This window comes from Nicotiana tabacum, chromosome 6, assembly GCF_000715075.1.
Source record: "Nicotiana tabacum cultivar K326 chromosome 6, ASM71507v2, whole genome shotgun sequence".
NCBI classification, from domain to species: Eukaryota; Viridiplantae; Streptophyta; class Magnoliopsida; order Solanales; family Solanaceae; genus Nicotiana; species Nicotiana tabacum.
The window spans coordinates 39,578,301-39,650,389 of record NC_134085.1 but is presented as its reverse complement, the minus strand read 5'-3'; the positions used below and the strand labels follow the sequence as shown (position 1 = coordinate 39,650,389).

The following is a 72,089-nucleotide window of genomic DNA, read 5'->3' as shown; positions in this document are numbered from 1 at the left end:
AATCCTGGAATACCATATCATTTTCTTTTCACAAAGGTCTTTAAGTTCTTCAAAGTACTTCTGGGATAGGCCAAAGTGGGCAGTAAAAGATACTCTTTTTCAAAAACTACCCTTGAGGAGTGTGAGTGAATTGACAAGGTCAGAGGAGTTGGAAGCACTTCCACTATCTCTCAACTGATAAATGCTCAGAACAGTGCCACAGAGGAGATCAGGAAGTTGAAGGCTAGGAACGCAATTCTTGAGAGTCAGCTCAATCAGTTACAAGAGGCATTTGGTTCTAGTAGTTCTCATAGCTCAGAAGTTGGACGCCTAACAAAGGAGAATGATGAACTCAGGAAATAGGTGGAGGACCTGAAATAAAGGCTTCTCAATGAGCAAATGTCCGCGAATGCTCGTACGAATCTTGTTCTCCAAACCCTTGCTGCCTCTTCCAAGCCCCCTTCCTCCAGTGTCCCCTAAAGAATGTCCTCTCAGTGTTCAGTTTCCAATGTCTATCTTCTTAAGTTGTTTTTGGTGATGTTTTTCTTTGTTTCTAGCAATTGTTTTTTTGTTTGTTTTAAACTATGGATGATAACAATGATTCTGCTCCCTCTTGTAAAAGTCCAAATCTGGTTAATGAAAGTGATTTCCTTTTTGCTGTTTATGCTACTATTTTTTGTTTCTATTTTCTATCATGTTGTGTGTACACATGTGGCATGAGTTAACTACGCTAGACTTCTTTATGCTACTTACTTGTTCTGTGCTTTTTATGATGCCAAAAGAGGGAAGATTTAATTGAATAATAAAGAGCATAAATGAATAATAATCTGAATGGGGATAAATACAAACTCAATGATTCGGGGGGAACTCATAGAGGTTTAGGTACTGATTAAGGGGGAAGGGTTTTAGGTGGAAACATAAGATCCTTCTAGTTTACAATCTGATTCTATGTGGTTCTTTCTAGGATTTTCAATTATGAGTTTGTCATCATCAAAAAGGGAGAAATTGATAGGTTACAAGTAATTTGGTCATAAGTACGTTGCTTTATGTTTTGATAATCTAACAAACTTACTATCTAGAACCAGATAAGGAACATATTATACATTTACAAGACCTTAGGATCACAAGGTTCCAGGTTGGGATTCAGCGTGGGTTATGATTCAACTCTTCAGAGTGGAAGGAACAGCTGAGGGAATAGGTCCCAACTAGTTCCCGAGGAGACTATGCGAAGTCAACTGTCCAGTTGGAAAGCTATTTCCTGCACACGCTACAGTTCAAAAATAGTGCTGCAGTCAACTTTTCAGGGAAGAATTTTTACCTACCTTGCTTGCATTATTGTAAGTGATTTCACACATGTATATATACAATCAAGGAAGGCAAAACATATTCACTTGAACTTTTCAGAAGCACATTCACGTGACAATCCAACAAGAAAGTTACAAGTGCTTCAAGAACAAAGAACAAATCAACTACGGACCAGTTCCCACATCAAGTCATTATATGTCCGTAGTTGAGTTGTAACTTTGTAATAGTTCTTCAATTGTAATTCCTATCTATCTTATTTAGAAGCATTCTATAGGAACCCTTTTGTAAACCTTAAACCTGAGTGTTTGAATCTTGGCTAGAGTTAGTCATGTTGTAAAGTCTTTGTAATAGAGTTATTACAAAGTGGCTTGTAATAGAGTATTACAAGTTAGTGAGGGATTAAGAGGTTAATTCCTAGGTTGCATAGTTTGTAATCTAAAAGTTGCTCAGTAGTGAAGTTGAAATCCTACAAAGGTAGGTCGTGGTTTTTAAACTCGTTGAGCTGGGAATTTTCCACATAAAATTCCTCTTGTCATTTATTTACTACCGTGTGTGTGTGTGTACTGTTGAATTTGGTAGAGAACCTGGTTCTCTGTAGAGTTTGGTGGACCCTTACATTCTATCAGTTTTGTTGTTATATCTTGTTACATCCATGTTTTCCCTACTTGTTGATTATATTAGTTGTGAATCATGTCAGAAATAATGTTTAGGCTATATGCTTATTCTGTTGGGGACTCATTGAGGTCATCTCTGCTATTGAGTTATTTGCTTAAATTGCAATTATATACTCAGTCATATTCATTCATTTGCATATCATATCTCAGTCTCTGTTATCATTTGTTGTTACATCATGTTATCATTATTGGGCTGATTGGGGGAGCCCGATAGACTAGAGAGATTGATGATTGAGTTGGGGCTTGAGGGCTAAATTGTGAGTGATATTTATGGGATCGGGCTACACACCACAGCAGTTGCTTATAGGATCGGGCTGCACGCTGCAACAGCTGTTTATGGGATCGGGTTGCACGCTGCAGCAGGCTTTGTTGACTCATTATAGGATCGGGATGCACGTCGTAGCATGTCATGTTGGCTTACATTAGCGCTTGGATAAGATCTTCCCCTCCGGAGTTTGACATACTAGTAGTGATTGCAGGTACTATACAATGTCGAGTGATTGAGTGGGTCGAGTGATTGAGTGTGCTGAGTGATTGAATATGACGAGTAGGAGTGTAAGACAGTGAGATTGAGTAATTTGATTGTGTGAGTACATGAGTTTATCGTTGTGATGCATTACATTTGACATGCATACTTGGCATGTAGGCATAGAGATACATTTCCTAATGTTATTGTTATGCCCCACAATATTACATCGATACTACGTCCCGCAGTATTATACTATGATAATGTTATGCTTCGCAGTATTAAACTACGACGATGTTGCACCCTGTAGTATTTTATGTTGAATTTGGCGTAAGGTAATTGACATCAGTCCAGGATCAGAGACATAATAGCCTGTGACGTACTGAGAGATTTTATTAACGTATTTTATATGCATTTCAGAGGCTTGATGATGTTATGAACATATGTACCTATGCACGACATGACATTCATATGCATATGCATGACACTATAGGTATTTCATGATTTACAGAGCTATCCAGACTTACAGGTTGAGTCATTTACTCTATATTTCTTCCATGTCGTAATTATTTATGTGCCTTACATACTTAGTACATTATTCGTATTGACATCCCTTTTGCCTGGGGACACTGCGTTTCATGCCTGCATGTCCCGATAGATAGGTCGAGAGCCCTCCAAGTAGGCTATCAGCTCAGGGGAAGATGTTGGTGCGCTCCATTTGCTTCGGAGTTGCTTATTTGGTTAGTTAATTAGGACATGTAGATTGGTATGGCAGGGCTCAGTCCCAACCTTTATGATACTTATGTACTCTTAGAGGCTTGTAGACAAATATGTATACGAATAATTGTATGGCCTTGTCAGCCTATGTTTAGAATTTATAAATGATCATGTTGGCCTATTAGGCCCGTATGTCACGTGTATATGATGATGTAATAAGAAAGATACGTTACGTTAGTATTCAATTGGGTAAGGTACCGGGTGCCCGTCGCGTCCCATCGATTTGGGTCGTGACAATTATAAGGTATTGTGACGTTCATGGCTTGACATGCATATTGACATTTAGGCACAGAGATGTACTTTTCTCATGTTATATGATAATAAAATATCTTATCGGTTTTTGAAAGGTTTAGGGAAATCATAGTTTCCTTATATACTCATATTTTGTGATTTCGGTGAAAGCTTTGGATTTTACTATTATACCTTAAAAGCATGTTTATTTTTCCCTAACTGTGAACGAGCTGAACATAATATCTTTGAGTTATTAATTGCACTGTTTTTATTATATTATTACGAGTTATTCTTGGCCTTTGGTGTTGGACTCTGACCTTCTCCTGAGCTCATCATTGCTTTCAACCTAAGGTTAGGTTTGTTACTTATTGAGTACATGGGGCTGGTTGTACTCATAACACTTTTGTCCTTGCGTGCAGATTTTGGAGCTGATATTGCTGTGTATGGTGGAGCTGGCCTTGAAGATATACCTATGTTCCGACTATAGTTGCTTCTTATTCTTATTAGCTTTAGATTTATAAATCTGTTTACGTATATTTTGAACAGATGATGTATTTATTAAATATTATCTTTGCAAACTCTAAATCGTAGAAGCTCATGATTTGTATTACCAATCCTTAGGGAGTTGAATAAAAGTTCAGTTACTTCGTCATTATTTTTCAGAAATTCGCATTTGAGTTGTTTTATTGTTAATTTTCTTACCTATTGGGTTGTATTAGGCGCCATCACGACTAGTTGGATTTTGGGTCGTGACAAGAAATGACAGTAAAAATTTAAGAAATTCCATAATCAGTTCGTACAACATGCTTTCGAGTTCAACAATTAAAGTTTAATCACTTATAAAATACACCAAGTACAACTAGCATGAGTAATGTTACATCTATATGAGTACATATCAAATATACATGTCAAATGCAATGCATCACAGTGATAGTCTCAGGTAATCACACTCTAAAGAGTACTCAATCCGTCTGCCTCAACTCCTACTCATCATACTAAATCACTCAGCATTGTACAGTACCTGCGCTCACTGTAGGTATGTCAGACTCCGAAAAGGCGGATCATGCCCAAGCGCTAATATAAAGCCAATATGGCCTGATGTTGCGTGCAGCCCAATACCATAATAATAGATAAAGTCTGGCCTGTTGCATGCTGCCTGACCATAATAATAACATATATAAAGCAAATATGACCTACTGCGTCATGCATCCCGATCCATAACAACCTCACAGCATGACTCTCGACCCCAACTCAATCATCAATCTCTCCAGTCTCACAGGCTCACATATCTCATGTCATTCAGCCCAAACAATGATAACATGATGTAATAGTGAATTACAACAGAGATTGAGATATGATATTCAAGTGAATGAATATGACCGAGTACAAATGACAACTTAAGCAATTAACTCAAGAGCAGTAATGACCTCGGTGGGTCCCAATAGAATAAACACATAGCCTAAATAGTATTTCTAACATGAATCACACCTCAATTACTCTATCACATAGAATTTATATGGATAGAAACAAGATTAGGTAACTGCACAGTACTATAGGATCAACCGAGTCATAAACTCCACGGTGCACGCCCACACGCTCGTTACCTAGCATAGGTGTCACCTCAACACCAATCATATAACACGCAATCTAGGGATTCATACCCTCAGTATCAAGTTTAGAAGTGTTACTTATCTCAAAGTGCGCAACTCAAAACTCCAACAAACCCTTGTCTCGCGAATTGGCATTCGAATGACTCGAATCTAGCCACAAAAAACTTAATATAATCAATACAAGTTATAAGAATCGATCTCATACGATAAAGCTAAGTTCTTTAACCATATTTAAAAAGTCAACCATGGGCTTACGCCTCGGAACTCGACAAAATTCATAAAATCCGAATACTCATTTGATAATGAGTCCAACCATACCAAAATGAACCTATTTCGACCACAATCAACCCTCAAATCATACTCTCTAATACATGGGTCAAAAATCCCCCAATTCTAACTTAGATTCATGATAGGTGAAATAATCAATGGGCATTCAAAATACATGGAAAACAATGACCAAAAATCACTTACCACTTCAATCTAGGTGAAAACCCCTTTAAAAATCGCCTCAATCTGAGCTCCCAAGGTCCAAAAATGAAGAAAATACTCTAAGCCTCATTTTATAACTTTGTATAGCAGTTCTGCTTTTGTAGACTTACCAGCCGCACTTGTGGCACCGCTTCTGTAGGTTTTAATTAAACTCTCAAAAATCCGCTTTTGTGGCTCAAATCCCGCATCTGCAGGTCCGATTTTGCGGTCCAAGATCCGCACATGCGGCAGCGCACCTACGGATACCTTCTGCGTCTGCGACTAATAAGCCTCTAACCAAAAATCTGTATCTGTGGAGGCTTCGTCGAATCTGCGGGCTCATATATGTGGAATTACCCTTGCACCTGCGACCACTGCCCAACACACGTAGGGCCGCACCTACGACCCCATGGTCCCTTCTTTGGCTTCGCACATGCGGCCAATTTCACGCAGGTGCGGTGACCCCAAAATTGAACACACCAGTAATTTCACAAGTCCAGAATTCAATCTGAATCACACCCGAGGATCATATAATTGGTCAATTATTGGGTAACGGGATATTACCTAATTAACTAAGAATTATGGGATAAAGATTAAATCCCACCCCCAAAAACGTGGCAGCACCCCATCTTATTTAAGGTGACTCATAAGTCTTGCATAAATGGCACATTTTGGAGGATTAAGGTGGCTTAGTCATCCACTAAATGGGCCACACACACTAGTGGTTTCCTACAACTAGTAAGATGTTTACTCTTTAGTAACAAAAGATTAAAGATGAAGAATTGAATTGAATCTCTTATAAAGAGTGGGCTGATCGTGAGTTCTTCAAAGAACAAAATAATTCCATACCAAAACAATGTGAATTCATGTGTATCTCTTATATAAAGTGAGTGGGTTTAGGAAGTAAAACAATTCCATACCAAATATATATAATGTTGGTTGTTGATTCTGTAAGACGTGAATTGCAAATTCTAAGAGAATCGGTTCAGGTATGTTAAGGCTATCCCTTCTTTCTTTTGGCATGATCTACACGACACGAACGAAACGTGCAAATGCACAACTTTCATAAATGATTCTATTCATAGAAATACTAGACATGCTTATGTTCTTGATTTCCCATATGTCATATTATTCTATCATCTATTCATGGGTCTCAAAAATATGTAAGTTGGTAAAGTTTATTTCATGGTATTAATCAGAGGCAGAATGGTGTTATGACGTACCGAGAGATTTTATTAACGTATTTCATATGCATTTCATGTATTTATACATGTACATTGACCCATGACCAGATGATGTTATATACGCGTATATATATATATATATACACATATATATGGGATATGGGAAAGGTTATGGCGTTATATACGCACCATCACCTGATCAGCTGGTATGCATTGATGATTTTGCCCACAGTGGCAGAGATTATATGATGGGATGCCCTCAGAGGACTGATGATGTTATGAAACATGTACATATTCACGACATGACATTCATATTCATATGCATGACACTATAATTATTTCATGATTTACAGAGTTATCCAAACTTACAGGTTGAGTCATTTACTCTATATTTCTTCCATGTCTATTATGTACTTATATATGTACATACTCGGTACATTATTCGTACTAACGTCCCTTTTACCTGGGGATGTTGCGTTTCATGCCCGCAGGTCCCGATAGATAGGTCTAGAGTCCTTCAAATAATCTATCAGCTCAGCGGAAGATGTTGGTGAACTCCATTGCTCCGGAGTTGCTTGTTTGGTCAGTATGATTTAGACCCTTATGTTAAGTGTATACTCTTAGAGGCTTGTAGACAGATGTCATATATACGAATGCTTGCATGGCCTTTCTGGCCTATATTTTGAGTATACAAATGATTATGTTGGCCTTATAGGCCCGTATATCACATGTATAAGTTTGTATATATGGTTGGATCGTCCTATATTGAGTATTCCTCTATGTTTATTCTGGTTAGACCGTGACGGCACATTTGGCCCATTTGCCAATGAAAGTACGCATGAAAAGATATGTTATGTTGGTACTCGATTGAGTAAGGTACCGGGTGCTCGTTGCGGCCCATAGGTTTGGGTCGTGACAAATTCAACCTGTGTGCTGAAGGCAAAACTAGTACTAGAGTTATGGTCAAGGCAGTCTTGAGATTCTGAAAGTTCTCCTCACACTCATCAGACCACCTAAATGGGGAATCCTTCCGGGTCAATCTAGTCAAAAGGGCAGCAATGGACGAGAGACCCTCCATGAAGCGACAATAATATTCGGCCAAGCCAAGAAAACTCTGAATCTCAGTGGATGAAGACGGTGTAGGCCAACTCTGAACTGCCTTAATCTTTTTCAGATCTATCTTGATCCCTTCACTGGACACCACATGCCCCAAGAACGCCATTGAATCAAGCCAGAACTCACACTTGGAGAATTTAGCATAAAACTTCTCCTCTGTCAACGTCTGTAGTATAATCCTCACATGATGTGCATGATCCTCAAGGCTACGTGAGTACACCAGGATATCATCAATGAATACTATGACAAACGAATCAAAATATGACTAGAATACACTATTCATCAGATGCATGAATGTTGATGGGCATTGGTCAGCCCAAAACACATCACAAGGAACTCATAGTGACCATAGCGGTTCCTGAATGCCGTCTTTAGAACATGAGTGTCTCGAATCTTCAATTGGTGATACCCAGACCTCAAGTCAATCTTAGAGAACACTCTAGCTCCCAGAAACTAGTCAAATAAGTCATCAATGCACGGCAAAGGATACTTGTTCTTAATTGTAACTTTGTTCAATCGCCTTTAGTCAATGCACATCCGCATACTGCCATCCTTCTTCTTCACAAACAGGACCGGTGCACCCCAAAGTGACACGCTAGGCCTAATAAACCCCTTATCATGAAGCTCCTGAAACTGCTTTTTCAATTTCTTCAACTTTACTGGTGTCATACGATACAAAGAAATAGAGATGGATTGAGTGTCTGGCACCAAGTCAATACCAAAAACAATGTCCCTATCGGGTGGCATGCCTGATAGGTCTGCAGAAACACATCCGGAAAGTCTCACACTTTCGGAACAGAATCAATGGTAGGAGTTTCAGCCCCAGCATCCCTCAAGAAGGCCAAGTATGGCAAACACCCCTTCCCAAACATCCATTGGGCCTTCAAGTATGAGATCACCCTACTAGTGACATAGTCTAGAGAACCTCTCCACTCAATCCTAGGCAATCCCAACATCGCCAACATCATGGTCTTAGCGTGATAATCCAGAATAGCATGACATGGGAACAACCAATCCATGCCTAGAATCACGTCAAATTCAACCATACTAAGTAGTAAAAGATCAACTCTCATCTCCAAACCCCCCAATAGTCATCACACACGACTGATACACATGGTCCACGATAATAGAATCGCCCACTGCGTAGATACATGAACAAGAATAACTACGGACTCACAAGGCATATCCAAATAACGAGAAAAATATGATAATACATATGAATACGTAAAACCGGGGTTAAATAATATGGAAGCATCCCTGTGGCATACCGAGAAAATACTTGTGATCACTGCATCTGAAGCGACAGCCTCTGGCTCGGTGGGAAAAGCATAGCATCGAGCCTGACTTCCACCTGATCGGCCTCCCCTTCTAGGGCAACCATTAGCTGTCTGAGCCCTACCCCGAGTTAGCTGAGTGGGTGGTAAAGTAACTGGTATAGAAGTCATAACCTAACCCCTCTGCTGAACTGGACCTCCCAAGATATGGGGACAATAACTCCTCACATGTCCAAAATCTCCACACTTGAAGCAACTCCGCTACGTCATTGATGGTGGAGACTGAATTAGACCCCAAGAACTAGAATAAGTACTAGAAAGACCTGGTGCCGATGAACCCTAAACTGATGGAGCACGGGATGACCTTTGATCTGGGAGGGCACTAAGAGATTACTGACTCGGACGAGCACTGTATAAACCATGGCTAGATAATGCACCACGATGAACCAGACGAGCCATCTGAGTGGGCCTATAAGGACGAGCCCTATTGTGGTGGGACTATCCTCCAGGTGAGGCACTGCTGAGACCACCTGAATCACGGGGCCTCTTAGCCTCCCTCTCCTTGTGCTCCTGAATACGAACCTTCTCTAGGCGCCTAGCAATATCATCCACCTCGTCGAACCTAGAACCTGATACAATCTCCTGAGTTATAATGAAGTGCAGTCCGTAGTTGAGGCCATTAATGAACCTCCTAATCCGCTCTCTCTCGGTGGGGACTAACCATGCCACATGACGAGCCAACTCTGAAAATCTCATCTTATACTAGTAATTGACATCCCCTCGTGGTGTAGCTACTTAAACTACCTACGCAACTCCTCTATGTGGGTCTATGGAACAAAATTTTATAAGAAGAGAATTGAGAACTCATGCCACGTAAGTGGTGCAACACCGGTTGGCCTACTCAACTCATAGTCCTCTTACCATCTGAAGGTTGTACCCGACAGCTGAAAAGTAGTAAATAAGACTCCACTAGTCTCTAGAATACCCGTCGTGCGAAGGATCCGTTGGCACCTGCCTAAGAAATTCGGAGCATCCTCTAACTCAGCCCCACTGAACTTTGGAGGCCTGAGTCTCCCAAACCTCTCTAGTATCTTCTGTTCCTTGTCACTCATATGTGGACCAACCTGGGTCTGAGCAGCTACAATTAGCTAGGCGGGTAGTAGCCCCATTGTCTAAAGCCCATGAACTACCTACTTTGGAGTACGGGCGGCGGGAGTCTAAGCACCTCCCCCGTCCTAAGAAGTGACTAGTGCGGCCGGGATAAAAACCGCCTGAGCAAGGCTAGTGCATACCATCAATATTTGGGCTAGAGCCTCCTGAAGGCCTGGAATCACAATGGGCATAGTTGGTGCCTGAGCTGGTCCTACCGGCTCAACCACATATGGTATCATCTCCTAAGCTGGAGCAACTGGGGCTCCACAGGTGCTGCTCTAGCTGTTGTACGAACTACACCTCAGCCTCTACCACGACCCTCACTGGTGGTACTGGTGGACGTCCGCACAATCTAGTCGCACGTGTCCTCACCATCTGTGAGATAATAGAATAATAGAAGTTTAGTTTTCGGAATCGACAAATCCACATGACAAGAATACAAGAAAGTAAAGTTTCCTAATGGTTTGGTAGCCTCTCAAAGATAAGTACAGACGTCTCCGTACCAATCCACAAGACTCTACTAAACCTGTTTATGACTCGTGAGACCTATGTAACCTAGGGCTCTGAAATCAACTTGTCACGACCCAAATCTCAATATATCGTGATGGCGTCTATCATATTACTAGGCTAGCCGACAATCACAAAATAACTATGCCATTTTAAATTAAAAGCATGATGTAATAAGTTTAACAATGAAAATATCATAAATGACCAATAAGAACAATTGTGACTCAACTACAAAATCTCAAAATCCTGGTGTCACCGAGTTCATGAGCTACTAAGTGTCAACACAATCTAAATCTCTAATACAACTGTTTGGAAAATAGAGCAGTACTGAACAAACTGAAAAGATGGAGAGTCGAGGTCTACAGACGTCATAACAGCTATCTCAAAAGTCTCCAAGCAGATATTGCACCAAGTCTAGCAACCGCCGTGTCCAGATGTACCTGGATCTGCACACGAAGTGCAGAGTGTAGTATGAGTACAATCGACCCAATGTACTCAATAAGTAACAGGACTAACCTTGAGCTGAAAGTAGTGACAAACTCAAAGAGATACAGTCTGAATCTAGATAATGACAGTCTAGACATAACGGAGAAATGACAGTAAAAATTCAAGAAACTCCATAATCAGTTCGTACATAGTGCAGAAATGTAGACATGCTTTCGAGTTCAATAATTAAAGTTCAATCACTGATAAAATGTGCCAAGTACAACTAGCATGAGGAATGTTGCATCTTTATGATTATATGTCAAATATGCATGTCAAATGCAATGCATCGCAGTGATAGTCTCTGGTACTCACACTCTCAAAGTACTCAATCTGTCTTCCTTAACTCTCACTCATCACACTCAATCACTCAGCATTGTAAGGTACCTATGCTCATTGCTGGTATATCAGACTCTGGAGGGGCAGATCCTGCCCAAGCACTAATATAAAGCCAATATGGTTTGATGCGATGTGCATCCCGATCCCATAATAATAGATAAAGCCTATAAGGCCTGATGTGGCGTGCAACCCGATCTATAATAATAATATATATAAAGCCAATATGTCATGCTGCAGCATGCAGACCGATCAACAACATCACTCATAACACAGGTCTCGGTCCCAACTTAGTCACCAATCTCTCCAGACTCAAGGGCTCACATATCTCATATCACTTAGCCCAAACAATGATAACATGATGTAACAGTGAATGATAACAGATACTTAGATATAATATGTAAATGAATGAATATGACTGAGTACAAAATCACAACTTAAGCAATTAACTCAATAGTAATGACCATAGTGTGTCTCAACAGAATAAACACATAAGCTAAACAGGATTTCTAACATAAATCACAGCTCAATTACTCTAACACGTAGAAGTTACATGGATAGAAACAAGATTAGGTAACTACACAGTACCACACAATCAACCGAGTCATAAACTCCACGATGCATGCCCACACGCCAGCCACCTAGTATGTGCGTCACCTCAACACCAACCATATAACACGTAATCTAGAGATGCATACCCTCAGTACCAAGTTTAGAAGTGTTACTTTCATCAAAGCATGCAACTCAATGCATCAACAAACCCTTGTCTCGCGAATCGGCCTCTGAATTACTCGAATCTAGCCATAAACAACTTAATATAATCAATACAAGCTATAGGAATTGATCTCATACGATAAAGCTAAGTTCTTTAACCAAATTCAAAAATTCAATTATGGGCCTATGCCTCGGAACTCGACAAAATTCATAAAATATGAATACTCATTCGATAACGAGTCCAACCTACTAAAATGATCCAATTCCGACCACAATCGACCCTCAAATCCTCAAATCGTACTCTCCAATACATGGGTCAAAAATCCCCCATTTCTAACTTAGATTCATGATAAATAGGTGAAATAATCAATGGGTATTCAAAATACGTGGACAAAAGTGATCAAAAATCACTTACCTCTTCAATCTAGGTGAAAACCCCTCCAAAAATCGCCTCAATCCGAGCTCTTAAGGTCCAAAAATGAAGAAAATACTCTAACCCTCGTTCTTATAACTCTGTCCAGCAGTTCTGCTACTGCGGACTCACCAGCCGCACCTGCGGCCCCGCTTTTGCGGAAGAAAGCCCGATTTTGCCAATTTTCATTAAACTCCCGACCAGCCACTTTTTGCGGCTCAAATCCCGCTTCTGCGGGTCAGCTTCTACGGTCCAAGCTCCGCACATGTGGGAGAGCACCTACGGATACCTTCCGCTTCTGTGACCCCTGAGCCTCTGATCAAAATCCGCATCTACGAAGCTTCATCGTATCTGCGGGCTCGCAGATGCGGAATTACCCTCGCACCTGCGACCACTGCCCAACACACGCATGACCGTACCTAAGACCCCATGACCGCTTCAGCGGCTTCGCACCTACGACTAATTTCACGCAAGTGCGGTGTCACAAGAATTGAACACACCAGCATCACAAGTCCAAAATTCAATCTGAATTACACCCGAGGCCCCTATCCAAACATACCAATCCATCTTTGTCACGCCCCAACTTCGGGGAGCGCGACCGGCGCACGACCGAGTGAACCTGGTCGAGCAAACCTATCCAGCCTTTCCTATCCAATTTATTCATAATCCGAAAAAAGGAAACGCATCACCAATTGTTAAACACGGGAGAGGACAGTTATATAAATACATCAACGTTACTAGTTCATTTTCACTTAAACACCATATGCCATAGTTAAGTTTCCAAAAGTACATACAGTTGACAATCTAGTGGAGAAGAGTTTCAAAATACAACATGATCAAGTGGCCACCCCGAAACCCATACATGACCCACATAAACGTCTACGGAGCCTCTAAGGATACAAAGGACCAATATGACAATCCCAGCAACAAGGCCCGGCTGTACCTCAAAATATAGAAATTTATACAAAAGAAGAACTGCATAACCCTTGGGAGAAATGAGGGCTTACCAAGACTGCCGTAAGGAGAGAAAGAGAGCACCACTATCTGCGATCGGCGCTATTTGCGATGAAACCACGTACATCCATTCAAACATGTAGCGCCCCTGGCAAAAGGGACGTTAGTACTGTTGAATAGTACTAGTATGTAAGGCAAACACAAATCTTAATAGGATGAATATTAAACAAATAGAAGACAGTTATAAAATCAACAAGTACTTCATAGGATTTCAAGGAAACACTAAATAAGGTTCACATAGTTCCGGTTAAATCTTTCCATCTCTTTAGGTTAATAATCTTTTGTGCCAAGTGCCACAACCCATAATGCCACCGTGTTTTTACACAGAGTCTGGTCTCGGCCCGACCGGCTAAGCCATCCCAAGTGAGACATATCCAAACTCACAATGATAATCAGAAATCCAACATAAATGCCACCATGTGTACAACATGGCGTCCTATCTCAGCCCGATCGGCTAAGCCATCTCACTTGGGACATAACCTCTTTCAATTATTCCTTAATTCTCATTTCTTTTTGTTTTCCATTACATGACACAATCAGCCCCGTTTATTAAATAGTTCTTGGCACTTGGACACATTTTTATAATTCAAGTCTTCCCCTTTATTATTCGTTCAAATAACTTCATCATCCATGTCGATAAGTGCTATCATATAAGGCATGCGTACATAAGGAAAGAAAAAGAACACTTGGAGAACATAATCACATTTTCAACTAGCATGATTTCAGGGTAAACACTTAGAATAATTTTGGAACAAAATCTTTCAACCCAACACATTAAGGCAATCCATCTAGTATGATCGACTCGGAACTCACGCCAATTATTCGGACACCAAGAGTTCAACACTAAGAAGAAGAGGGTTAGCCATACATACCTTAATTGAGTCTTTCCCTAATTCCTACGTCAAGTTCCGGAACCTTTAGCACCTTCAATCTATTTAACCATGTAGCACAATTGAACTCACTATTAGGAAATTGACCATAGCCCTAGCTTATTTGAGCATTATATCAAACATTATGAGTTAGGGTCTCATGGCCCCTTTTTAGTGGAAGATTCCCCCAACCCACTCCCTATTCTTTTCTATCTTTGTTTTAGCACTCTCCCACATACCTTAGGATCACATGCATGCCAGGTAACCACCCTAATCCCCATGAATTATCTCACTAATGGCCCCATTCAGCTACAATATGGAATTGAGAGCTTCGGTGATAGAAGCTTACCTCTTGGGAAGGAGACCTAGGTGCCTTGATTGTTAATATTAAAGATGTTTAGGCCAAGATTTGACGAACCATTGATGGAGACCCCTTCCCCTCTCTTTGACCCTTCCCTCTTACTCTAATTATCAGAGAAATATGTTGAAAATGGCCTAAGGGGATGTTTTAACGGAATGGGGGTCGGGTTTTAAATTAAGACAATGGGTGCCCCAACACAGGATGGTTATGCGGCCCGCAAAGTGACCGCAGAAGGGGCCTTCAGGAAGTTGAGTTTTTTGACTGTGTATACGATCGGTATGCGGTCTGCATACCTGTTCTACGGTCGCATAATGCACCGCAGAACTTCCCTTCGCAAAAGTTCAAGGAAAATATGCGATCAATATACGACCCGCATAGCGATTATGCAATCGCATAACTGGTCTCAAAATTGGCCAACTTTCTGTTGCACTTTACGACCATTATGCGGTCCGCAGAGTGATTATGCGGCCACATAATGGGCCACAAAAATACATTCTTTTGAGCAACATTTTCCTCTAAGTTTGAAGGGTACGGTTCAATCCACCAAACCGCGAGCAACTATAATAACACAGGAATTCAACTCGGCACCATAAAATCTCGAGTTTTGGTTAAGGATTTTACGGGTCTTTACAATCCTAAAACATCATAACGAACTTAGTCGAGGCGTCAAATCACATCAAAAACATGATTTCCAACTTCTACAATCGATGCCAAAACCTATCAAACCAATTCCGATTAATCTCAAATTTTACACACAAGTCATAAATGACACAACAGGCCATTTCTAACTTTCATAACCAAAATTCGAGTCTGGTATAAACAAAGTAAACTCTCGGTCAAACTTCTCAACTCTCCAAACCTTCAATTTTTCCAACTTTCGTCAATACAAGCCAAAACCACCTATGGACCTCCAAATCGATATCCGGACATGCTCTTAAGTCCAAAATCACCATATGGAGCTATCGGAACCATCAAAACTCCATTCCAGAGTCGTTTACACATAAGTCAACATCCGATCAACTCTTTCAACTTAGACTTCCAACCTTAGGACTAAGTATCCCAACTTATTCTGAAATATCCCCGGAACCAAACCAACCACCCCAGCAAGTCACATAACAAAAATGAACATAAAATAAGTAATAAATGGGGGAACAGGGCTATAATACTCAAAACGGACAGCTGAGACATTACAAAAGTAGCCTTCAAGAAATCCTTAAAAAAATTGGGCTTGAAGACCATTGAAGGGAAAATTACGCGATACATCAAATACTTACACTGTATTTACCATTCGTAGCTATACTTTCAGCAAATTTACCATTCGTAGCTATATTTGAATTTTATGACAAATCCATGAAATAAGAGATTAATTGTTTTGAACTGAAACAAGGGAGCAACAAGCTCTCATAGCTCAGTTGGTTAAAGCGCCTGCTTAGTTAGTGAAGGTCTTGATTTCGAAGCTTAACAAGAACATTTTATTTTTTTGTATTTTGCCTTAGTTGTATTCGTTGCACGAACAAATAAGTCGATACAACATGTATCGTTTGTATACACTCATGTATACAGTTGATACAAGTTGTATCATTTGTATACACCCTTGTATTCTCCTTGGTCACAGTTGATACATATTGTATTCGTTGCACGAATGGATACAATTGCGCGAATGATTACAGTTGACACATCAAATACAGTTGATACATGTAGTATTCATTGCGCGACCTTGGTCAGAGTTGCTACATATATTGTATTCGTTGCACAAATGGATACAATTGCGCGAACAAATACAGTTGCTACATGTAGTATTCATTGCGCGAACGAATACAGTATTCATTGCACGAACGAATACAATTAATATAAGTTAGTAACAACTGAACAGTAGCTACGAATGATAATTAAGCAAATTACAGTTATTAGGCTCTAAACTATAGTGGTTTGTGAAAATTCCTCTAGATTGAACTTATTAGGTAGGGATCCAACCTAATAGACTTGATCCATAATAAGCCCATTAACATTTTTTTTGGTTGATGTGAGACAATTGGCACACAACATAATAAGAGATGATAAATGGTCAAGATCCGAAGGTACATGGAAATAGGGATGGCACTGATTGTGAGAACTTCATACTTGATAGTCCTCCCTCGTCAATCAAATTCTAATTTCTATGTCTGAAATACTCAGACGCGCTTCCTGCGTTCCAAAATCTTGTCGCAGTAAGTAAAGTATACAACCTTAGTTATACACTCAGTAGATAGAGACAGGACACAAATTTTATTACTATGGAGAAAACCCTTGCCTATAAGCAAACCCGCCCCTCCTCATAGTCATAAATCTTGAAAAAAGTTATTAATGTCTCCAATGGACCCTTTTACGATCACCCAATGACAATTAGGTTAGTACTTTCCACTCCAGCCTTTTTCCCTTTTTTTCAACTTTAATCGCTATTGGTGTTTGTTTCTTTTTCCCTTTCGGGTCATTCTGAATGCTTTTTCAGTGGACCCATTTCATTGATTTTAATAAGGAATTGGGTGGTGGTGCTGAATTGTTGATTGTAAAGATTTGGTTTTCTGAGCTATTGGAACTTCTGGATGCTATTCCCATGGTATCGTTTCCTGTTGTTTTTGTCCCCTCTTATTTTGACGGATGCTACTTACTTATTTCCGCTCCTGATTCTGAGCATGTATTGGTTCTAGTGTGTTATTTGTCTGTAATTTGGTTGCCAATTAGTGCCTAGGCCATAAACCCAAATGTGAAGTCACTGAAGCTTTCTTCATCTTTTCCTTTTGCTCAAAGATGATGTGTGAATTGTATCCAGAGGTATATTAACTTTTTTTTAATGCCATACTCAAGGTTCTTTATTTCCTGGGCTGGTAATTCTTCTAGAATACTGTTCTTAAATATCTAAGGAAGGTTAACAATACCCACCAAGTTTGTCGGATAGAATGGATTTTAAGCCTTCTTAGACATTGCAGTTACTCATAAAAGGGGAAAGAGGTCCCGAAGTTATTTTGGTAAAAAATTTTATGCGGAGTGATCTATAGCCTATTGCCTTGTCGGAGCAATCTGAAAGATTTGGATGTTAAAAGCTGTTATAAAATATTTAATTAAGGAGTTAAAAACTTGTTTAACTATCAATGATCAAATAAGAAGAAATTATGGTTTTTTATTCTAAAGCAACTGATCCAACTTCAGTTGTTTGGTAAAATAAGGGCAAGCCTCAGAGCAGACAAACTTATTTGATACCAGTGAAGAAGCAGATGCTAATGGATTACTTTGTCCTACTTTCTTGTGCATATTTATGGACGCCGAAATAAATTGTCCAGGTACTTGGATATGAGTTAAAAGTATCATTTCGTAGATTCTAGGAGTTTGTTTGTACCAGCATAAACTTCAGTTCTCCTATCCAGGTTTCTGCTTTTAGAACTTCATTACTTATTGCTATTACATTTAAATTTGTTTTGTTTTTTGCACTTATCTTGTAGAGATGTATCAAAACGTGAATGCTTCTCTTAGTTGTGGTAGTGTTTCTCTCATCGGATAAGATCTTGAGTAAGACATACAAAATTGGATCAATGGATAAGCCAATATACATACTAAAAAGGACATCTATGCTTATTATGGTTTTTAGATAAACTGAGTGAACAGTTGTTGATTGAACTCAGGTATCATAATTTATGGAACATGATCATGTAATGTTAACCCATAAGCTCCTCTTAGGGTGAATATTTGAGAATCTATAAACTATTTTGTATATAAAACCATGTGTGGTGTATTTAGTTCTTTTGGTTAATTACATTATCTCTGCATCCGATTTCACTTCTGTACATATTAAGCGTGGGAGAGAAGGTGGACCACGTCAATGAATTCGAATCAAGGTCCAACTTCTTGATTTATTTTCTTTAGTGGATGGGTGGGTTAGCTGGTCTGGTGAGATGATATTGAATTGTTTTGGACTTTGGACAAAAGATGACGTTTGGAGTATGAAGTTGTGACTTGGATGAAGGGGTGCAGGTTCAGTGATTCATGCCATGTCTGAGCAAGATATGCGGAAGATGAGGAGCTTGCCTCCTCGTTCCCTTTTACGTATGCATGAGCTCACGAGCATCTTATGTCTAATTGGATTTTCTTTTCTCTAACTGGATGTTATTCCAAAGATGTGATGTTCGAGCTTGCTTACACTAAGTATACCATCAGTAGATTATGATTTTGGCGTTTGAGTTACTTGTTTCTCTCGTGGATATGTTTCTTAATGTCCTCTTTGGCAATCCAATAGATAGATATTAGCATTTATTCACTTTTAGAACTCAATAATTTGGGGATGCCAGTCAGTTTTTTTGGTCATTTTATCCTTTGGTTGTTGATGCAATATACACGTGGTGGCTGCTCGCAAGTGTTTCTTGTAGGTGTCAATTCTTTTTTGCTCTCGTACATTTTGGATCTAAGGGACAGAACAGTTAACTTGTCAGTGAGTCAACTATGATTTTCTCCCCCTTGCTGCGATTCAAGAATTTGATTATCTGGCTTGTCTTTATGTTTAAGCAGCTATAATTTTGTTTCATGGCACATAAAGATAATTCATTCCTAGTATGAAATGAGTCTGAATTCCTCACCTGTCACGATACTCGCCAAAATTCAATTTAATCATCTTTTCTTGAGTAGTTGCACTAATTGTTATAAACCTTGTTCTTATCCCTTCTTTCTGCAGGTAGTCAATTCTTTTCATGAATAGCTTGATATATTATCTTTAATAAGCTAGAATCAAAGGGTATCTGGTACTCAAAATGAATGGCTACAGCTTGTTGGAGCATACTCTTCGGAATATACTTCGCTCTATCAATCCGTTGGATGAGGATTGGTCTATGAGATTTCAACTCATTGATGAACTTCGAGCCATGGTTGAAAACATAGAAAGCCTGAGAGGTAATTTAAAGTGGTGATACTTTGTTATATATCCTGATTAGTGGAGCTTCGGTGGTTAGGTTACTTGTTTGTCACTTGTAGAGACGATTTTTCTTGATTCTCAAATCAGGTAAAACATGATGTACTATTTTGCGGGTTGGCATGTAGGGGGTGTTTCTATGTACTGGCAACTCAATGGACGGTGCTTTCCTTGTAATCTAACAGCTCATCCCTACACCCTTTTTGATTTTGGAGTTGGAAATGATTCTTCTCAGCTTTGGTCCCTTGGAAGACCATAATTGCAAGTTAAGATTAATTTTAATAGGATGAACAACTTTATTTAGTCTTCTGAATTTTTCATGTAAATTAGATGCTAATTTGGTGAAGTTCTAAGTTCCTCTTCTGGAATTACCCTTCTTTGGGTCATCTTGGTATGTTAAAGGTGAAGACATAGATACTGTTTCAGTTAACAAGCACCAAGTTTACTATTGTCAGCTTCTACTCTGTGACCAGGGGCAACTGTAGAGCCATTTGGATCTTTCGTGTCAAATCTTTTTACAAGATGGGGAGATCTTGATATTTCCATTGAGTTGCCCAATGGATCATATATCTCATCTGCTGGGAAGAAGTACAAACTAAGTCTACTAGAGGATGTGCGAAAAGCTCTGAAAGCTAAAGGTATGCTCTCATGATTAATGCCCTTTGATTTGCGTAAATAAATTATTTCTTTATTATGAAAATTCTCCACTAGTAGCAAGGATCAATGGTCAAGCTGTTTGAGATTTTCTCGATGAAAATCAAATATGCTCATAGCATTTGATGGGCCTGGGATATTTATATGGGGTGCTAAAATTGAAGATAAATAATAGGAAGTTTTTCCTTTGGCAACTAGGAAAGGGCTTAGAACTGTTAAATAAAGGAAGCTGCTGCAGTTTTATTGCAAATGAGCCAAAAGAATGGTTACCGGTGTCAGATATCAATTTTAGTTCTTTAGCAACTCCTTTAGGAATACCAACTGCTGCTTGGAGCTGGATTTGTGGCCCTCTTTTCTCAAAATGAGTACTTACTGAAAATCAAATAGCTTTGTCAGACTTTTTAAATATCTTATCCAGTTGCCAGCTGTTAATGAGGAAATAGAATTATTCTCCTGCGGGGTGAGGGGGATATGGATGTTCTTATTCTATCATAGTAAGAGTCAGACCCAACCTTGTTAGGAACAAGAGAAGTACTATGTTAGTGTGTAGGATTGAAGATCAATAGCTGTCATCCATTTTTTTTCATACGATTGTTACAGATGCATTGATGTACATGCGTTCACTTCTTTGCTTTGTTTTCCTTGTTATCTCATGTTAACTGATGTTCTGAGAATTTAGTTCTGGATCATGTCTGAAGTACCTCACTGATGTGACAATTTAACATGAGATATCATTATGTCATGGAATGCCTTTGAACATTCCATCAATTCGACATTTTCACATCTATTGACTTCAAATCCAAATCAAATGAGTCTAGTACATTACTTAGCAAACTTAAACATATTAAAGCAGCAACAACAACAACAACCCAATAGAGTCCCACAAGTGGGGTCTGGGGAGGGTAGTGTGTACGCAAACCTTACCCCTACCTCGAAGGGGTAGAGAGACTTATTTCCGATAGACCCTCGGCTCAAGAAGACAGCGGCAGCAACAACAAAAAAAATAAAGGATCGTAGAAAGGAAGTTTGCTCAGACTAGAAACCCTGAAGTCTGAACATGATATGTGTAATATCCAAGTGTGTAACTTTCCGAGCCAAACTCAGTTGTTTTTGTCCTTGTCTTAATTGTGATTTAATTTTATAATGCTGCTGTTAGCATTGCTGGAGAAAAGCCGGAGAAATCTTCACTCTCATTTGTTTCTTGCTTTCAAGAGTGTGTTGGTCTAATTCATTGCTAGCACTACTTCACAGGTGGATGCCGAAAGCTGCAATTTATTACCAATGCAAGAGTCCCAATCTTGAAGTTTCAGGGCAATTACAATATTTCTTGTGATATATCAATCAATAATTTGAGTGGCCAAATGAAGTCCAAAATATTATACTGGATCAACATGATTGATGGACGATTTCGTGATATGGTTTTACTGGTATGTGCCCACATAGGAGACAATGAGGCTACTTTTGAATAATGTGACTCGATTCGATGATTTCTCCTTTGTGTGCAGGTGAAAGAATGGGCTAAGGCACATAATATTAATGATTCGAAGGCTGGAACTTTGAACTCATATTCTCTCAGCTTGTTAGTTGTGTTCCACTTTCAGGTAATTTTCTGTTGCATTAGTTTTACAAAGGCAGTTTCTAGTCTCACGTCCCAAAGTATTGAAGAGTATGAAGCCTATTGCTTATAGGGTAATATAACTCTTGATTTTGCAGTACAGACTTGCATTTCATCTAAAGCAAATACATGATCTCTAGATCCTTTTTTTACCAAGAGAATTGGAGAAGGAAAAAGGGTGTAAAAAGTAAAAAGACAAGCTTTTTATGTAGTTTTATCATTATTAGCTCTTACATTTTTATAATCTAAAAAAGTGAGGAAGCATTAGGAAGAAGAGTTATAAAAAGAAGTGAGTATTGGGAAGAAGAGAATAGAAAAGAAGTGGACTTCCAATCAGTAAGTAGGGACTGAGAAAATACCTGTCAGAGATGAGTGATTTTCAGGGAAAATTGTTCAGCAAAGTCACCCCCATCAAATAATTGGCTCATAAGTAAGTGAATATTGAAATAAAAAAGATAAGCTGGACCTGATTGTTTACAATGTTGTTACTTAGTCATGTTCCTTTTTTAAGACTGTTGCAGTTCTATTAAATTTCTCATCTCTTTTGTAAATAACAGAACTTTTTTTTCCCTGGTCTTAGCTAGCCTACTTATTTTTGCAGACATGTGTGCCTGCAATTTTACCACCTCTTAAAGAAATATATCCAGGAAATATGGTTGATGATCTTACAGGTACTTAAATGATTGTTTGTTATTGATGTTTGAATAAGCTGATGCATCTTTCTATGTCAAATTTACTGTTATGTTGTTGGGGCGTGAGCTCTTCACTTCGAGTTATATAGTGGTTATCTCGCAAAGAAATTAGGTGGCATTTGTTTGAGGAATTTTTTTTCTAAAAAGTTGCAACATTTGTTGCCAAATGACTTTGTTGTTTAAAGGGTCGTCTCCAGACCCATTTCTCGGTCATAAAAAGGTATCTTTGTTGAAGTTTGATCAAGAAGTTTTGGCAAAACTTTTTCCAAGAAACTGGGTTTGAAGAAGTTGTTATAGGACATTTCTCTATGAAAAATTCTTCCACCCATAAAGCACTCACAAACTCTCAAAAAGTTTGTAACTAGTCACATGTTTCCTTTTTATTTCCAAAAACAATTCAATAAATTTCTACCAAATTTTGTTCCACTGAGTCCTTAATAGTTTAAAGATACTATGAAGATTTTTATCAATTGAAGTATACACTCTTCAGCCGAGATAGATTAAGAATGGCAATAATCAGTAGCGAGAAAAAGATTTGTTGGGGGGGGGGGGGGGGTTAAAAAATGTGAGGAATTTAAAGAGTTTGAAGTACTCTATCAATTATGAATCACAAGGGAAGCACAGGGAAGGAGGAGAGAGGAGGTGGAGGGGAGAAAGTGTTTACCTTTTGGTGGTTAAGATAATTTTTTTTCTTTTCCAAAATTTGGCCATATGACAAGCTTTTGTCATGGAGAAGACATCAAAAGCAAGTCGCCAAAAAAATACTATTAAGCATGAGGCTTTGTGAGGGAGATGAATGACCCGTATACAAGAGCATCGAGGTTGGTTGAGGGAGTGAAGATCAACATTTGTTGCCACCACACTAAAAATGGAAGAAATTCCAAAGTTAATGATTAGAAGCTTGGGGAAGGAAGTCGGGTGAGAATGATATGGTTCCGACTAGAAGGACAGTTGGAAAGATTGTGGTGTTATGTGAGAGAAAGTTGAAACTCCGACATATGAGAAAGAGGGGAAGTTCTCCATTGCCCCAGAATTTTTAAAATCATGAAAATACAAATGAAATGGGATTTTATGGAAATTTATGAGCCAGTAGAAGGGGTCAAAAAATATTTTAGGAAGAGATCTCTAGGCTGATGTTGGTATGGAAGGTCATTGATTTTAAGAGGGGATTTCAATGCCATAAGATTTTCGGAGGAAGATGTGGGAGGAATTCCCTGATTTTATTAACTTGTTAGTTATTTGGCAGGCATGTGAAAGAGGAAAAGAAGGAAAAAGTCCTAATTCAAGAAGGAAGTGAATTAGGTCGTCTAGAAAATCCTGAATGTTGTTAGGTCTGTTGGTGGTTTTAATTTGAGGTCTCTGCAATTGAGGTAATCAAGCTAAAGCTAGAAGCAAGTGCCGAATAATTGAGCAAAAATCAAAAGAATATGAAAACAAAAGTTCGTCTTGCACGTGTATGGGGTTTAATAGAGCTGCTATAATTGTTAATTTAGGTTAATGGTACTGATTATGCTAGACTGGTAAAGGCTCATGTGCATACATATGAATATATTATTCAGTATAGCTTTTCCTTTCCTTCCTGATGTATAGACAGCTCTAGTTGTAGTTGAGCAGCCCCATCAGGATGACAAGATTGAAAGCATCCGTACGAACTGTTAATTGAAGGGGTTGGAACAAAAAATAGATTAAATAAGTGGAAAAGTAATTTCGGACATAGTATAAAGACTCTCTACTCTTTGTTTTTTAGCAATTTAACAGTGATGCATATGATGAGTGATGACTTTGTTTAGAACAACAGGTGTTTCTCCTTTTTCTAATTAGAAGTAGTTAATTTTTTAGGCAAAATATATAGACAGACACTCAAACTTGGTCGCAACTGTCAGTTTGACACTTAAACTTATCCAATGATCTAGTAAACACTTCAACTTGACACAGGTGTGTCTCGTGGACACTCGAATCTGACCAGGCACCGTGTGTGCTGTCTTCACATTTGAGAGCGTGAGATGTTATTCCAACCCATTTCCAGCTGAAAAGGTATAGCAAAATTCCATTTTACCCTTATAATCTACCTCTATTTCATTTGTAATGCCCCTCTCCCATCCTTCTCCATATTTTATTCTTTTCTCTCGACACCCACATCCCTTCCTTGCCTTCATTGTCTATTACTGATACTCTTGCAATTCGTTTGGTGAAAGTCCAACAACCCTATGCTAACCGGCAATCCCTGACCTTTCGTTTCATTTTTTACCTTTTGTTTCATTCGTTTTTTCTTTTCTCAAAACCTTTCTTCTCAAATCTATATGCCACTTGATATACTTTTTTGGTCAGAAATCACCTCTAATGAGAAACGATCTTAACCTCTTGGATTTCTCCCATTTTTAAAGACTTTAAAGAACACAAGAAATAGAGACATTGATTCTATGAAATTGAACTAATAATTCAATTCCTTTCTCTATGTAATTCGCAATCCAATCACAAAAGAGATATTGAAGGAATGGTTGGACAAAAAAGAGGGTGGTACTTGAGATGGAGAGGGGAGAACCAATTAATTAGTGGTCAATAATGGTGGTTTGTGGTGAAAATGGCTGAGGAAGGAGGTGGACGGGAGGCTTTTTCTATTTTAAATAAAAAAATTACTTACAAATTTATTATGTTTTTAAAAAATATACGTGCCATTTGCTAATTTGTCCATTTGACATGTCACCCGTGATTGCAGTTCACGCGTGAAGTCTGTTAGACCCGGGTGTCCATGAGACATACACGTGTCAAGTTGAAGTGTCTACTTGATCATTGGATAAGTTTAAGTATCAACATGATAGTTGGGAGTTGGACCAAGTTTGAGTGTCTATCTATATATTTTGCCGTCTTTTTTTGTAACCAAGAAATCCCCAACGGCCAGTGGTGCACAGTTAAAAATTTGATGGATAATTGGCACGTTGTTCTACCCTTCTTCACTTAAACACCAGGCTTTTGTTTGCGGGAGCTTATTTCCGCAATGTTTTGCGTTATACTTTATCGCTGTTCTACCCTTCTTCACTTAAACACCAGGCTTTTGTTTGCGGGAGCTTATTTCCGCAATGTTTTGCGTTATACTTTATCTGTTCATATATTAATATGACACTTTTCATTTTGAACATTCTGAATTTTTGACACCATTACATTTCTATAAAACATTCACAACATTCAAGAATTTGAATTCGTTAATATATATGTCAAGCTTAAACTGTATTTTTGTCTCTGAAAAAAAACCCTTAGACTCTATTTCCAATCAAATACCTTGTTATAAAATGAAAGGGGAGAGAGTAGTTCTTTGAGGTACTTTTTTTTTTTTTGACACATGGATTGGAGTAGTTCTTTGAGGTACTTGAGATGCTTGTTACTTGCTTTGATGACTTTGTGCTCCATAGATTTACATTAAGCAGATTTTTTCTGGATTTTAAGGGCTGGGGGCAGCACTCACCTCAGAAGTATACCTAAACTATAATTACACAAGGTCCCGGGTTTTCTAAAGCATAATGATGGTAATGCAATGCTCACGAAGTATGAGAGGAATAGTTTACTACTGCAATGGGTTTTCAAATGCATGGGTGGCAACTGTTAAATTCATTTGTGAATACCAGGTACCAGATTAAAATGGACAAATAGGAAGTCCAAACAAATATAACTTGGTTTATACATAAAGGACTGCTATAGCTGACTCATCTGTCTTACTACAACTACCTTCTCCCTATTCTCTGTTTTAGACCTATATAACTAAACGCCTAATGTTCGACCAATCTATTGGAAAATGCTTTTGCAGGTGTTAGGGCTAGTGCAGAGAAGTTCATTGAAGAAACATGTGCTACAAATATAAATCGACTTATATTAAATAAGTCACGAGCGATTAATAAGAGTTCTCTGTCTGAGCTTTTCATCTCATTCATTGCAAAGGTAGTAAGTTGTCCAAGGCTCTATTGTCTGTCATGTTTATCATATGATGTTGAACCTGCGGACTATTTTGATATTTTCTTTTTAATGGATATTGATTACAACCTTGAAACTATAACAATGTTGCAAGAAAAATTAACTGCGATCCTCTATGTAGTTCTGCGACATCAGCTCAAAAGCCTCTGCTCAAGGAATTAGCCCATTCACTGGCCAGTGGGAAGATATTGAGGGCAACATGAGATGGCTGCCTAAGACATACACAATATTTGTAAAATATCTCTCTCTCTCTCTCTCTCTCTCTCTCTCTCTCTCTCTCTCACACACACAAAAACCCCATGCGCCCACACCCTTTTTTCCCATCATGCACCCACCTTAAGAAGCAAAAGAAAAGGATAAACCAAAAAAACTGCCAGGTCTAGGCCTTTTTTATTTTGATCTTTTTTTGTATTTTGACATTCAGGTTGAGGATCCCTTTGAGCAGCCAGCTAATGCAGCAAGGGGTGTAAGCAGTAAACAACTAACAAGAATAGCAGAAGCATTCAGGAGGACCCACTTTATGCTTATTTCATCGAATCAAAATCAGAATGAAGTTATTTCTACTCTTGTTAAGCCACATGTATCGAAGTTTGTGGCAAGAACTCCTGCTGGAAATCAAAATAACTACAGTAGAAATGGCCTTAGGCCGCAAGTTCAGGCGCAGAGAGCTATAAAGCCACCATTACAAGTACAACATCAGCTTCAGGCCCAGAGAGCTATACCGCCACCAATGCGAGCACAACATCAGCTTCATGCACAGAGAGCTGTACTGCCACCAATCCAAGCACAAATTCAGCTTCAGGCACAGAGACCCGTATATCCACCATTTCAAGCACATCGGCTTCAGGACAAAAGGGTGGACAGGAATCAGAATTCGTCGGCGCAGAGACCCACTCAGGCTAATCGTGTTCAAACACAGCCAATATGGAGGCCAAAATCGGACAGATAGGGGGCATGAATTTGACTTGTGCTGCTGAAACTAGGCATCCTTTCAAGTGCTTACTATTTTTTGTTTTGTTAGGGTAAAATGATGGCTTTTGTCCAGAGAGATTAACGAGTCTTTGCCAGTTTTAGAGAAAAAGACAATTGTCCCTTCGAGGGGACATCCGATAATTGGAACGATACAGAAAAAAAAAACACTTGATAATACAAATTGCTATGTGCTATAATTCCAGCACTAGTGATGGAGGATTCTGGTCTACAATGCTTGAGATATATTTTCTTAGAGGCGTTCCAACACCCTTCCCACCTTCCCCCTGGCCTGCTTGAAATTATTATGGTGGTAGTCTATTATACAATGATCAAATAGTAAATGTATCATTTAAGTAAGATCAAAATCATACATAGTATAGCAGGGGATTTCGTGAAGTACTGAACCGTAGATCAACGGAGTTTAATACAGTACCTTGTTCGCTTTGCAGCTAGATTAATTTATTTTAGCTTGAATTATCGACATTGAAGGGGGGCTGACTTTAAGATTTGCGGGTTGCACAATATGTTAAATACACTACCCTCAACAATGTCTTCTCTTGGGTATTAGATGTACCTATAAAATTAAAAGAGTGACACTATCGATTTCTTATCAATACTTCTCATACGGAATCTAATCTGAGTACCACAGAATCCCTGAATTTATCAATTTGTAGAACACACGCTGTTGTCTCATGACCAAATAATTTGTGGCCTTTTTCATGAATTGATAACAAACTAGCAAGAGTGGTTTACTAGAAAAATATTAAAACATGCTACAGTCGGGAAATCTTGCTGCACGAGGGAAAACACAAAATAGAAACGTGTACTCTTCAGCAGAGGTCATAATATTTGTCAACACAAACATGCTAAAATAATTTGCTCCTTGAGATTAATCTAACTTCAGTACATCTGCTACAGGTGAATTTAGAGCTGGATACATATTCATCATCACAATTACGAGCTGCAAAAGCAATGACTGGAAAGAGATGGTGGCATTATCAATACAATGATGCAAGTAACTTCTGTGCCTATCATAATAAAAATTAAAGTAAATGAAAAAAATTGATAACTGGAGAGTAAATTTCTTTGAATGCAAACCAAAAAATGTTTTCACTACAGTGGGCTAGCTGCACATGAACTGCCTCATTATAGGATACGTGGTTCTAAAAACAGCATGCGTTACGTAGGGCAGCCATCCCCTTCAGCTCCATTTATTGCAGAACGATGAAGCTCTGAATAATCACAGTCTATCCACATCAATATATATTAATGGAGTTGAGCAATTAGTCCCTACACTTTCCATACTGTCTCCTGCTCTTCCAATGAAAGCGCATGACCAGACATTGTTTGATTTCCCCTTTCAACTCAAGTACTCATCAACTCAGGCTCGTAAAAGACGTTTGTCACATGTCAAAATCCTGTAACTTGCATGAGGACCCTCAGATGTGTCCCTCAGAGATACGTGCCAACCCATGGCTTTTCCAACTTCCTGAAGTTCATCCATAACAGCAAGAGAATCACGGATGTATATCCGTCCACCAGGTCTTAATAACCGATCCATTTCAAGCATGATTGTGGATATGTTGCATCTGAAACGCCAAAATCAAACAACGTCATGACAACATGTTCTTCATATGCTACTCTAAAGAAAGCCCAACTTCACTACAGTGAGACCCCATGAACTTGGAGTCGGACCACAATATTATATTGGAGCAAATTTTAAAAAAGTTAATAGTGTACCTTTTCCTTTCAATGGAGAAGAGACCATGCGCATGCAACAAGTCATATGTTCTTGGGTAAGTATCAAATGGTTCACACCTGAAAAATGGCACAGCTATTTATATGTAATCCAGCCAGATCTTTCTGCCTCAAGATATCACATATCAAAAACAGAACATCCAAATATGCATTTCCTCCTACCAACTTTTTCCAAAGAAATGCCTAAAGATTTGCATGAACTATAAGCCAGAATACTGTATCTCATAGGATGGAGGATGCTACCACAAAATCACTCAGCAAGCATCCTTTCCTTTTTCATCTTTTTATTTTCCCCATTTCCCCCTTCCTCTCAAATCATATTGGTGTTGGGAATGTGTAGAGACTAGAGACAGAATTGCATGGCTCAATGAAATTATTACAATATAAGGATACGCTGTACCTATAAGCACGAAAAATATAGACTAAGTACAAGATGAGCAGTTCTTACCAGTCATGCATGACTCCAAGTAGTCCACGGTCATATATGATGGGTAAGGTATTTCGGCCACTAACAGGGACAACATTTAGAACCCAGCAATCCAGTTGATTTTCAACCAATGCTGCAGCAAATCTGACAAGAAGGCAATTGATAGGCATTCTAACCTAAAACTTTAGAACAGTTTTATGCAAATGCATTAAAGTGAATAACCAAAAAGGGGAAAGCAATGGAGATGGAACAAATACCCTCCAAAACCAGCTCGCATATCCAACACATTTCTAAGTTTGAAGTTCTTCCAGTGCAAGGCACGGACATAACTTTCAATTATTTCTTTCCAGAATCTTGACTCTGCCCTGAAAAGCTCTTTTCTAGATATATATGCATCAAGTTGTATGCTCTGGAGCCTCTCTGGTGGATCGTGAAGGCGTGAAGGCCATGTGGTAATATTTGCACCATATCCTTCTTCTGGTAGTCTCGTAATACAAGCTTTCAGATCAACATACCTAAAAGTGATTTTGGAAAAAAGTCATAAAGGGCTAGAATGAAAGAAAAGCATGAACAGAAAATGAATCATGCAACTATAAGGTATTCACAAGCTTTTGGATCAGTTCACTAATATTAGGTACTGCAATCTTTTGAATCAGTTACTGTCGGAGACGCTCAAACTTAGTAAAAACCCTAAGAATTTTCAACAACCATTTATTAGAAAATAAGCTGATATTTTATAGATGGCAGTACCTTTTTATGCTGACTAATTGGCTACAAGCTGCTAACAGTGCAAGTTAACTCCATTTTTATAACGTGGAAAAGAAACGGCAAACAAAAGACAGTTAGATTAAAGAGTAATTATCATTTTTTTATTTCACAGACATGCCCTGAATTAACTCTCATTTTGAGAATAAGTTGAATCTAATGGGTACTCCACAATGGAAAGCACCACCTACACTAGGACATCAATTCTATTTAGTCTATTCCAATCACATGGGCCAACAGAAAATTCCTAGGCGAGTTTTAATGAGGATGTCCTAAAGAACAAAGGTCCCTATTTCAGTTGTATACTGAGCACTAAATGAGATGAGATAGATGCAAAAAATATAATTTCTCATTCTGCAATAGGATATGGTATAGCCATATGCAGAAGTGCTTGTGATGATAATGTATGCCAACACCACTGCAGTGATCTTTAGAGCAAATAAAAGTAACTTCTAATGTTGCTTAACTAATGTTTTCCACAGCCTACATAATATTACTAATTGCTGTGTTCCCTCTCGGGAAAGAACTTGTCCTTCCCACTAAAAAGGACTCAGCGAACATGGAAAGACTGAAGCATTGATCTCCACGCAAGTTACTAAAACTCCATCGGTATGTGGCACAAAACAATAGAGGGCATCCCGAACCAAAAGACACCATACATCATTTGCTTTTAAAGATATTGGAAAAATTCATCCACTGTTAAGTGGCAGAAGACTATGTGTTAGCAATCAGCTAGTCTAAGTTTGAAAACATTTTTAAATACAAATCTCTATGCCCTAAAGAACAAAGGTCCCTATTTCAGTTGTATACTGAGCACTAAATGAGAAGAGATAGATGCAAAAAATATAATTTCTCATTCTGCAATAGGATATGGTATAGCCATATGCAGAAGTGCTTGTGATGATAATGTATGCCAACACCACTGCAGTGATCTTTAGAGCAAATAAAAATAACTTCTAATGTTGCTTAACTAATGTTTTCCACAGCCTACATAATATTACTAATTGTTGTGTTCCCTCTCGGGAAAGAACTTGTCCTTCCCACTAAAAAGGATTCAGCAAACATGGAAAGACTGAAGCATTGATCTCCGCGCAAGTTACTAAAACTCCATCGATATGTGGCACAAAACAATAGAGGGCATCCTGAACCAAAGACACCACACATCATTTGCTTTTAAAGATATTGGAAAAATTCATCCACTGTTAAGTGGCGGAAGACTATGTGTTAGCAATCAGCTAGTCTAAGTTTGAAAACATTTTTAAATACAAATCTCTATGCCCTAAAGAACAAAGGTCCCTATTTCAGTTGTATACTGAGCACTAAATGAGATGAGATAGATGCAAAAAATATAATTTCTCATTCTGCAATAGGACATGGTATAATCATATGCAGAAGTGCTTGTGATGATAATGTATGCCAACACCAGTGCAGTGATCTTTAGAGCAAATAAAAATAACTTCTAATGTTGCTTAACTAATGTTTTCCACAGCCTACATAATATTACTAATTGCTGTGTTCCCTCTCGGGAAAGAACTTGTCCTTCCCACTAAAAAGGACTCAGCGAACATGGAAAGACTGAAGCATTGATCTCCACGTAAGTTACTAAAACTCCATCGGTATGTGGCACAAAACAATAGAGGGCATCCCGAACCAAAAGACACCATACATCATTTGCTTTTAAAGATATTGGAAAAATTCATCCACTGTTAAGTGGCAGAAGACTATGTGTTAGCAATCAGCTAGTCTAAGTTTGAAAACATTTTTAAATACAAATCTCTATGTTTTAAAATGGTCATAAATTTTGCTTCTCGGGAGTCGAACAAAGTAACTTTGCATCATATTAAATGTATTCTTCCATCATCTTCACATGGAAAAGAGTTGTGACCGACATTTTATTCTAGACGACTGTGATAGCAATCATCGCTAATATCTGAATTTTATAAACATGATCTACGTCCAATTTAGCCCAATAATCGGTCAAATTGATTTTCACTAAGCAAGAACTGGCAAGCAAATTGGACAAGAGGGAACAATTTTTAATTTAAAACAAAGATACAGGATCAGGGAAAGAAGATTGAAGAAATAACTACATCTCAGTGCCATGATTTCACTAACTTTTTCTCGTTTCTAGTTAGATGGGTGACAGCAATACAACGGGCTGCATGACTTCACCAAAACGTTTCATCCAAATAACTCCTCCTGTGTTCTTATTAGTATTTAGTAGTATATTTATAATGATTATTTGTCCATCTCTCTGCACATGCACAACAGATCAAAAGCCCCAATTGACGATGAGGAAACTCAAATCTTTTTATTCCTTTATTCTGTTTTGGGTGAGGAGCACCAGTAGGAAGTTCCATATACTCCGTAGACCATATATGTGTACGCGTAAAGGTATTTCAAAAATATCGTTTTCAGGGGCCATGACCTTCTCCCTCCCCCCAAAATAAAATAAAATAAACATTCATTATAGTTTTATTAGAAGAAACCACTTTTGGGTGTACCTCTGATGTGAGTTCACTTTTGCAGTAAAAAGAATGTGTAATTCTATTGCAGAATACGTGGTGACAGAAACAACTAAATACCATCAACAGACAAATAAAATAAAAAATCATGCATTATAGTCATGGTGCCCGTGCTTGTACTAATTCAAACTCTATTTTTCTCTCCCCAATCTCAAGAATGTACAGTTTTTTGATAATCAAGTAAATTGCATCTATTGAATGCAGCTTTGATCAGGCACAATTGCTGCACAGATGTTCACCCCTCTTCTATGCCAAGATCTGGTTCAGATCAATCTCGAACCTATATGCAAGGATGATTTCTTTTCAATTTACAACACTGCTGCTAATACTAAAAGACATCATGAGCCAATAAGAAAAAATTAGTCTGCTATGACTGTAAAAGTAAAGCCTTGCTAAACAACTAGTAAGTTGATTGGTACATTAGTAAGAAAAATGAGAGTAAACCATCTCAATGTTCTCGGGCGAGGCATGTAATTACACATTTAGCACAAAACTCAACAGCTTGCTGAGGCATTGGATGAAAAAAGAGGAACTGCATCCAATTACTTTTTCTACGAAGTGCAAAACAATACAAATTAGCATATGCGAAAATGGAGGACCAAAATAAGGACAACTGTGAAGAGGGAGATAAATTTGACAATGTTGATGGGAAAAAATAAAACTTAAATAAGCATAACCAATAAAATCCTCACCAAACATTGTCTGGATCATCCTGTGGATCACAAAGCGGCGGTTGGGATCCTTCTTCGCGGCTTAAATAGCAACTGTTGTTTAAAGGCTTCTGCCATATTGCAATATAACCTTCCTTCTTCACAAGCTTCCAGCAAAGACGGGTTGTTAGATTAACCATCTCTGGTAGAGAAAAGGAGAAAGCAAAGTGTTATGACTTGTGCAAGTTTTCAAGAACTAGAAGTGCAGGTGTAGTTTACAGGGTTTTAAAAATGGGCAATTATTCTATTTAAATTCTTAAATTGGTGGATAGAGTGAGAGCTTGCTTGTACAAAGCAAGACTACACTTTGTTAATTTAATCCAATTATATTTTCTTATACTTTTTCTTTGATGGCATTGTCCGAACCAGTTTGTATGCATCTCGGCTAACTAACTGGCAACCTAACCCACAAGCATAGATGTCAGGCTGCCACCAAGAGTGGAGCAGATAGGCTCACATTGAGAGTTGCAGCTGGAATTAGAACCAGGGATCTCCATGTTGTTACTCCTATGCCGACAACTTATCTTTTCTGATTGTTTCGTTCATGCTTAAATTTTATTTTATTTTTCGAGTATGAGAGTAATAGTTTAATCACTTAAAATGGGGAGAAAAACGAACATTAGCTAGAAGATATGATTTGTTCAATTCTCTTTGGAAGCTCCTTTCCTTATTAGCAAAAAAGATGAGCTATCTACTGATTTTGACTTGACCACTAATTTTCACACATCATTAAAACATTCGATGTTTTTGTTGTGATGCTCTCTAATAGAAGCATAACACCAACTGATAAGTAAAACCACAGGGAAATGGAGAATTGCTTACAATAATAGGAGGTTAACTCTTTAATGCTATTCAGAAGATCTGGCATTAGTCATACAACATGCCAACTTTTAATAAAGTTACCTTCCCATTGTTCTTCTAGGGCAGCTTCATGCTTATAAACGGGTTGTGCAGCCCAAACAAAATATCCTCCGGCACGGAGCATCCTGTTCACCTCCAATAGTAAAATACCATCTTCATAAAATCAGAGGATCAACGCGCAAATTAGAGATTTACCATATAAGAGCAAGACAGGAATCACAATCTGGTTATTTAGACTTAAAAGATGGCAGCATTTATTAATAAGTTCAATAACAAAGAAGTGGAACTAGAACACACATTATGAAACTATCAGTCTAATACAAATTCTCTTTTCATATAGGACACTTGAGACAAAGCTTCTAACCAAAAAATCTACAAATTAATGGACAACAAAGAGCTAATAAATTAAAGGCAAAAGAAAAAAAAGAAATTATCACACTTAACAAATGAAAGAGACAAACTAGGAACTCCCCGAGAAATTATAAGTGGAATATCTTCAACTGCATCCATGAAACCTTAGAATGCGGGAGCGACTACGCAGCAACAGAAATGTTTATAAGTGTTTCTATTTTTTTTCCTCGGGACAGAAAAAGGAAGTTTTCTCTTACGCCTTCCAAGACAATTCTGCCAAAAGACTATTCCTGAACATGGGAATCTGACTCCACTCACAAAGATTCACAACTATTGGTAACAGCTTATCAATCCATCAAAATAAAAAGCAGTAAAAAGAGAAGTTGCAAATTATCAGATCCAGTATACATTTTTTTAACAATAAGACTTCCACCATTACCCTTAGAATGCAAGATTTGAAGCCAAAGTTAGCTCAAATGCAACAATTTCAAAAAACAATAATAATAAAACCATCTTAAAACAATAGGAAGTATAAGCTCGTCACGATGGGATATTACTAGGATATAGAAAAGCATACCATCACGAGTCCAATTGATCCTACACCTTGAACAATGGATTAATTCAAATGCCTGGCTGGGATACATTAACCGATGTGTTGCAAATGCAGCCACCATTGCAGGCACCCCGCGCTCAAGAGCAAATTGAATCTGGTTTTCATGAACATCTTTTGGAGCAATTGACAGAGCGAGCACATTCCGTGATAGTAAATAAGCACCAAAGCTTGCTACGCCGCAACCAATATCCAAAGCAACTCGGGTATGACGACCAAATGCAATTTCAGGGACCATCTAGTGAAGACATGGTCCAAAGGAAAAGTTAAATTAAAAGAATACTAATTTTGTTTAATCTGTTGACTCACTGCTTTAAAGTAAATAAGAACAAAATCATATACCTTCTCAATCTGATCCAAATACTGATCAGCTCCATGTATGAACTGGGTGCCGCCACCAGGAAATTTGAACTTGTCCTTGTCTATGGTGATCCAATTTTGACCCCCTTTATCTTCAACTAGACGTGCATGGGGAACATTGCTGAACCAAACCTGCAGTAGAAATAGTTGAGAATTCCCTAATTCCATATATTGTATCTAACATTGTAAAAATCACGTCCCGTCTTTCAATTTGAATTTGAATTTTCACTTGATTTTAAGGGGCGAACTTTTGCGATTTTCTTTTTTGAGAAAGGTAACATTAACTTTTGTGATCATCATTATTACACTCAAGTTGGTGGAAAGCTTGATCACGGCTCAAACTATAGTTCTATTCAGACGGAGTACATGATCATGGCCACATAGAACAGAGGCCAAGGGATTCAATAGAATCCCCTTCATCGGAAAATTATATTGCGCAAACAGGGCAAAAATTAGTTTCTTTTTTGGGGTTATATTAAAACTGTTGAAATTCTAGTATAGTGGCAAAGAGGTTCAAAAATTGCTTTATGTCACATGTTCAAATCCCAAGTGTGACATTCTAGAATTTTTTTTTTTTTTTTTTTGAATCCCTTGCACAAATTCCTCGCTCCGCCACTAATAGAACATTGTGCCAATGAGACAATAAATACTTCAAAAAAACTAAAGTTGAGAAATTTATCCAAAAAAAAAAAAAAAAAAAAAAAACTCAATACATGAAGAAATCAGCCATGTTTTTGGCAAAGAATAGCATACCTCATCACGGCTCCTGGGCCATGGAATTGGAGCTTGGTAACCTCTAGGTGCAGGAACCAAGCAATTCAACCCCTTATCTTTTTCAGGACAATGCCGTTCGAATTTATCACCTTTCTCCGTTGAATTCAGCTTTTGGATAGCCTCCACATTGTCAAGGCACGGAATGTACTCCCTCATACTCTCAGGACAGAGCCCGAATTTCTTAACCTTAACAACCTTATTGTTTTCCGACAAATCTGTCTCGTTTCCAACACCCGGCCAATTCTCCACAACATCCGGATCATAATCCCCCACCGCGAAATCTTCCTTCATTACTCCATTCTCGTCCAATAAACCCATATGCTGCACCGCCGACGGTGGCGGTGGGGAAGGAGACAAAGTAACCGCCGGCGGTGGCGGAATTGAAACTTCACCCGCTTGCTGTCTGTTGGTATCGTTAATAACAGTGGATAAATCATAAGTTTTATTGAAATTGGAGGAAAGAGAAACAGCTGAAGGAGAGATGAGCCCAGATGGGTTTTGGCGCGAATTGAAGAAAAGGAGCTGTTGAGACGATCCATCAGACCAATGTTTGCCGAAGTAGAAGAAAGCGACGGCTAAGAACACGAAAGCCAACACTTTGATAACAGTAGTGGACCTGAGTAAATCTCCACTCAACCCCTTCATGTTTTTTCACTTTCTCATACACACACAGAGAAACTATACAACAAAATTAGTGGGTTGTTGTAGATCTGAATCTCTCAATGAGAATTCTTGCAAATGAGGCAGGTAGCCTACTGTGCTAAAGAAAAAAAGGGAAGACAGAAAGAGAGAGTAAATGAAGTGCTGAATTAAATGCGAGAAGAAGGCTATATATAGTTGAAACTGGAACAAGTATGGGCGCCGCTAATCTTCGAATTTGATATGTGATAGACTCTCTTCTTTTACGTGCATACCTAAGATCAAATGATGAAGACCCGCAAACTAAATACTGTTGCGGAAGCCAAATGTATATAGTGTCAATAAGTCACAACTACTATACCAAAATTATGACAGCCACCAAATAATAAATAAGACAATAAAGCAACAATAAAGGGAACACCAGAATTTACGAGGTTCGGTTAATTTTGCCTACTCCTCGGACACAACCAATATTTTATTTCACTCCAAAAATACAAGTGAAATAATACTAAAGAGAGAAGATACAAATGCCTTAAACAGATGAGAAGGCAAATGAGAGGTGTGTTTCAATCCTAAACATTAGGCCTTCTTTTATAGGGGAAAAATCCCCCCAAACTTAACTCCCAACCAATGTGGGACTTTGGCATTTTGCCAAACTTCAACAAATCTCCACCTTGGCAAAATTCCACATTTTCAATTCTCTCTCAATAACAAATTTTGGTTGTGTCTTCATCTTCAATCTTCAGTGTTCAACAATGTTGATCAAATCCAAACAATGTTGAAACTTGACCGCAGTCACCACCTTTGTCAGCATATCAGCAGGATTCTCTGTAGTATGAATTTTCTTCACCGTGACTCCACCTTCTTCTATGATTTCTCGTACGAAATGATACCGAACATCAATGTGCTTCGTCCTTGCATGATAAACTTGGTTCTTCGCTAATTGAATAGCACTTTGACTATCACAAAAAATTGTGATACCTTTTTGTTCAACACCAAGCTCCTTTAGCAATCCTTGAAGCCAAATTGCCTCTTTCACAGCATCTGTAATAGCCATGTACTCTGCCTCTGTTGTAGACAAAGCAACTGTTGACTGCAAAGTAGACTTCCAACTAACTGGTGCCTTTGCAAAAGTAAACACATAACCAGTAGTTGATCTTCGTTTGTCCATATCACCCGCAAAATCTGAGTCACAATATCCAACTACAGACTGATTGTCTTCCTGCTCAAAAACTAACCCGACATCTACAGTATTATGAATATACCGTAGAATCCACTTCACAGCTTGCCAATGCTCCTTCCCTGGATTGTGCATATATCTGCTAATAACTCCAACAGCTTGTGAAATGTCAGGCCTTGTGCAAACCATTGCATACATCAAGCTACCAACAACATTTGCGTATGGTACCTTTGACATATACTCTCGTTCAGCTTCATCCATTGGCGACATAGTAGTACTTAGCTTAAAATGGGAAGCAAGTGGAGTACTAACTGGCTTAGTCTTGTCATCTATGCCAAAACGTTGAAGTACTCTCTTCAAATATTCCTTTTGAGATAAACAGAGTTTCTTTGAACGTCTATCTCTAATTATCTCCATGCCAAGAATTTTCTTTGCCTCACCCAAATCCTTCATCTCGAACTCCTTCTTCAGTTGAATCTTCAACTTATCAATTTCTTCCAAATTCTTGGAAGCTATCAACATATCATCAACATATAGGAGAAGATATACAAAGTAACCATCTTTAAGCTTGTGCAAATACACACAATGATCGTATTTGCTTCTCTTGTACCATTGCCGCAACATAAACTCGTCAAATCGCTTGTACCATTGTCTAGAAGATTGTTTCAATCCGTACAACGATTTTTTAAGTTTGCACACCATATTTTCTTTTCCAGCAACTTTGAATCCTTCTGGCTGAGTCATGTAGATTTCCTCCTCCAAGTTTCCATGTAAAAACGCAGTTTTTACATCCATCTGAACTAGTTCCAAATCCAATTGTGCTACCAAAGCCAACATAATTCTAATGGAGGAATGTTTTACAACTGGAGAAAACACTTCATTGTAATAATTCCCTCCTTTTGAGCATATCCTTTGGCCACCAATCTTTCTTTGTAGCGAACATCTAATTGGTTAGGAAACCCTTCTTTCTTTGCAAATACCCATTTGCACCCAATTGCTTTCTTTCCCTTCGGGAGATTGGCCAATCTCCATGTATGATTCTGATGAAGGGACTGTATTTCATCATTCATGGCAATCCTCCACTTATATTCTTCTGAACTTTGGACAGCGTCTTTATAAGTAGTAGGAACATCATCAGCTACAATTGAGGTTGCACAAGCAACCGTCTCTATGAGACGAACAGGTTTCGTTATTGTTCTTTTTGGCCTGCTGGTTGCTATTGATTCAAGTTGTTGTTGAGATTCCTGAGTTGGAATCTCCTCTACTGGCTCTCTTTCCAGAGGGTAATCTTCATTTGTTTCCTCCTCTGCTTCTTGTGTAGGAAAAATAAATTTTCCCTCAAACTCCACCTGCTTAGAAGCACCTTCATTTTGTTTGGTATCTTCTGTTACCTTATTTACCATAGCAAATTCATCAAAGGTAACATCTCTGCTGAATATTACTTTCTTTGTCATAGGACACCATAAGCGATATCCTTTGACTCCAGAAGTAATTCCCATAAAAATAGCCTTCTTTGCCCTTGGATCCAATTTTGACTCCGTCACATGATAATATGCAGTTGAGCCAAACACGTGCAAAGAGTTATAATCTACAGCAGGTTTTCCGTACCATTTTTCAAATGGTGTTTTGCCATCAATAGCAGCAGATGGTAGACGATTAATGAGGTGACATGTATATGTAATTGCCTCAGCCCAAAATTCTTTGCCCAAACCAGCATTGGACAACATACACCGTACCTTCTCCAGCAAGGTCCGGTTCATACGTTCTGCCACTCCATTCTGTTGTGGTGTATGTCTAACAGTGAAGTGTCGGACTATGCCATCATTTTCACAGACCTTATTGAAATGATCATTTTTGTATTCACCTCCATTGTTTGTGCGAATACACTTGATTCTCCTGCCTGTCTGATTCTCCACCATCGTCTTCCATTTGAGAAAAATTCCCAACACTTCATCTTTGCTCTTCATTGTATACACCCATACTCTTCGGGAAAAATCATCAACAAAGGTTACAAAATAGTGCTTCCTACCCAATGAAGGTGTTTTGGAAGGACCCCAAACATCAGAGTGTACATAATCCAAAATGCCTTTAGTATTATGGATCGCTGTACCAAATTTAACCCTTGTCTGTTTCCCTTTAACACAATGCTCACAAAACTCCAAGTTGCAAGCCTTTACTCCTTTTAACAATCCTTGATCTGATAGAGTTTTCAAGGATTTTCCTCCAGCATGTCCCAAGCGCATGTGCCATAGTTTGGTTGCTTCTGCCTCTTTGTCGTCACTGGATGTTACTGTCGCTGTCCCAATAACTGTACTGCCACGATAGCGGTACATATTATTATTCTTCCGATTAGCCTTCATTACCACTAGTGCACCAGAGCATACTCTCATCACTCCATTTTCTGCAATGATTTTGAACCCTTTTGATTCTAGGGCTCCCACAGAGATGAGATTCTTCTTCAAATCCGGTACATATCGAACATCTATCAATGTTCTGATCATTCCATCATGGTTCCTTAATCGTATTGAACCAATGCCATATGAGATAAGAGGGCTGTTATCCGCTGTGTGGATGACTCCATATTCTCCTTCTTGAAATTCCACGAACCAGTCCCTGTTGGGACACATATGATAGCTACAAGCCGAGTCCATCAACCATATGTCTGATGATGTTGATGACTCTGTTGTAACTAATGAGAAGTCTGAATCATCACAATCAGCTACATTTGAATCCATAATAGCCTTTCCATTGTTATGTTTGGCCTTATTCTTCAACTTCGGACAGTCTTTCTTCCAGTGCCCTTTTTCTCGACAAAAGGCACATTCATTTTTGCTGGGTCTGGATCTTGACTTGGATCTTCCCTTCTTTATCCTCGTTTGATTTTGAGGACGACCCCTCACAAACAGTGCTTCTCCTTCTCCGCCCTTCTGTTTTTCTCGCTTTCTTTGTTCATAGCTGTACAAAGCTGAACAAACTTCTCTGAGAGAAATTTCGTCATTTCCATGGAGTAGAGTAGTTTCAAGGTGCTCGTACTCATCAGGAAGTGACGCCAACAACATTAAGGCCAAGTCACCATCATCATAAGTTGTATCCATATTTTGCAAATCTGTGACCAACTTATTGAAACTGGTGATATGTTCATTCATCGTGGTACCAGGAACATAGGTGAAGTGAAACAGTCTCTTCTTCATGTACAATTTATTTTGACTGTTTTTCTTCAAAAATTTATCCTCCAGTGCTTTCCATAATTTACTTGCAGAAGTTTCCTTTGTGTATGGATATTTCTGCTCTCTAGCAAGGTAGGATCGAATGGTACCGCAAGCAACACGGTTGATAATTCTCCAATCTTCTTCTCCAATAACATCTGGTTTCTTTTCTTCAATGGCCAGATCTAGCCCTTGTTGAAAAAGGACATCTAGAACCTCGCCTTGCCACATCCCAAAATGTCCGGACCCGTCAAAAATTTCTACCGCAAATTTCGCATTTGACACAATTCTTGTCATAAGCGAAGATGCCAATGATGACGTATTGTTGACACTTGATGTAGATTCTTCTTGTTTATTGTCCCCCATATTTGACACAAATATTATTTAATAACTGACGACACAAATCAAGATTATTTCTTTCTGATGTAGAAGATCAGACTAAGCTGCAACTACAGAGCATACTCAGACAGAACCTTGACTCAGTTACCAAGATAAATCTTTTCTGATGTGGAAGATCAGACTATGCTGCAACCATAGAGCATACTTAGACAGTACCTTGGCTCTGATACCAATTGTTGCGGAAGCCAAATGTATATAGTGTGAATAAGTCACAACTACTATACCAAAATTATGACAGCCACCAAATAATAAATAAGACAATAAAGCAACAATAAAGGGAACACCAGAATTTACGAGGTTCGGCTAATTTTGCCTACTCCTCGGACACAACCAATATTTTATTTCACTCCAAAAATACAAGTGAAATAATACTAAAGAGAGAAGATACAAATGTCTTAAACAGATGAGAAGGCAAATGAGAGGTGTGTTTCAATCCTAAACATTAGGCCTTCTTTTATAGGGGAAAAATCCCCCCAAACTTAACTCCCAACCAATGTGGGACTTTGGCATTTTGCCAAACTTCAACAAATCTCCACCTTGGCAAAATTCCACATTTTCAATTCTCTCTCAATAACAAACTAGTTTTTTGGTTAATAATATAGTTTAAGACGTAAATTTGATTTGTATAGTAACGATGAAAGAAAATACTGAAGTAATGGTGACAAGTTAATTAAATACAGAAATAATTACATCATTCATATTTACTACTAGTATAGAGTTTGAATTCTTAAATTTTTTACAGATATTGAATATACTATAGCAAATATTTTGGGAAAAGGAAGAAAATACATTCTTTCCTTCTAATAAATAAATGGAAGTAAAAGTTTTTTTCTCGCTCTATAAAAGTTCTAAAGCGTGTGATTAGGGTGGATTATCTAACATGAACTACTGGCCATAATGGGGCCGGAAAAACGTATGCAAGATTCCGATTACATATCAAGGTTCAAGGTTGACGGATGGGCGAATAATAGGGAAAGGAACAATTAATTCGCCGAAAGGGGTGATAACCAATGGAGGTGGGAAAAGAGTACACTAGTAACCACGATGAAGGAGCAGACAGTTCAATCCACATAAGTGGTGACTGATTCAGGGATTATCTACGACTGAAAGCAATTCAACTCAATTAGTGGCAATACATTTTGGGGGATGATGGGGGGAGAAAAAAGTACTCTGTTGTTTGTCCATGGTGAATGAACAGACATTTCAATCCACACGAGTAATTTGAAATTGACTACGACTAGAAGTAATTCCAGCTTAGTTATTGCTACAACAACATAGAGAGCAAGGGATGTGAGCCCAAAGAAGAAGTTGACTAAATAAGTTATGGCTGAAGATAATCGTAAAGCAAAGGCAGGCGAGGTACAGAGGCAGCCTAAAGTTCGATCAGCTACTATTGGATCACAATCATGGGCTAGTGTGGTTACATGTAACCAAATGGCATCGAGGTGTATGAATTTGCAATTTATTGCGTTGATGATTCATGAAGGAGAGAATATAATTGTAACGACCCCAACTTTCCTCCGTAAGATATCGTGATGTCACCTAATCTCTAAGACTAGGTAAGCTGATTACTAACAACGATTAAGCCAATTCTTAACAATGATAACTTGAAACATAGTTTAATATAGTGCCGAGACAAAAGCTGAATAAGCATACGCAACAATAATCATAATAACTTCCCAAGACTTGTGATACATAGCCACGAACTCTAATTGAATATATAGAATGATCTCAAGGATCGAAATACAATACTATTCAAATGGCAAACTGACCGTACAATGAAAGGAAGAGACTCCAAGGGACCGCGATGACCAAGCAGCTCTACCTTGAATCCTCGCGATCAACAAGCTAATTTTGTCGGGTCCGATATATCCAATACCTGGCTCTGCAAAAAAATATACAAAAGTATAGTATGAGTACACCATGATCGGTCCCAGTAAGTATCAAGACTAACCTCAGTGGAGTAGTGACGAGGTACAAGTCAAGATACTCACTAGACAAAACAACCTATAAAGAATAGAGATATAAAGCTAAAAATGAAAAGCAGAAATCGGTAAATGGCAACAAAATCAACATGTGATATAGACAATAAAGCAATAAGAACACTGTGAAGTATCATTAAAACCAAATAAGGAATACAAAACACAACCGATTAATCAAGCCGTTCTAACACAAGTTTCACAACGAAATCACTCTGTGGTACCTCATATCATAGTCACAAGTCTCGGGTCCTAACCCACCATCATATACTCACGACACCTTATGCCCATATCTCGAATCACAACCACACGGACAACTCACGTGCCAAAATTACAATATGCCCGGCATGGTCACAGGCTTACAATCACAATTCGTCTGGCATAGTCACAGGCTCACAATCACAATCCGCCCGGCACGATCACAGGCTCACAATCACAATCCGCCCGGCATGATCACAGGCTCACAATCACAATCTGTCCGACATGATCACAAGCTCACAATCATAATTTGCCCGGCATAATCACATGCTTAATAACAACATGAAAACGGATAATACAAGAACATATGGGCATGATTAATAAATGTCAAGTTTCATACTCCTGAACTAGGATAAGTGGCATGCTACAGTGTATGCTTGTTCGAGTGTACTACTGTAGCCTAAGTCAACAAGTAATATCAAAGACATCGAGTAGCTCATTGAAGCAACACAACAAATCACGTAAGGTGTATGACAAACACAAGGAAATAGCTCACCGTCACTCGAAAGTCACCAACACAATGTCTCCAAACCGTCACACATCATCCCTGACATTTCCACCCTTATCTCTCCCATACCCATCCGTATCACTCCATATAATAGCCACCCTTATCACTCCGTATAATAGCCTCCCTTATCATTCAATGTAATAGCCACCCTTATCGCTCGTGTAATAGTCACCCTTATCACTCCCTGTAATAGCCATCCTCATCACTCTGCCCGGACAATAACACGATAGCCACCTGTATCACTCCGCATAACAACAACGGTGAAGTGCCACCCTTATGCTCTGCATAACAACAACCAAACCACATAACAATTTACATGTGCTAACATCACAACAACATGACTTATCAACTCGTACCACAAGTGCCCATAGGCCACAACCTTTCCAAGGATTCAATGATATTAATATTTTCACAACAATTAGCTCACGTCTCAACACAACGTATATAGAATCTCAATAACAACAAAATAAATGGAAAAGTAACTTAACAAGGAACAACACCTCCCTTAAACACAACTTCAACTAAAATAGATTAATGACTCTTGATAGCTTCAATTCTAATTAATTGTTTAAGGATAACTCAATAGTGACAGTATCTCCATGAAATGGAAAACTCTGAATTCTAGTGTATGAATTAAGCTAACAATGAAAGAGATGACACAAGCTAGTACTACGTCTAAAGGCATGAGAATAAACCGGCAACAAGGGATATCATGTAACAGTAATCCCAACGAAGAGCAACTCAAAAATAAAAGAAATCACATAACGGTAAAAGTGATAACAACACTGAACAAAGCATATAGGAGCAAACTCGACAAGTAAAGAATGTGACATGTAACGATAATTTAAAATAAAGCATGTGATGACACACATGATGAATAAAAGATATAACATGTGCTAACAATTTCAAATAAGTATATAAAAGATGACTAAGGTCTAGACTGGTTAATTTCCATATATAAGCTCGAGTATGTACTCGTCATCTAGCATACATGGCTTTCACATGACACAAATAGCACAAATAACTCGAATCCTAAGGGTAATTCCCCTATAAAAAGTTAGGCAAGATACTTACCTCACAGAAGCTAAACCGATACTGGAAAATGACTTTCTCCAGTGAAACAACCTCTCAACGCCTCAAATCTAGGCAAAATAACTTAATATCATAAATAAAAATTATAGGAAACAATTCCGGATAATAAAGCTTTGATACTTAATTAATACTGAAAATTCAACCCCGGGCTCGCACCTCGAAACCCGACAAAATTCACAAAATCCAAACACTCATTCCGATATGAGTCCAAACATACCAAAAGTATCCAATTCCGTTATCAAATCGTCATTCAAATCCTCGTTTTACATTTTTGAAAGATTTTGAAAAAAATCCTTGATAAAAATGATTATGGAATCAAGAAATATAACCAATTTCGAAAAAAAAAACACTTACCCCAAGCCAACACGTGCAGAATCCTTCAAAAATTGCTCAAATCTGAGGCTTCTAACTCAAAAAGTGATAAAAATGGCCAAACCCTCGATATATGAAGAGATTGCCCAGGAGTTCCACATTTGGGACCAAGTAACGCACCTGCGATCTCGCATTTGCGAGCAAAATCATCGCACCTTCCGCCTTCACTTACAGCCCAGAAATCGCACTTGCAATCCACTATTCGCATCTGCGATTCTGCAGAAGCGTCTCAAACTCCGCAGAAGCGGACGACTAACCGGAAGCTCTCTTTCCCATCTATGATCAATATCCCGCATATGCGATTGAGCACCTGCAATCCCTCACCCGTAGAAGCGAAACAACTGGATGTGCACCATCTCGCAGAAGCGACCAAAATCACGCAGAAGCGGCTCCTCACCTGCGCTTCAAAATGCGTTGATGCAATACACCAGAAATAGACTTGCCAAAAATGGAAACAAATCCAAAACTCGTCCAAAACACACTTGGGGCCCCCGGGACCCCGTCCAAACATACCAACAAGTTCCATAACCTAACGCGGACCTGCTCGAGGCCTCAAATTACATCAAATAACATCAAAACTACGAATCGCTTCTCGAATCAAACTTAATGAATTTATGAACTTTCAACTTCTACAACTCGCGCCGAATCATATCAAATCAATCCAGAATAACCTCCAATTTTGCATGCAAGTCCCAAATGACATAACGTAGCTATTCCAACTCTTGGAATCACAATCCGATCCTAATAACCACAAAGTCAACTCCTGATCAAACCTCTTTACCTTTCAAGCCTTCAACTTTTCAATTTTCGCCAAAATGCATCAAATCATCCTATGGACCTCCAAATCCAAATCTGTACATACACCTAAGTCCAAAATCACCATACAAAGCTATTGAAATCATCGAAACACCATTCTGTGGGTCATCCACAAAAAATTCAAAACTTCGGTCAACTGTTTTCACTTAAGCTTTTAAAATAAGAATTATTCTTCCAAATCAATCCCGAATAATCTGAAAGCCGAACTCGACCACACACACAAGTTATAATATATAATACGAAGCTGATCGAGTCCTTAAGCCACCAAACGGGATGCAAATTCTCAAAACGACAGGTCGTGTCGTTAGATTATCCCCTCTTAAACAAATGTTTGTCCTCGAATGTGCCAAGAACCATTTCGAAGTCATCAAATCATTGAATGAACTTACCATACATATACTTGAGGGTGATCCCACGTCACCCCAATCCACAGAGGCCCAACAACACCATCTTAATTGAAAATTATTCCTTCCTCCCGCACTAGTAAACCTTTGAACCAAATTTCTCACAATACGATCATTTCCAAAAGACCTGATTCGCACATCAACACACTGTATCAGCCTCAACCATCTACAACAACTAATGCCTACACCCACCAGGTACAACCACACGACGTAACACATAATATATATTCCTATAACAACATCTCTGACCACAATAACTGCCCATAATCAAATCCAACACCGGCAGTTAACCTCATATCAGCTAGAACCCTGTTCCAAACCTCTACAGCACTAACAATGATGCAAGAAACATGAAGACCCCATAACTATTCACCCAAATCAACTCACATCTAATGCCACCTGGGCACACACCTCGTAGCTAAAACTCAATAAGCAAAATGCGAATATGACTAAATACGCAAAGAGAAAGACATGAGAGAACTATCGAACAACCCGACAGGCACACTCCCTATTTGTACCATACTTACAAATCAATTCCACAAGGGAGGATCAAAACATATGAACTAGTCACAAGGATCACATCCTAATATAACTCCACCGCAACATGTAGCCCGGTTCAAACATATAAAACCATATGAAAACACAAGGGTCTCACCCTTAACTCTGAATCACAAGTAGAATATACGTCATACCAACCGAAACCTTCCACTAATTAATTATTCAAAACAAAATCACAAGACGTAACAAACTTCCCATACTGGTAAAGCATCTAAATCGCAAATTGTAACCAAAGCATTCAGAAATCACATCAAAACCCACCGAAATGAGTAATAGAAAGACACTTCTGGACTCATAGCTCTCAATATTGAACAAAACAAAATGATAGACATGGGCTACCACCATAGAATCTCCCAACAGGAGTAAACACAAAAATAAAGTACAAAATCATCAAACCCACCCATATGTGAAACATGATAGGAGGAATCACCTCGATAAGCAGAACCGAATCAAAATAAGGATAGTTCTCCTTTATAACAAATCGAAACCATACCTGTAATGAAACCATATGGTGTAGTAGCCTTAGCCCTGCCCTGGAAAATATATCAACGGGCCGGGCTTCCTCCTCTAGGGCGCTCTTTACTCGCATGTCTTCCACCCCTAACTGGCTGTGCAAGTGGAGTAGTATTTGAAATGGAGCCCATAGCCTGAGTGCTCTGATAAAATCTGCCCCTCCCGAGTCTAGGACAATCCCTCATGATGTGCCTAATATCACCACACTCATAACAACCCCTCTACAGGCATGGCTGCTCATACCGAGTCTGTGCCGGATAACTAGAATAACCATTGTAGGAACCACAATGCCGGTGGTGCACTAAAAGAACCAACTGGAGCACCACGAGTAGTCTGAAGTACAGACTGGGTTGGCTCTCTACCCCAGCCTCTACCATGATGAGTCATAGCTGAAGAGTAGAATCCACTAAACCATCCAGAACCTCGAGACCTCTTGATCTCCTTTTCCTCCCTCTCATCACCCCGAATACGCTCCAACATCTTGGAAATCTCCACCACCTACTGAAATAGAGTATCAGTCCGCAACTCCTGAGCCATGCAGAATCTAAGATCATAATTGAGCCCTTCAATGAATCTACAGACTCGCTCTCTAACTATAGGAACCAAAGTATATGCATGATGGGATAACTCACTGAACTTGATGGCATACTCTGACACCGTCATAGTGCCCAGACGCAGCTGCTCAAACTCTACGCGCCGTGCATCCTGAAGGGTCTGGGAACAAACTCCCTCAAGTACATCTCTGAAAACTGAGCCTAAGTGGGTGGTGTTGCATCGGCTGGTCTACCCTCCTCATAAACCTGCCACCACTAATATGCTGCCCCTGAAAGTTGGAATATAGTAAAAGCAACTCCGCTCACCTCCACAATACCCATGGTATGGAGAATACGATGACACTTCTCTATAAAGTTGTGCCATTAAAAGTAGGAGGACTATACCTCTCAAGCCTCTTCAATTCCTCCTTTGATACCCCTAGCCTGACCTCAGGTTGAATCTGGAATAACAGGCTGTACCGACACTACACCCGGAACCTGAGCAATATGAGCCTGTTGCTCTTGAGTATGGTAGTGAGAGTATGAGCCCCTCCCTTAATTTGCGAAGTAGCTGGTACAACGGAGATCAATACCGCTTGAGACAACATACCAAACATGCTCAAGAACTATGCTAAAGTCTCCTAAGTTCGGGGGTAACAATAGGTGCCTCTGATGCCTATCCCCCAACCGCAACTATTGGCAGCTCCTCAACTGATGTTATAACGGGTGTTGTAGCTGCGTTGCGTGCCCCTCCTCGACCTCTACCTCAACCTCGACCTCTCATGGCTCTAAGAGGGGGCACAGGTGTCTGCTAAGTTGATCCGGTAGTGCGCGTCCTCACCATCTGTGAGAGAATAGAGATATAAAGACTCAAACTTCGAAATTAATAAATCCGCAAGACAGGAATGAAAAAAGTGGAGATTTTTCTAATAGTTTCATAGCCTCTCACAGATAAGTATAGACGTCTCTGTACCGATCCGAAAGACTCTACTAAACTTGCTCATGACTCGTAAAACCTATGAACCTAGAGCTCTGATACCAACTGTCACGACCCAATTTCTCTCCATAAGGTTTCGTAATGGTACCTAGCCTCTAAGACTAGGCAAGCCAATTACTAACAACAATTAAGCCAATTCTTAACAATGGTAACTTCAAACATAGTTTAATATAAGTGTTGAGACAAAAGCAGAATAAGCCTACGCGGCAATAATCATAATAACTTCTCAAGATTGGTGATACACAGTCACGAACTCTAGTTGAATACATAGAATGATCTCAAGTATCGAAATATAATACTATTCAAATCGCAAAATGATAGTACAATGAAACGAAGAGACTCCAAGGGACTGCGACGACCAATCAACTCTACCTTGAATCCTCGCGATCAACAAGCTAACTCTGTTAGGCCCGATATCTCCAATACCTGGCTCTACACAAAAATGTGCAAAAGTGTAGTATGAGTACACCACGGTCGGTACCCAATAAGTATCAATGCTAACCTCGGAGGATTAGTGACGAGGTACAAGTCAAGACACTCACTAGACAAAATAATCTGTGCAGAATAGAGGTATAAAGCTAACAATGGAAAGCAGAAATCAGTAAATGGCAACAAAATCAACATGTGATATAGACGGTAGAGCAATAAGAACACCGTGAAGTATCATTAAAACCAAATAAAGAACACAAAATATAACCAATTATCAAGCGGTTCTAACACTAGTTTCACAACGAAATCACTCTGTGATATATCATATCATAGTCACAAGTTCGAGTCCCAACCCACCATTATATACTCATGGAACCTCGTGCCCACATCTCGAATCACAATGGCATAGTGTTAGTTTATATAAATCCACCAAACTATAGAGTACCTGGTTATCTATGTGTTTCCACTGAGTTTACTAATTAAAAAGTAAGTAAATGAGACACGGGATTTTTACGTGGAAAAATCCCAACTCAAGGGGACAAAAACCACAACCAACACTTGTAGGCTTTCAACTTTATTAACTTGTAAACACACTATTACAAGCCACTTTGTAATGACTCTATTACAAAGACTTTAACTCAACTAACTTGTGATACACTTTTACAAGCCACTTTGTCACTCACTAGTTACAAAGACTTTAACTTATGACTAACTCTAGTCACAACACAAACTCAGAAGGTTTATGATTTTGAGTTTCCTAAGACAAAGCTTCTAAGAAATCAAGATAGGAGTTATAATGAAGAACAAACAACAAGATTAAAATTAAACTACGGATACACATAGACTTATTGTGGAACAGGTCCTTTTTGGAGTTGTCTTCTTGTTCTTGACACACTTGTGAATTCAATGCTGGATCAGACCTTTTATTGCTTGAGAGAATATCATTAAATGCTCAAGTGAATATCTTATGCCTTGCACCAAGTTATTATGCTAACAAAGACATCCCAAGGATGATGTCAATTCTTGGTTGGTACACGCCTCTTCCCAATGGTAAGTGACTGCTGCACTATCTGTTGCACTGTTGCGTGTACAGTTGTTGGCAATTACTTTCTGCAGTTGCTTTTCGGTTGTATAGTTGACTTGTACTTCTGTCAGAGAACACCCAAGGATCAAGTCCCTGTCTTGTTCCTCTTTTCTCTTTATTTGTAGCAGTTCACATTAGCTGGAGTTCAAGGTGGACTTCGTTCATTTGTAATGTGTACCAAGTGTGTCAGGTTCCCTATCTGGTTCTTGAGAGTAAGTTTGTTAGATCATCAAAACATAAGGCAAAACTTTGAAAATCCATCACATAGACAACTCATGTTCCAAAATCACAATCCATCCAGCATGGTCACAGGCTCACAGTCACAATTTTCCATCATATCATAGGCTCACAATCGCAATCCGCCTGACATGCTCACATGCTCACAATCACAATCCGCCCAACATGATCACAATCACAATCCACCTGATATAATCACACACTCACAATCACAATCTGCCCGGCATGATCACAGGCTCACAATCACAATCTGCACGATAAAATCACAGGCTCAATAGCAATATAAAAACGGATAATACAAGAACACATAGGCATGATCAATAAATGTCAAGTTTCATACTCCTAAACTAGTATAAGTGGCATGCTACAGTATATGCTTGTGCGAGTGTACTACTGTAGTCCAAGTCAACAAGTAATATCAAAGACATAGAGTAGATTATTGAAGCAACACAACAAATCACGTAAGATGTATGACAAACACAAGGAAAATCGCACCATCGCATAATAATTAACAACACAATGTTTCCAAACCACCACACATCGTCCCTGACATTGCCACCCTTATCTCTCCCATAGCCACATGTGTCGCTCTATATAATAGCCACCCTTATCCCTATGTGTAATAGCCACTTATCCCTTCGTGTAATAGCCACCCTTATCGCTCCATGTAATAGCCACCCTTATCGCTCTGTATTATCGCCACACCCTTATCACTCCGTGTAATAGCCACCCTTATCACTCCGCCCGAACAATAACACAATAGCCACATGTATCACTCCGTAGATTCAACAACAGTGAGATGCCACCCTTATTCTCCGCATAACAACAATCAATCCACACAACAATTCACACACATTGTCATAACAACAACACAACATATCACTCGTATCTCCAGTGCCCGTAGGCCACAATCTTTCCAAGGATTCAATGATATCAATATTTTTACAATAATTAGCCCACGGCTCAACACAACATATATAGAATCTCATTAACAACAAAATGAACGGAAAAGTAACTCAACAAGGAACAACATCTTTCTTAAACACAACTTCAACTAAAATAGATTAATGACTCTCGATAGCTTCAATTCCAATTAATTGTTTAAGGATAACTCAATAGTGACAATATCTCCATGAAATGAAAAACTCCGAATTCTAGTGTATGAATTAAGCTAACAATGAAAGAGATGACACGAGCTAGTACTATGTCTAAAGGCATGAGACTAAACTGGCAACAAGGAATAACATGCAACAATAATCTCAACGAAGAGCAACTCAATAATGGAAGAAATCACGTAATGGTAAAAGTGGTAACAACTCCGAACAACGCATAGAGGAGCAAACTCGACAAGTAAAGAATGTGACATGTAACGACAATTTCAAATAAAGCATGTGATGGTAGACATGATTAATAAAAGAAGTAACATGTGCGAACAATTCCAAATAAGTACATAAAAGATGACTAAGGGTCTAGACTGGTCAAATTTTACATATAAGCCCGAGTACGTACTCATCACCTCGCGTACATGGCTTTCACATGACAGAAATAGCAAAAATGACTCGAATTCTAAGGGGTAATTCCCCAACACAAAGTTAGGCAAGATACTTACCTCACAGAAGCTAAACCGATAATCAAAAATGACATTCTCGAGTGAAACAACCTCTGGACGGCTCAAATCTTGTTAAAATAACTTAACATCATAAATAAAAATCATAGGAAATAATTCCGGATAATAAAGCTTCGATCTTTAATTAATAGTAAAAAGTCAACCCAAAAAGTCAACCCCGGGCGCGTACCTCAGAGACTGATAAAATTCACAAAATCCGAATACCCATTCTGATATGAATCCAACCATACCAAAATTATCTAATTCCGATATCAAATTGTCCTTCAAATCTTCATTTTATATTTTTGAAAGATTTTACAATAACTCATATTTATCTCTCATTCAATTTACTTAATTAATGATAAAAATGATTGTGGAATCATGAAATATAATCAATTTCGAATAAAGAACATTTACCCCAAACCAACACGTGAAGAACCCTTCAAATATTGCTCAAATCCGAGGCCTCTAACTCAAAAAGTGATAAAAATGGCCAAACTCTCGATATATGAAAGGACTGCCCAAGAATTCTGCATTCGCGGACCAAGTAACGCACCTGCGATATCGCATTTGCGAGCAAAATCATCGCACCTGCGGCCTTCACTTACAGCCCAAAAATCGCACCTGCGATCCTCTATTTGCATATGCGATTCCGCAAAAGTGTCTCAAATTCCGCAGAAGCGGACGACCATCTAAAGGCTCTCTTTCACATATGCGATCAATATCCCGCATATGTGATTGAGCACCTGTGATCCTTTACCCGCAGAAGAGAAACAACAGGATGTGCAACATCTCGCAGAAGCGGCTCCGCACCTGCGCTCCAAAATGCGCATGTGCGACACACCAGAAATAGACTTGCCAAAACATGGAAACGAATCTGAAACTCGTCCGAAACAAACCTAGATCCCGTCCAAACATACGAACAAGTTTCATAACCTAAAGCGGACCCGCTCGAAGCCTCAAATCACATCAAATAACATCAAAACTATGAATCGCACCTCGAATCGAACTTAATGAATTTATGAAATTCCAACTTCTGCAACTCGCGCCGAATCATATCAAATCAATCCGGAATAATCTACAATTTTGCATGCAAGTCCCAAATGACATAACGTAGCTATTCCAACTCTCGGAATCGCAATCCGAGCCCAATAACCACAAAGTCAACTCCCAGTCAAACCTCTTAACCTTTCAAGCTTTCAACTTTCCAATTTTTGCCAAAATGCATCAAATCATCCTACAGACCTCCAAATCCGTACATACGTCTAAGTCCAAAATCACCCTACAAAGCTATTGAAATCATCAAAATACCATTCCGGTGTTGTCTACACAAAATTCAAAACTCTGGTCAACTCTTTTCACTTAAGCTTCTAAAACAAGAATTATTCTTCCAAATCTATTCCGAATCATCCAAAAGCCGAACTCGACCATACACGCAAGTTATAATACACAATACGAAGCTGATCGAGACCTTAAGCCACTGAACGAGATGCAAATTCTCAAAACGATCGGTCGGATTGTTACAATAATGCAACTAGAACTAGAAGACATTGAGAAAGAGAATAAAAGTGCAGCTCATTTACAATCCTACATGTTATTGGATTTTCTCCAAAAATAGGGGACAGAGGTTCCTTGTGACCCAATGGAAATTTGCAGTCGTCGATTTATTATCATAACGAAGACTATTTTTTATCAGATTCCATCGCATGAAGGATTGGCAAATAACCATACCTACAATAGGATTGACAAAGATATTGTAGATACTAGTTGAATGACTAATATGACAATACTAATAGTATAGATACTAGAACCATATTTTTTACTGCTCTCCATTGGGAATTAATTTTATTGGACAAACTCTTAAAAGGACAGTGGATACTTTTGTGCCTTACTCTGCCATATCAAACAGAGAGAGTGTGTGAATTCATATTCAAAATAAAATTATCTCATAAATAGTATTTGGGTGGCAATAACTTACTCAAATTCATTTGGACACAGACTCTTGCATATTTGACATGAGAAGCACTAACAACTTAGATATCTATTTTAACAATTGTGTAAATTATATTCTCTTCATAATATTTCATCAGAAGCTCAGGTAACCTAACCTAAAGCGCAATAGTAGACCATGTGTGGTAGATGGTTTAAAGTCACTTTTTAATTAATTTACAATAAGATACTCCAATTGTTATCAATAATCTAAGGACCTTCTATAAAAAACTTCATATTTTCATATCAAATTTAAATAGAAAGTATCCATAAACATGGCCTAAAGCTTCAAAGTCCTATTGGAGTTCCCAAGGTCTAAAAACTTTTGCGCACAAATTGTTATAATCAGTAGATGTACTCAAGAGTTTCACAGTCAAAACGTTCTCTCAGGAATTTCTAATTACTTTAAAACGTCCTGAATGAATAATCTTTGAAATCCTAGGATCATTCTTATCAGTAGTACTTTCATATATTACATTTTCACTGTATTCATCATTTCTACTCCCGGATAAAAAAGCCAGCTGTCACGACCCAAAATCCACTATAGTTCGTGATGGCGCCTAACGCCACCGTCAGGTAAGCCAACAGTGAGTGATCAACTTAATTGCTCATTTTGTTACTTTTGAAACCATATTTTTTATTAAGAAAGGACATTTACACTTTTAAATCCACATGAACGTACATAATTAGTAGTTTATAAAAGAAATGAAATGTGATAATAATATATAAATCCATAAGCATCAACTAGCATATCCCAAAATCCGGTGTCACAAGTGCATGAGCATTGACTAGGGAGTACAATAATAATACAACATCTGTCTGGAATGTAAATAAGACAGAGTAAAGTAAATAGTACGATGAAGACTCTGTGGGCTGCGATGCGTAGCCTGGAATGTAGCTCACCATAAAGTTTCTTCACCAGTTGCGCCTACGCGCCAAGGTGACCACCAAATGAACCTGTCGGATCATGCACATTTAGTGCAGAAGTGCAGCATGAGTACGTAAATCAACGCGTACCCAGTAAGTATCTAGCCTAACCCTGGAGAAGTAGTGACAAGGGGTCGACATCGATACTTACTAGTGGTCTAATAAAGCAAATACAGTAGGAAGTAAACAAATATACGGCAGAGTAATAAATAGTATAAATAAATTTAGGTACGTGGTACAATCCTCATCTGAACAGTAAACTCAAGCTCTCAATGTCAGTTACCTCTTCAATCGGAGTATATGTGAAATGGACCTCATCAGATAGGTTGTCACAACTCAAATCAAGAAAAACACATGGACACGCTGATTTCTTGTCAAATATTACGCACGACGTTGCCGAGGCGAACGACCCGATCCCATAAGAATATGATATTGTCGAGGCGTTCGACCCAATTCCATAATAATGTGTACAATGCCGAAGGTCGAGCGGCATGAATCATAGATACATCTATTATATTATCGAGGCAAACGACTCGCTCCCATTAGAGTAAGAAGCTTTAACGGGTCCTGGACCCCACTCACGAAATATGTGTGAGTTATGAAATTTTAAGGAAAAACTTTGCAACGAATACGCACAACATGGGAGAAATTCATAAGGGAAGCACAAATTATTCTGCGGATTATCAAGTAGTTCGTCACATCTCTACACTAGCGGGTTTATCACTCTATGCAAGTCTAGTCTCAAGTCGTAACGCGAAATAAAGGAATTAAACGAGCAAAGATAACTCAAATAGTACAATTATAGCATGACGTGAACCTAAGTCTACTCAGATATAATTAGAAGTTCTAGCATACGCACGGACATCCACCACCTCATATGTGCGTAGCTCCCACAATATGTAGCACATAAGACCATAACACCTATGGGGTAAATTCCATCTCATAAGGTTAGACAAGAGACTTACCTCGCTCCGAAGTTCCCTAACCGGCTCCAGTGCCTCTTTAACTCCTCAATTCAAATCCAACGATCTGAAACTAGTCAAGCAAGGTGCAAATCAATCAAAATATACACCAATGTGTATAATTTAACAATATTCCCAACCCCGCTCGAAAAGTCAACAAAGTCAACCCTCGGGTCCACATGCTCGGATTCCAAAAATTCTTGAAGATAATCATTAACCATAACACCGCGAACTCAAATATACAATTTATTTTTAATTCCATGTCCAATTTCGTGGTAAAAGTCAAAAAATAACAAATTCTAGGTTTTCTTCAAAATCATACAATTTCCACCAATTTCCATGTCCAAATCCATGTATAATTCATGTATTTAACTCACAATATGAGGAAATCATTTACCTAGTGATGGGTGACGAAGAAGCTCCTTCAAAAATCGCCCGAAGCTCGGCTCCCATGGAAGATTTGAAATAAAATGAGCCAAAACCCGTTTTTGCAAGCTTATACACTACCCAGATGACCTTCATCGCGAAAACGTTACTGCCTTTGTGTTCGCGAAGCTCAACAAACACAGGACCAGAATTTCTTCTTCGCAAACGCGTCAAGTCCCTCACACTCGCGAAGCATAACCTGCTTTAGCTCCCCAGTTCCTTTACGCGAATGCGAGACAGGGCTTGCAAACACAAAGCTTTGCTAGCCTGCCCTTTGCGAACGCGTATGCCCAATCGTGAACGCATAGAACAAAAGGGCCCAATCCAAAATTCCTTCTTCGCGAACGCGTGAGGCCCTTCTCATTCGCGAAGAACAAAATCAGCACCAGCTAACCAGCAACATCAACTTTCCCGTCCAATCACACCAACTAGTCCCGAAATATGAAATGAACCTGCTTGAGGACTCAAATCACACCAAACAACATCGAAACTACGAATTGACAATCGAAACCTTTCTTTAAACTTTAAATTTCCAAACATCGACGAACTCATCCGAATCATATCAAAACATTCTAGAATTATGCCAAACTTTGCGTGCAAGTCACAAATCACGATACGAATCTATTCTAAGGCTCAGAACCCCAAACGAATATCGATAACACCAAAGTCTACTTCAAACCAAACATAAGAAATTCTTACTTTCAAATTGCCAACTTTCCACAATAAGGCCGAAATGCTTCCGAACCACCCGATACTCAACCCGAACATACGCCCAAGTCCGAAATCATCATACGTACCTATTGGAACCTTAAAATCCTAATTTCGAGATCGTTTACTCAAAAGTCAAATCTTAGTTAATTCCTCCAACTTAGAACTTCCGAATTAGAATTTTCCCTCATAATTAACACCGAACTTCCCAAAATCCAATTCTGACCCCACGTATAAGTTGTAATACATGAAGTGAAGCTACTCAAAGCCTTAAACTATCAAACGACGTGCTAGAGCTCCAAATGACCGGCCGGGTCATTACATTCTCCCCCACTTAAACACGTTCGTCCTCGAACGTACCAAGAATTGTTCTGGAGTTGTCCAAAATCACTATTTAATACCTCGTGCACCTACCCGTGCCACTACAACCTATGTGAGCACATTAGCTCGAGCCAGACTGAAGATCTTTCCTGCTACCTTAGTCCATAAGCCTTGGAACCACAGTCCAACATCCAAAATTCTTTACAAGGCCTGATTCTAACATACGAACACAGTATAAATCCCTACACACTATACCAAAACCTGATCATGCACCTATTTTGAGATCACACCATGCACTGCATAATTCATCTGGCCTTAATAACATCCTTTGACCACAATAGCTGCAATTTCACGAATCTAATACCCACAATACACCTCATAACACATATAAGCCCTGACCCAACTCTTACAATACTGACACGATGAAAGAGATACGTAGAACTCCTTACCACCTGCCGAATCAATAAATTAGGGAGTCTCTCCTCCTGACAAGAACTATAACCTCATTCAGAACTGAATAATGATACTTTCTCTTTAACACCCTACATAACTGCGATCGCACCGATCTTAGGTCCAATAATCTCGTCTCACCCAGTACAAGCTGCTCCGGCAATGAGCCACCTCAAACACTGACCAAAATCTCATATAACTCCATCAATGTGCCAATAAGACAACTTGAATATGACACATAAGGAAGAACAAACTCTGGAAAAGAACTACCCAACCCGCGTAACGAATAAAACAGTCGAACAGATGCAATGAACCTTTCTCAGAGAATGAGAAACAAAATACACAGAAATAAGTATATGGAACTGTATTCAACATCTGACTGTTGCGGCGTGCAACCCGGTCCACACATGATACCATTGTGGCATGCAACCAGATCCAAACAACATACCAATGGCGGCATGCGACCCGATCAACACATAACAATAAATAAGGAAGTACCCATTAAGCCATAATTTGTATACCTATGAAATACTCGAATATAGACCACAAGCACGCCAAGTGCAAAAATACAACCTTGGGGAGATAGATAGTTGATAAGTTAGGATTTTAACATGTTTTATGCCCCTACTTGCCTATGCTTTGATCATATATTGTTACAAAATAGTCCTAAAAGGCTCAAAAGTTGTGCTTGATCACAGGTTTGATCGACAAAGTGACGAAATGTTAAAGATCGGCTCAAAAAGGAGTGAAACCTGCTCAAGTATCAAAGACAAAGAAATATTAAGAAAAGAAGGCCTAGTGCGTACTGCGTAAAGTGGAATGCGGCCGCACTAGGTGGTTCAGAGAGTTGGTGAATTAGGACTAGAAGAAGCGCGGTCGCGGTACACATCTCGCGGTCCGCGGTGAAGGCTCCGCGGCCACACTACTCTTTTGTGCGGTCATGAGGTTCAGAGAGATTGAGTTTGCAAAGCTAGTGCCACACAGTCCGCGGTCGTGGTTGCGCGAACCGTGCCAACTCCCTCGGCGGCCGCGGTCCGTTCTACGCGGTCTGCAGAGTCCAAGTTCCGAGAAGCAGGAGTGAGCCTAGTGCTGCCGCGGTCCATTTAATGCGGCCCATACTGACCCTGCAGGGGTATTTTTGTCCAGTTTTTCCAGCCTAACATAAATAGAATATTTTTCCATTTTTTAGGTAATGAGATACATCAGTAGAGAGCTGCGCTCGTGAGAACATATATTGTAGCCATTTTTGGTACTTTTGCTTTACATTTACGATAAATTCTTGCAATTTAATTTTAGCAATTAATTAATATGCTTAGTTCTTCATCTATTTCTTCAAGTTCTTTATCTAGCATGAGTAGCTAAACCCATTAGTTAAGGTTATTGTTCAACCCTAGAGTGGGTAATTGATGGGTGTTTCCATCCAGTGTTAGATTGACTATGAGTGTTTTCTATTTGGGTTGATTTTATATTTTAATCTAGAATTGGTGGTTGCAAACACTGATTCAAGCTTTGTGGGTTTAACTCTTTTTGAGAAAGTGAGTCTACAACCCCAAAATTGACCCAACAAGGAATTGGGATGGACTCATGAGGAATGATAATCCCAGTTAATGGGTTAAACCTCGAGAGAGTAATTACTCTACTTGAACCCTAGTTGCTTTGTCTAATTTACCTACCCATTTGGTCTCGAGACAGTCAATTGGGAAAAGTCGCTTTCTCTACCGAGAGGTATGAGAGTGGGTAAAATTGTGCAACGGTTATAGCATAAGCCCCAATTATGTCAATCGAACCTTAGTAACATCTACCCGTCAATTAGCCACCTAGGTAGTGTCACGACCTTAGTGCCCTTCTTCCCATTAGATACAACTTAGCAATATTCTCGTAGCATAATTTAGTATTAATCAATAGTTTTACAAAAATAGTTATAATTTGAAAACCCAAAAATGTTTGAAGTGACATTAGGAGTACAAACACATCTCTAGGATAGACAGACAATCCAACTCCACTACTAGCTCCCTGAGGAATTCGATCCCGACCTTCATATCGGGTAAAAGTTATTGCGACCCGCTCTTCCTACCTTAGTGTAGCATCGAGTTGGCAATGATCACTTTTTGGTGCCGTTGCCGGGGATCTTACGGTGTTGACTATTTGTTTATTTAGTTCTGTGTTTTGCTTCTCTTTCCTTCTTATTTACTAATTTTGTTTGTGTCGATCACTCAGGTACAAATGACTCTTAATGCAAATGACCCTCTCGGCAACGTGATAGCGGGGGAGGAGGTAGAGGATCTAGAACAAGATGAGGTCTTACCTCAAGTTCCACAAAGGGGCCGAAATGCCAATATAAATGCAAATGAGAACAACAATATTCCATACCCTCCTCCGCAACCGCGAGAGTGGCTCCTAGAGTTTTACCAAATCAAGGATACGCCAGTACTATTATGCCTCCCCAAATCCGGGCAGGGAACTTTCAAATCACAAATGTTATGTTGACCTTGCTCGAGCAAAGAGGGTATTTCATGGGCGCCTCCGATCAAAATGCCTACAAGCACTTGAAAGGGTTTGTGGATACATGCTGGGGTAGCAAGCAGACAAACGTGTCCGAGGATGCATTGAGATTGAGGCTTTTCTCGTTCTCTCTTCGGGGTAAAGCATTGGATTGGTTAGAAAGGCTCCCCAATCATTCTATTACAACATGGGATGAATTGGCGGACAAATTTATTTCCAAGTTCTTTTCTCCAAGTCATATGGCGGCTTTTCGGGATGAAATTCTAGCCTTCAAGCAAGAGCCAACGGAACCTTTGCATGAGATATGGGAAAGATATAGAACAATGGTGAAAGAGTGCCCTAATAACGACATGACCGAGGCTATGATTCAACAAACCTTTTATCGGCGCATCAACACCACGAATCAATGCATTGTGAACCAATTGGTCGGAGGGAACTTTATGAAACTTTCTTACCAAGAGGTATGTGATGTACTTGATGAAATGGCCGACACCTCTTCGGGATGGCAAAGCCGAGCAAATATGCCCCAAGGTGACCCTACGGTCATCCATTTGCACAAGGAATTGCACGATCATGGCCAAGTTATTGCCGAGCTTACAACAACTATGAAACAATTGACAAAGGCGCAATTGCAACAAGTCCAAAACCCACGCCAAGTCAATGCAATGGAAGGTGTTTTTATGTTAAAAAGGAGGCAAAGAGGGCAACATCCTCAAGGTAATTGTGAACAATATGACAACAACAATGATGGTGGTGGTTATTCAAATGAGTGCTATGATGACCAAAGCGAAGAGATCCAATATGTCAATAACTACCAAGGTAATAGAGGCAACTCTTTGAATCAACAATGGCATCCTCAAGGAAATTGGGGCAATCAACAACAAGGCGGAGGAATTTGGAATAAGAACAACCAAAACAACAATTGGGGTAATCAAAGAAACCAGGGGAATTGTAATGGTAATAACAATAATTGGGGCAACAATAACAATCAAGGAGGGTGGAATAATAGCGGGAACCAAGGCAACCGGGGGAAAGGCTTACAAAGGCCCCCCATGTACCAACAACCGAACAATCTACCCCTCTTTCCTTCTCAAGGTTCGAGTTCCTCCGGGAGTGATATGGGGAGAATTGAAAGCATGTTCGAGCAAAATGATGAAAAAGAACCAAGATTCCGATGCCCAATTAGCTTCTCATAATACATTTATTCGGAACTTGGAGGTGTAATTAGGCCAAATCTATCAAGCGCTGAATGCTCGTCCCAAGGGTGCGCTACCGAATGATACGGTAGTGAACCCGAAGGGTAGGAATAATAATCATATGATGGTGGTTACAACAAGAAGTGGGAGAGGCGATGATGTGAATGCCTCAAAGCAAAAGCAAATTATGGAAGAAGATATTGAATTGCGGGATGATGATGTACCTTTGATTGTTGATGATGTGGTTAATCACAATGTGAACAATGATGTGCGGATTAATATTGATGATGAAACCGAGGTAGAGACTCAAGATGTCGTGAACCCGTCTAGGGAACACGTGATTGATATGCCCGAGCCGGCTGTACAAAAGGCCAAGGCACATTTGCCTAGGCCACCTCTATCTTATCCTCAACGGTTCGCAAAGCAAAAGAGTGACAATCAATTCAAAAAGTTCATTGACATGATGAAAAGCCTCACGATCAATGTGCCTTTGGTGGAGGCGCTTGAGCAAATGCCGGGGTACGCTAAGTTCATGAAAGATTTGGTAACAAAGAAGAGGTTGATGGAGTGTGAAACAATTAAAATGACTCATAAAGTGAGTGCCATAGTGCATTCAATGGCACCCAAGCTTGAGGATCCCGGAGCTTTTACTATCCCTTGTACTATCAGAAGTGCGGATTTTGCCAAGGCCCTTTGTGACTTGGGGGCTAGCATAAATTTGATGTCGTACTCGGTCATCAAGACTCTGGGAATTGTACAACCTCGACCCACTTCAATGAGACTTCAAATGGCGGATCGATCGATAAAGCAACCTTTGGGCATAATCGATGATGTACTTGTCTGGGTGGATAAGTTTATACTGCCGGCCGACTTTGTCATATTGGATTGTGAGGTGGACTTTGAAGTGCCGATTATTCTTGGTAGGCCTTTCCTAGCTATGGGGAAGGCATTGGTTGATATTGAAGCGGGTGAGTTGACTTTCCGAGTGGGGGATGAGAAAGTGGTATTCCATGTTTGCAAATCAATAAGACAACCTAATATCACGGAGGTGTGTTCATTTGTAGACATTGTCATAGTTGTGATAGTGGATGACACAAGTTCTATGATCCATGTTGAAGATCCCCTTGAGGCCGTGCTTCTTAATATGGATGTCAATGATGATGCTAGTAGAGTGGAGTGCGTGAATTCATTGCATGGTATGGGTTCATATTCATATAAGCCTAGGAGGCTATCTTTGGATCTTGAAAACCGCAAAACTCCACCAACTAAGCCATCAATTGAGGAGCCACCGGTGTTGGAGTTGAAGCCACTTCCTCCACACCTCAGGCATGAATTCTTGGGTTCAAATTCTACTTTACCTGTTATTCTTTCTTCTTGCCTTACTCATATGCAGGTTGAGGCCACCTTGGCGGTTCTTCAAAAGCGGAAACGGGCAACCGGATGGACTCTAACTGATATTCGGAGAATAAACCCCGCATTTTGCATGCACAAAATCATCTTGGAGGAGGATGCAAAGCCTTCCTTGGAGCATCAAAGAAGACTAAATGAGGCGATGCAAGAGGTGGTGAAGAAAGAGGTTATCAAGTGGTTAGATGCTGGGGTGGTTTATCCTATTTCGGACAGTTTGTGGACTTCTCCGGTGCAATGTGTGCCGAAAAAGGGTGGTATGACCGTGGTGACCAATGACAACAATGAGCTCATTCCCACTAGAACGGTCACCAGGTGGAGAGTTTGTATGGATTACCGGAAGCTGAACAAGGTGACTAGAAAATATCATTTCCCATTGCCATTCCTTGACTAAATGCTTGATCGTCTTGCGGGCTGGGCATTCTATTGTTTTCTAGATGGTTACTCGGGGTACAATCAAATTCTAATTGCCCTGGAGGACCAAGATAAGACCACTTTTACATGTCCTTATGGCACATTCGCTTTCTCTAGAATGCCATTTGGATTGTGTAATGATCCAGCGACCTTCCAACGTTACATGATGGTTATTTTCACCGACATGGTGGAGGATATCTTGGAGGTCTTCATGGATGATTTCAGCGTGGTTGGGGATTCTTTTGAGGAGTGCTTGGTAAACTTGGATAGAGTGTTGGCCCGATGTGAAGACACCAACCTTGTTCTCAATTGGGAAAAGTGCCATTTTATGGTAGAAGAAGGTATAGTGTTGGGTCACAAGATCTCGAAGCGAGGAATTGAAGTTGATAAGGCCAAGATTGAGGTTATTTCGAGGCTCCCTCCCCCTACTTCTGTCAAAGGGGTGAGGAGTTTCCTTGGGCACGCGGGTTTCTACCGGAGGTTCATAAAAGATTTTTCTAAAGTGGTACATCCATTGTGCAAGTTGCTAGAGAAAGATGCAAAGTTCTTGTTCAATGAGAGTTGTATGCACGCATTTGAGCTTCTTAAGCTCAAGTTGACTTCTACCCCCATCATTACTGCACCAAATTGGAGCTTGCATTTTGAGATCATGTGTGACGCTAGTGACGTTGCGGTTGGGGCTGTTTTGGGCCAAAGAATCAATAAGATGTTTCATCCGGTGTACTACGCAAGCAAGACCATGAATGAGGCTCAAAGAAATTATACAGTCACCGAGAAAGAATTGTTGGCTATTGTGTTTGCTATGGAAAAGTTTCGACCTTAACTTATGGGGGCCAAAGTTATAGTGCACAACGATCACACCGCCCTTAGGCATTTGATGACCAAGAAAGACTCCAAGGCGAGATTGATGAGATGGGTGTTACTTCTTCAAGAGTTTGATTTAGAAATTGTTGACCGAAAGGGTAGTGAGAATCAAGTGGCGGACCACTTGTCCCGTTTAGAGGAGGAGGGGAAGCCTTGTGACGGCCTTGAGATCAATGATTCATTTCCCGACGAACAACTCCTTGCGGTGTCAATGAAGGATATGCCATGGTTTGCCGATGTTGCCAATTACCTTATGACCGGAATAATCCCTCGTGTGAGCTCTCTTCTAACCAAAGGAAGAAGCTCAAGCGGGATAGTTTGGATATCTATTGGGATGAGCCATACTTGTTCAAGATTTGCACGGATGGTGTGATTTAACGATGTGTCCCGGAGGAGGAACAATTAGGTATTTTTGAGGCTTGCCATTCCTCTCCCTATGTTGGCCATCATGGAGGGGCGAGAACGGCTTCTAAAGTGCTTAGTTGTGGATTTTACTGGCCTACCTTGTTTAAAGATGCAGGCGATTTGGTGAAGAGATGTGATGAGTGCCAAAGAGCCGGCGGAATTTCTAAAAGGATGAGATGCCCCTAAATACAATTCTCGAAGTGGATATTTTTGATGTTTGGGGCATCGATTTCATGGGTCCTTTTGTAAGCTCTTGTGGGAACACTTACATTCTCGTGGCGGTGGACTATGTCACAAAATGGGTTGAAGCTGTGGCTTTGCCCAACAATGAAGCCCAGAGTGTTGTGGCATTTTTGAAAAAGAGTATCTTCACAAGGTTCAACACTCCTCGTGCTATCATCAGTGATGGGGGGTCCCACTATTGCAACAAGGCTTTCGACACGTTGCTTTCTAAGTACGGTGTCAATCATAAGGTTTCGACCCCTATCATCCTCAAGCTAGTGGCCAAGTAGAAGTCTCCAACAGAGAAATTAAGAGTATCTTGTCTAAAACTGTAAATGCTAATAGGACTGATTGGTCGAAAAAGTTGGATGACGTTCTTTGGGCTTATCGGACGACTTACAAAACTCCGATTGGTATGTCACCGTACCGGTTAGTGTTTGGGAAAGCTTGTCATCTTCTGGTGGAATTAGAGCACAAGGCCATGTGGGCTTTGAGGAAGTTGAACTTAGAATGGGATATTGCGGCAAATTTGCGGGTTGAACAACTTAATGATCTTGATGAGTTTAGATTCCATGCCTACTCCAAAGGATATGCCATGGTTTCCCGATGTTGCCAATTACCTTGTGACCAGAATAATCCCGTGTTAGCTCTCTTCTAACCAAAGGAAGAAGCTCAAGCGGGATAGTTTGGATTTCTATTGGGATGAGCCATACTTGTTCAAGATTTGCACGGATGGTGTGATTCGACGATGTGTCCCAGAGGAGGAACAATTAGGTATTTTGGATGATTTCCATTCCTCTCTCTATGGTGGCCATCATGGCGGTGCGAGAACGGCTTCTAAAGTGCTTAGTTGCGGATTTTACTGGCATACCTTGTTTAAAGATGCGGGTGATTTGGTGAAGATGTGATGAGTGCCAAAGAGCCGGCAGAATTTCTAAAAGGATGAGATGCCCCTCAATACAATTCTCAAAGTGGATATTTTTTATGTTTGGGGCATCGATTTCATGGGTCCTTCTATAAGCTCTTGTGGGAACAATTGGGGATTTTGGAGGCTTGTCATTCCTCTCCCTATGGTGGCCATCATGGCGGGGTGAGAATGGCTTCTAAAGTGCTTAGTTGCGGATTTTACTGGCCTACCTTGTTTAAAGATGCGGGCGATTTGGTGAAGAGATGTGATGAGTGCCAAAGAGCCGGCGGAATTTCTAAAAGGGATGAGATGCCCGTCAATACAATTCTTGAAGTGGATATTTTTGATGTTTGGGGCATCGATTTCATGGGTCCTTTTGTAAGCTCTTGTGGGAACACTTACATTCTCGTGACGGTGGACTATGTCTCAAAATGGGTTGAACCCGTAGCTTTGCCCAACAATGAAGCCCAGAGTGTTGTGGCATTTTTGAAAAAGAGTATCTTCACAAGGTTCGGCACTCCTCGTGCTATCATCAGTGATGGGGGTCCCACTTTTGCAACAAGGTTTTCAACACGTTGCTTTCTAAGTACGGTGTCAATCATAAGGTTTCGACCCCCTATCATCCTCAAGCTAGTGGCCAAGTGGAAGTCTCCAACAGAGAAATTAAGAGTATCTCGTCTAAAACTGTCAATACTAATAGGACCGATTGGTCAAAATGTTGGATGACGCTCTTTGGGCTTATCCGACGGCTTACAAAAATCTGATTGGTATGTCACCGTACCGGTTAGTGTTTGGGAAAGCTTGTTATCTTCCGGTGGAATTAGAGCACAAGGCCATGTGGGCTTTGAGGAAGTTGAACTTAGAATGGGATGTTGCGGCAAATCTGCGGGTTGAACAACTTAATGAGCTTGATGAGTTTAGATTCCATGACTGCCCCAAAGGATATGCCATGATTTTCCGATGTTGCCAATTACCTTGTGACCGAAATAATCCCGTATGAGCTCTCTTCTAACCAAAGGAAGAAGCTCAAGTGAGATAGTTTGGATTTCTATTGGGATGAGCCATACTTGTTCAAGATTTGCACGGATGGTGTGATTCGACGATGTGTCCTGCAGGAGGAACAATTGGGGATTTTGGAGGCTTGTCATTCCTCTCCCTATGGTGGCTATCATGGCGGGGTGAGAATGGCTTCTAAAGTGCTTAGTTGCGGATTTTACTGGCCTACCTTGTTTAAAGATGCGGGCGATTTGGTGAAGAGATGTGATGAGTGCCAAAGAGCTGGCAGAATTTCTAAAAGGGATGAGATGCCCCTCAATACAATTCTCGAAGTGGATATTTTTGATGTTTGGGGCATCGATTTCATGGGTCCTTTTGTAAGCTCTTATGGGAACACTTACATTCTCGTGGCGGTGGACTATGTCACAAAATGGGTTGAAGCTGTGGCTTTGCCTAACAATGAAGCCCGGAGTGTTGTGGCATTTTTGAAAAAGAGTATCTTCACAAGGTTCGGCACTCCTCGTGCTATCATCAGTGATGGGGGGTCCCACTTTTGCAACAAGGCTTTCGACACGTTGCTTTCTAAGTACGGTGTCAATCATAAGGTTTCGACCCCCCATCATCCTCAAGCTAGTGGCCAAGTGGAAGTTTCCAACAGAGAAATTAAGAGTATCTTGTCTAAAACTGTCAATGCTAATAGGACCAATTGGTCGAAAAAGTTGGATGACGCTCTTTGGGCTTATCGGATGGCTTACAAAACTTCAATTGGTATGTCACCGTACCGGTTAATGTTTGGGAAAGCTTGTCATCTTCCGGTGGAATTAGAGCACAAGGACATGTGGGCTTTGAGAAAGTTGAACTTAGAATGGGATGTTGCGGCAAATCTGCGGGTTAAACAACTTAATGATCTTGATGAGTTTAGATTCCATGCCTACTCTAGCTCGTCCTTGTACAAGGACAAAATGAAGTACCTTCACGACAAATATGCTCGGGGCAAGGAGTTCAAGGTTGGAGATATGGTTCTCTTGTTCAATTCCCGGTTACGTCTGTTTCCGGGTAAGCTCAAGTCAAAGTGGAGTGGGTCGTTCGAAGTTGTGTTCGTGACCCCATTTGGTTCTCTTGATCTAAGGAACAAGAATGATGAAGTATTCAGAGTAAATGGACATCGTGTCAAGCATTATCTGGGGAAATTTGATGATATCCACATGGTGGCACTTCTCTATCTAAATGATGTGCTTGTAACATGCGTCGTGCCGCGACGTTAAATCAGGCGCTGCTTGGGAGGCAACCCATGTCTTTTTTTCCTTTTTGTTGTTTTTGTGTTTTCTTGGTAGTATAGGTTTGATTTTTGAGCTAACTGATTGTGAGATGTTGTAGGGATTGAGTTGATGCAGTGCAAAATAGTTTGAAAAAAAGAGTTGAACAGTCTCTGAAGATTGCCAGTGCGACCGCGGTTGCTTTTGTGCGGTCCACACTGGTGATAGTGAAAAGTGGTACTCTCTAAAGTTTTCCACCGCGGCCACATTCCATTTAGTGCGGACCGCGATGGACCTCCGCGGTCGCGGTCTGTTTTGTGCGAACCGCGGAGACTTCCTGCTCAAGCTTCATTCTGAACAAACCCAGCGCGGTCCGTGGTCGGTTTTGTGCGGCCGTGCTAGTAGGTAAGGCTGGGTCCCACTACTTTTCTATAAATAGAGCCCAAGGGTCACAGCTTACACTTTTCGAAATTTTAACACTCAGACCCCTGAAAGCTACTGTTCACTCTCTCTTCTGATAGTAATTCTTGTTTAGCCTGATTAATTGCATCTCATCATCACAATCTGGTAACACTTCATCATCTTTCTTTGTTTTGTATTATAATTTCATTTTGTTTTTCATGCCTAGTAGCTAGAGTTTCTTCTTCTTCCCATTTTTATTTCATTTGTTAGCCTAGGAAAGTGTAATGGTTGGATATTGTGTGTTTAGAGACCTTTGTGAACTAGGTAAAATGAGTTGGGACAAGTTAGGTGGAAAACTTGAACAAAAATAACAAAAATTTAAACCCTAACTTAGTGCCTGTTCAAAGTACTCTCCGCGGACCATGGTCGCCTTTGTGCGGTCCGCGGTGCCCTGACGCGGTCCACATTACCATTTTGCGCGGACCGTGGTGCCCAAGTGACTGAAATTGAAGTTATGCCTAGCGCGACCGCATTGCACTTTATGCAGTCCGCATTGGCCCACCGCAGCCGCTATGCTTCTTTGTGTGGGCCGTGGTGGTTGGATTCAGAGAGGTAGTGTTACAGACCTCACCTTAATGCAAACCCGGTTGCTTTTATGCGTTCCGCGGTGCCCCAATGCGGCCACACTACTCTTTTGTGTGGCACGTGCTGGGGAGAATCAGAGAGATGTTGTCCAGGGCCTTGTCCCAATACGGACCGCGGTCGCCTTTGCGCGGTCCGCGGTGCCCCCAGTACGACCGCACTCCTGTTTGTGCGGGTCGCGATGCCATGTTCTGCAACTGTTTCTGCAACATTTAACCTACTATTTGCAATTCAATTTCAAGACTTATTTCACTGCGTGTGCTGATACTAACCATGTTAGATGTGTATGCTTGCAGATAATGGTCAAACAATAAGGTAAAGGTGCCAAACAACCCGGCCGAGGTAATTCCTCCCGGGGAGGGAAGCAACGGATGGTAAAACTCACTACCTAGGCTAGACAAAACATAAAGGACATAAGGAAAGCAATCAAAGTGGCTGATAGAGCCCTTGACACCTCGGGGAGTGAGTACGAGCCCTCCCGGGAGATCTCTTCAGATTCAGTCCCTCTATACATCCCATATCCGGAGAACGCCATACATAGAGACACTCCCCCATCTTCCCCCGATGCTCGAGCCTCAATCAACATTTCTTCTGGGTCATCTGAGGGCTCAGCGGCAGGTAGTGGGGATGAATGCTCTACCTCTCCCACATCGTCAATATCTGGGGAGGGTGTTAGAGGTGATGAGGGAGATGGGGAGTTACCGGGGGGTGGTGTGCCGCATATTGGGGGTGTTGACCGGATTAGGAATCCCGCTGTTTGGGAGGATAGATTCGTCAGCTAGGTGGCATTCCACAAGTTTAAGGAATGGTGGCCGACACAGAAATTGATTCTTGAGAGGGGTTTAACTGACATAGACCTCCTACCCCTACACCCCAATATACATAGACAGTTTCAGGCTCGGGTGGGTTGGGAGTTCTTTAAAGATAATTGTGTGAAGGCAAATGAGCATATGGTCAAGGAGTCCTATAGCAATGTGGCCCACATCTTGAAGGGCACTAAGGTGACCAAAGTGAGAAACAAAAATGTGGTATTTACCGGGAAGGCACTAAATGAATACCTGGGGTTCAATGATGAAGATGAGTCCCTTTACAATGAAAAGTTGACAATGGGCGAGGAGGTTCGTCCGTGGTTAACTTCATACCTGGCAATCCCGAGCATGGTTCCAGAGTGGTTGCAAATAGGGGCCAAAACACTTCGGAGAACTTTCAACTTTGAGGCTAGAGGGTGGTTGACTTTTGTGTGCAGTCGGCTCGACCCCACTACCCATGATCAGACAATTACACTTGCCCGGGCTGTTCTTGTTGCTTCTATTATGGCAGGATATCCTATCAACGTGGGCAATGTGATGTCCCGCGTCATTTCTGCAGTGGGGGTTGAGCA

General features: G+C 39.8%; 2 protein-coding genes across 4 annotated transcripts; one reads left to right on the top strand and one right to left on the bottom strand.

Annotated features, from left to right (window-relative positions):
* The first annotated feature begins 17,006 nt into the window (after window positions 1-17,006).
* LOC107808692 (protein HESO1) lies at window positions 17,007-27,988 on the top strand. 3 transcript variants are annotated; one of them, XM_016633229.2, is made up of 10 exons: window positions 17,023-17,318; window positions 17,421-17,528; window positions 19,632-19,846; window positions 20,339-20,503; window positions 21,771-21,946; window positions 22,025-22,120; window positions 22,736-22,805; window positions 26,626-26,756; window positions 26,911-27,021; window positions 27,214-27,988. In XM_016633229.2, the coding sequence occupies exons 3-10, from the start codon at window positions 19,708-19,710 to the stop codon at window positions 27,736-27,738; spliced, it is 1,413 nt and encodes a 470-aa protein (XP_016488715.1). In that variant the 5' UTR covers window positions 17,023-17,318; window positions 17,421-17,528; window positions 19,632-19,707; the 3' UTR covers window positions 27,739-27,988. The 3 variants fall into 3 exon arrangements, with proteins under 3 accessions (XP_016488714.1, XP_016488715.1, XP_016488716.1); XM_016633228.2 differs by lacking the exon at window positions 17,421-17,528 and having other exon boundaries at window positions 17,007-17,318; XM_016633230.2 differs by lacking the exons at window positions 17,023-17,318; window positions 17,421-17,528 and adding an exon at window positions 18,133-18,249.
* A 640-nt stretch (window positions 27,989-28,628) lies between these two features.
* Window positions 28,629-37,819, bottom strand: LOC107808694 (putative methyltransferase PMT11). The gene is made up of 9 exons (XM_016633231.2): window positions 36,882-37,819; window positions 36,111-36,260; window positions 35,736-36,006; window positions 34,850-34,960; window positions 33,929-34,088; window positions 30,204-30,461; window positions 29,968-30,090; window positions 29,502-29,579; window positions 28,629-29,350 (listed from the first exon to the last, which is right to left on the bottom strand). The coding sequence occupies exons 1-9, from the start codon at window positions 37,545-37,547 to the stop codon at window positions 29,143-29,145; spliced, it is 2,025 nt and encodes a 674-aa protein (XP_016488717.1). The 5' UTR covers window positions 37,548-37,819; the 3' UTR covers window positions 28,629-29,142.
* Window positions 37,820-72,089: the final 34,270 nt, after the last annotated feature.

Excerpts from the sequence above, each read along its gene's own strand:
- LOC107808692 (XM_016633228.2), top strand. The coding sequence starts at position 19,708 with ATGAATGGCTACAGCTTGTTGGAGCATACTCTTCGGAATATACTTCGC. Across the intron at positions 20,504-21,770 it reads AAAAGCTCTGAAAGCTAAAG|GTGGATGCCGAAAGCTGCAA; the intron begins GTATGCTCTCAT and ends ACTACTTCACAG. Across the intron at positions 22,121-22,735 it reads TAGTTGTGTTCCACTTTCAG|ACATGTGTGCCTGCAATTTT; the intron begins GTAATTTTCTGT and ends TTATTTTTGCAG.
- LOC107808694 (XM_016633231.2), bottom strand. The coding sequence starts at position 37,547 with ATGAAGGGGTTGAGTGGAGATTTACTCAGGTCCACTACTGTTATCAAA. Across the intron at positions 30,462-33,928 it reads GATGATCCAGACAATGTTTG|GTATGTTGATCTGAAAGCTT; the intron begins GTGAGGATTTTA and ends AATCACTTTTAG. Across the intron at positions 29,580-29,967 it reads CTTGGAGTCATGCATGACTG|GTGTGAACCATTTGATACTT; the intron begins GTAAGAACTGCT and ends GCCATTTTTCAG.